Source organism: Podarcis vaucheri, assembly GCF_965113315.1.
Source record: "Podarcis vaucheri genome assembly, chromosome: 17".
In the NCBI taxonomy this organism is placed as follows: Eukaryota; Metazoa; Chordata; class Lepidosauria; order Squamata; family Lacertidae; genus Podarcis; species Podarcis vaucheri.
Window position 1 is genome coordinate 23,905,258 of NC_138755.1, and position 72,089 is coordinate 23,977,346.

Consider the following 72,089-nt stretch of genomic DNA (forward strand, 5'->3'; position numbering starts at 1 on the left):
CCAGCGTACATTGAATGCCAGGACTGGACAACCTCTCCCTTTCATTATGAACAAGAGAGAAGTGTAAAGAGCTTCGCTCTGCTTGTGGACTGTTTCATCATCTTCCCATTAATCATTCATTCATCCCACACTTTTCATTCCCCCTCACTTTCCAAACTGCAAAAACTTGGGTGTAGAAATGCTTTTGTTCTGCTAGGGTAACAAAACACTTCAACCAACTCTAATGGCACAAATCTACAGTTCTGGTACACACTTAAAATCCCTATTGCAATATTGACAGTCTGGAGGCACCCTAATTGTTTGTAATCTGGGAGTGGCCACAAAGACTCCATGTGAATTTTGTTATCTTTACCAAGTTTCTGAAACTGAACAAGCAAAACATTTCCCCCCCTTTAGATATCTCGATCTACCCACTAGAGAATGCCCCCATTGGACATAACAGACGGTACAACATGGTACCATTCTGGCCCCCCGTGGCCAACAATGAGATGTTTGTTACAGCACCAGGAAATCTGGGATACAGTTATGAAGTTCAGTGGCCAAGTAAGTTATTAAGCCTCTCCTTTTCATTACATAACTCTTTCTTCTTTTCTGTTCAAATGGTTCAAATGTTGATTTACTATTTACAAATATTATGTGCATGAAATAGCTATTAAGGGCTGTGCTCCTTTCCACGGCTGCTTAAACTTGAACTGTATCTAATTTGAAGCCTAACAGAAATCACTGGTTTTTCAATCTATGTAGTTTGCTTCACCTGCATTAATGAACAAAGAAACATTGAAGGGCAAATGCACATTTTGGTATCATCAAATGATAACACTGAATATTCAGGATTCAACAACTGAGTCAATGGAGCAAAGAAAGCAATAAAAAACAAGCGTGATCCAAAAAGACACTATCAGAGGGGTAGATTGGTTCCTTAGTTTGCCCTTGCTTTCCCCATGTTTACAATTCAGAAATAATTCATGCTCTTTTCTAAGGAAGGATATATTAATGCACAAATTCTGAATACATAGCCTAATGATAGTCTATTAAAAAAGAAGTTTCCCTGTTCTGATTTACAGAGGAAATAATTCAGGTTGCATGAGTTGAATTAAGTCCCTCAGAAACCCACCATCACACAGTTCTTGAATTGCTGTGGAACTTCGTATTAGACAGAAAGAAGTACAACAACAACAACAACAACAACAACAACAACAATAATAATTTTATTAAGACTATTACAATGAGTTAAAGTAAAAGAAAGAAATGCATAAAACATTTTTAAAGTTGCTATCAACAGCAACTTGAAATGACTGGGACTTGTTATTATTGATAATCTCTAAAAAGAATATTCAAATGGATTAGACTTTTAGCTACATCCAGTGATGTAGCGTGGATTCTCAGCATCTGGGGCATGCAGTCTGAGTCAGCGGCAGGTGAGGTGAAGGAGAAAGAGGCTCAAAACCACCCCTCGATGAGGGCAGATCTGAGGGCTGGGGCACCCCATTTGCAAAGGAGGCAGTGGCTACCGGAGCCTCTTGCCTCTCCTTGTTGGGTGGCAGCAGCACCCTCCCTCTCCCTTGACTGGCCCAGGGGTAGGGCATGTGCAGATATCCCTTCACCATCCACAAGGGGGGAAATGTGCTGCCCCAGCCCAGGTGTGAATTAGAAGATTGAGGGGGCCTGGTGTGAGGGGGCCTGCTTGCACCCCCTCACACCCTTTCACAAATCTGCACCAGGGCCATGACCCCCCTGACCCTCTCCGTCTACATCACTCAAGACTTTAACCCTGTGTGCCCTTCCTTCTTTTTCTTTCTAGCTCGGGCTCTCCAAGTCACGGAAATCATCACTATTGCCATTGTCACTGCCTTGATCCTAGTTGCAATTATATTCGCTGCTGCCACATGCATCGTCCGTGCCAGGAGAAACAAGGATGATCTTCATCAGCCGCTTCTCACGGACCAGTACCAGACCTACTCAGACGATTATGACAGCATACCAACCCCAAGCCACTCCATGGTGTGAAGTGTCAGCAGTTTATCTGCACTCTGTAGCATTTGCTCTTTCTGATCTGATTCACAATAAAGAACATGAAGAGTGACAAAGCCTTCCTTAGATTTCATCTCGCCAGGGAAATCTTGAGTCACTTGTGTCAGTAATGTGTCTTTTTGTGTTAGACTGGCTCAAAATTTCCCTCAAGTTCACTCGCTTCACTCCTTAGCCACCTACCTATGAAATAAACATCCTGTACTTCCATATTGTCAGAGTCTGATGATGAACATTTTCCGCTAGTAGCTGAGTTGTAGCTTATTAATTGCAGCTTCTTCCATTTAGCTTTCTTCCTCCTCCTCCTCCTCCTCTTCTTCTTCTTCTTCTTCTTCTTCTTCTTCTTCTTCTTCTTCCTCCTCCTCCTCCTCCTCCTCCTCCTCATTCTAATTCTTTGCTTCTGCATAGGCAGAATTAAGCTGAAAAGAGAGGATGGCTTTTCCGAACATTTTCAGCATCTTCTAAAAGGACCCAGTCTTTCAACAATTTGTTGTGGATTAATTGAAAAGGAGACAAAAGTGTTCCCTTGTCTAGGAAATGTTCTCCACAGTGGACTTCGTTCGTCCACAGTGATTCTTGATTGGCCAAGATCACCCATGTGACCAATCTAGAAAGCATTGCTTCCATTCAAAACTGGCTTAGTTTCCCTCAAGTGAAATCAGCTTGTGATTAATTCTTATTGGCTATATTGGCTATATATCATTGTGATGTAATCGTACCCACTCCGTGAATTGTAAATGCCAAAGATGACACAGAATCAGGGGCACATAGGTGAAAGGATGAATTGTAAATGCCTATAATGGCACAGAGTGGTGGGACGTGGATGGCGCCGTGGGTTAAACCACAGAGCCTAGGACTTGCCAATCAGAAGGTCGGTGGTTCGAATCCCCACGATGGGGTGAGCTCCTGTTGCTCGGTCCCTGCTCCTTCCAATCTAGCAGTTCGAAAGCATGTCAAAGTGCAAGTAGATAAATAGGTACCGCTCCAGCGGGAAGGTAAACGACATTTCCGTGTGCTGCTCTGGTTCGCCAGAAGCAGCTTAGTCATGCTGGCCACATGACCCGGACGCTGTACACCAGCTCCCTCGGCCAATAAAGCGAGACGAGCGCCACAACGCCAGAGTCGGTCACGACTGGACCTAATGGTCAGGGGTCCCTTTACCTTTAAGATGGCACAGAAGCAGTGGCACATAGGTGAAAGGTTGGTGCTGAAAAATTTGCTGGGGGCTGGGTGGAGAATACACCATGAAGGGTCCCCCCCCCACAAAACATTTACACATTTCTCAAACAGTAGTTTCAACCCTAAAATAAAAATGTGCAAATTTTCAGTTCTCCTACTCCAAATGTGCAAATTTTCAGACCTCCTACCCAAACACACGACAGAGCTCAGTTGGTAGAGCATGAAATTTTTAATCTCATGGTCATGGGTTCAAGCCCTAGGTTGGGCAAAAGATCCCTGCATTGCAGGGAGTTAGACCAAATGACTCTTGTGGTACCTTCCAGCTGTATGATTAGATGGCAGCCAGATGCAAAAGAAATCAGATGTCTTGCATCTTTGATAGTTGTATAAATTTCATACAGGGCAGCTCTTTTGCATTGATGCCATGCCTCTATTTTACACTCAGGAATCTGTTCTTCTTGCTGTGAGTTTCCCCCCAGCACTTTGTTCTGAAACAGTCTGCAGCTTATGTCTACATGCAGCTTATACAGTGGTACCTTGGGTTAAGTACTTAATTCGTTCCAGAGGTCCGTACTTAACCTGAAAGCAGTTCTTAACCTGAAGCACCACTTTAGCTAATGGGGCCTCCTGCTGCTGCCACACTGCCGGAGCACAATTTCTGTTCTCATCCTGAAGCAAAGTTCTTAACCTGAAGCACTATTTCTGGGTTAGCGGAGTCTGTAACCTGAAGCGTATGTAACCTGAGGTACTACTGTATCATTCATTAACTTATATCCTTGAGTAACATAGCAGGTTCTTATGAAAGAAATATAGGTCATTTGATTCATTTTCATATACGCAGGAAAAACGTTCCCATCTTTTGCACATCAGTTTAAATGAAGGGCTAAAAGAATTGCATCAGAGGGCCAGGAGAGGGCAGTGCTAGAAGCAATAAAATTCTTCCTCGCCAGGGAGGAAAAAACTGATCCATTTCTAAGAAACCTGATGTGTGAAAGGGGCTATGTACAAGGAATCACATCCAAATTCCCATTCAATATTTGGAACGATTTTCAGACAAAGGACTTGAATGTTTCATTTTAAAGAAGACACTGTTGTAATATGTGCTGTAGTTTTGAATAATCACAGACTATTTAAATAATCTTTAGCTCAGTCCATAAAGCATGGGTTCAAGTCCCACACTGGGTGAAAGATTCCTGCATTGCAAGGGGGTTGGATTAGATGACCCTGTGGTCTATTCCAATTCTACAATTCTGTGATACTATGACATTGCAGTTGTTCGAGGCTGCCATGATGTGAGGCGTGAGGGGCAGGAATGCAAGACTGGGGTAAGGGTGTTGGTGTTGGTAGCAAAGGCCGACTCACGGTCAATGTGCTGCAGGCACATGCTGGGACTGAGCCAAGGTTAAGGCAGTCCAAAGTTGCCGGCAAACGATCAACCCAAGTCCCATCTTAGGCCGCAAGCAAGAGGTAGTCTGAGTAGCCAACAACAACAACAACAACAACAACAACAACAATTTATTATTTATATCCCGCCCATCTGGCTGGGTTGTCCCAGCCACTCTGGGCAGCTTCCAACAAAAGATAAAAAAAAGATTTTAAAAGATTTTAAAAAGATTTAAAGATTAAAACGTCAGTCATTAAAAACTTCCCTAAACAGGGCTGCCTTCAGATGTCTTCTAAATGTCAGATAGTTATTTATTTCCTTGACATCTGATGGGAGGGCATTCCACAGGGCAGGTGAGGTGCCACCACCGAGAAGGCCCTCTGCCTGGTTCCCTGTAACCCCACTTCTCGCAGTGAGGGAACCGCCAGAAGGCCCTCAGCGCTGGACCTCAGTGTCCTAATGCACAAAGGAGCTGAATACTTGTTATGTTTTATTCAGTGCTTTTTTTTCTGGGGGGATGCAGCGGGACACATACCCCTAAACATTTTGTGAGTCTAAGTTTGGCCTCATTGAGGGGCTGTACTTCAATATGAGTAGGAAAATGAGAGTACCTCAAACAATTTTTTTAGAAAAAAAGTACAGTGATACCTCGGGTTAAGAAATTAATTCGTTCTGGAGGTCCATTCTTAACCTGAAACTGTTCTTAACCTGAGGTACCACATTAGCTAATGGGGCCTCCCACTGCCACTGCACGATTTCTGTTCTCATTCTGAAGCAAAGTTCTTAACCCGAGGTACTATTTCTGGGTTAGTGGAGTCTGTAACCTGAAGCGTATGTAACCCAAAGTACCACTGTGCTGTTTTTATTTATTTCATTAGCTGTTTTGAATCTGTTAGGGTACACCCACACCCACACACGCTTACCTGAGAAGAGCTGCCATGAAACTCAGTGGCATTTACTTCTGAGTAGACATGCTGATGATGACATTGTGAATATGCTATTACCAGGGCAGTCCTAATTGCCATGTAGTCAGTGTATTTTACAGTGAATGGCTAAAGAGCCTACCAAGAGTTGTCTAGTTCGTCCTTGTTTGAAAACCCAGGTTTGGTTGAATAATGCATTTTTAAGCAGAAAAAAATGATTACACTATTCATAGAATCAGAGAGCTGGAAGGAACCCAATGGTCATCTAGTCCACCCCCTGGAATGCAGGGATCTCAGCTAAAGCATCCATGACAGATGGCCATCCAACCTCTGCTTAAAAACCTCCAAGGAAGGAGAGTCCACAACCTCCTGAGTGAGGCTGCCAACTCAAGTTCTTCCTGATGTTTAGTCAGAATCTCCTTTCTTGTAACTTGAAGCTCTTGGTTCGAGTCCTACCCTCCAGAGCAGGAGAAAACAAGTTGGCTACATCTTCCTTCTTCTTCTTTTCTTTCTTTTTCATTTCAGGAATGGGGAAAAAAAGGTTTGCTTAATCCTAGACAACAAGTCATTGGAATAAGGTTTTGCTTTTCTGAAATATGATTCAGGTGCCTTGCCTCATTTCAGGGTAAACGTTGCCATTAAACCAAACATATTCTTATATTGCAGCACTGAAAATTGCAAAGGCTCTTGAGAAAGACGTACGCAGAACACATAAATCTGCAGTGGTGCAACGTATACACCATAATGATGTGCTGGTTGATGCTTGCACCGTGTTGGAAGCCAAAAAAAAAAAAAAAGTATTCTTTTGCATTATTTGCTTTTTTTCATGATGTTCTTGATTCCAAAGCACCAGATTCCACCAGTCTGATGTCAATAAAAAGTCAAAGAGCACAGCTCGTTTTTAAATACCACAAACTTTTCTCCGTCCCGCCCAAAGGAATTTGAGAGGCTTTGCAAATAAATCATTTGCTCATTAAGCATTGCTCTGGCAAGTAGAGTCCTCTTGTGTGTTCTTTGGGTTCTCATGGATTGTGATGTATAATTGCTGTAGTCAGTTTATGCATTGATGACATCATTTCCCAATCTCTCTTTTCTATCTCTATCTCTCTCTGATGTAAATTTAACTATTTCACAGGCAGCACTATGCAAAGCTATCTCAAATAGAGATGGATGAGGTCCCCTCAGGGTTGATTTGGGTTGGGACAAAAGTGCAGAAGGAAACAAGGGTGGTGATGGAAGTCCTACAATTAAAATCCAAGCTGTAAAATAACCTGGGCGTCTTTACGCTTGCATTATTTTTATTACAAGTTGCAGAGATTTGTATTTTGAAGCCAAAGAATGATGACGCTTGGTGACATCTCTAGCCATTCATGAGGCTTGGCTTGCCTTTTTTCACATGCATTGAAAAAAATGCTTGTTTTCTGAAAGGCAAGCTAAGAACATAGCAGAGGTATGACGGCAGGGACATATTAAAAAAAAAAACATGAAATACTGGCATGGAGAACACATCTGACTATGAGATGGATGATCAAAAGGGAATGCAGTTCATGGATTTAGAATAGGCAAGGACCTGGACAGCATTTATATTTCTTGGAAGCCCACTTTGAGAAGGGGCCAAAGTAAATAAGCTGAGATTTAATCTTTAACCACAAGTGTTACTTCCCCCAAACCTCTCTTGTGGGAAGGCAAACTGTGGGTCGATTCTAGTACAGGGACCATAAGTTTTTGACCTCAAGTATAGACCAACAGTTATTTAATAAGAGTTGAAGGGCTCCCAGGACAACCAGGTAACTGAGAAAAGAAACAAAGGACACTTGTAGCTTTAATGGTTGCACAGGATACAAAAATTTGGCAGGTGTAACCAGACCAGAGCTGGAACGTCTTTGGAGGACTTTTCAAGCTCAAACTGTTCTGGGGGCTGGGAGGAGAAGAACCGATACATTTTGGTGCCTGACACAATGGACAAGATGGTGCCCCCTCTCCCTTACATGTTCAGAATCTGACCAGATTTGAAGTTGGTTCTTTCTTCAGTACTGATGATGGGGCATCTTCCCCTCTACCTGAGGGCAACAGGCCAGTTCGTCAGAGGTAGAGAACTTGTGGGCAGGTAGAGAACTTTGTGGGCACGGTGGGATAAGCTGTCCTTCAGCAGCTGCCCCACCCAGTGCAGCCACTTCGCTCTTCAGAGATGACCCTGGAAGTCACAAAACTGCCCACATACCCTTTTCACCTCCCTGCTTATGTAACCCTTGCAGCAAATGGAAGCTTTCATGCTCCCTCTCAAATGTATATTTTCCAGCGTTCCCTGTGAAGTGGGATCATAGGCACTGGAGGAGGAAGAGGAGTGCGTCTGGAGCAGCGTGATCCCGGTAGGGTGCCATCATGGCTGCCCCCCACCCTGCCCCTGGGACATGCGGCAGCCCCGCCCCCACCTGCTCTCCACCCCCCGGTGCCGAAGCATGAAGCTCCACCACTGATCATAGGCGCCAACTCCTAGGGGCTGAGGTTCCTTCGGAGGGGCGGAGGGACAATAAAATATTTTAGGTGGCTACCGCCCAAAAAAGTTAATGGGCATTCAAATGGTGTGTGTGCACCCCATCATATGATTGCTTATGCAGGGTGGAGCTTACCTGGGCCTGATGGGAACTGATTGTTGGAGATGTGTGGAGAGACACAGGTTGCCCATCGATGCAGCAAGCAGTGGATTTCAGTACATTGCACCTGCTTGCTCCTTTGGTTATAAAAATGGACCGTAGTCCCCATTTTATTTGGGATTGGAACTGGCCTGAGTTTAACAAAACATGCCTGCCACTGCCACCGTGTGCAGTTTGAGCCTGAGACTTCAAAAGCCTATTCCTCAAGCTATGCAAGACCTGTAATTTCTATAAATGCATATTATGAGTTGTGTGCTTTAAAGAGCAATGAACTAACTATATAATTTGGCAACTTTCAAAGGCAGACCTAGGCCCTGTAATAATACTGGAATCGGTAACAGAAATGATATGTTTGGAGGGTGTAAAATGATTACTCCCTTAGGTGCAGTACTAAAATACTTATTTGGTCCATTTAGCAAGTACAAATAACAGCTGCTCGATACAAGATACGGTTTATGGAATGCAGCACAACTGAGTGAAAAGATAGGCCTTCAGGGCAGTTATGGAGAAGAAATTCTTTTGCATGCATTATCCGGTTCTGATCATCCTAAAACTAGATGTTATGTTGGGACCATTCCAATGTTCACTGAGTCCAGCCTTCCTTGATGAAGCTGTAGCCAGGCCAAAATCGATTCCCCATTGCTTAAACAGCAAAGGCTAACTAGAAGGGCTTTTCCCTTTACTCCTCACTTCTAGCCCTATGGCAAAATATAATAGGAACTGTCCTATTACAAGGCCATTAAAAGGGGGGGAGGCTTCGAGAGCTCATTTGTTCCCATGGGATTTTTTCATATATAGCTGTGTGTGTGTGTGTGTGTGTGTGTGTGTGTGTGTGTGTGTATCGCCATGATGCAACCGATCAATGATGCAACTCACTTGAGGTCAAAGAAAACTTTAACTTGTTAAGTTTGGATGTGCATCTGAAGTCCTGGGCATTTGTCCAAACCACGAATGAAAGGAGACAGTATGGGTTGTTTTTTAAGCATACATGAAATCTACAACTTTTAATTTATAGTTCCTAAGAGAATTGTAGTAATATAGGCCATTCGAGTGTGTAAAATACATGCTGTCGGTGCACATTTAGTTTGTCCTTTGGATAGATACATTTTCTAAACACCACAAAATGCTCTGTGATTACATATGCTTCCAAAATAACTCTCTCTAATGTCATTATATCTAAAATGAAGGGCTTTATAAGCAGTTTAGGGCATATATTATCTTTGTTCAACTCAGGGGGTGGGAGTGAGGGACTTCATCAACACAGAAGAAAAAACATGGGAGGGTTCGAAGAAATTTATTACTACTACTACTACTACTACTACTACTTTATTTATACCCCGCCCATCTGGCTGGGTTTCCCAGCCACACTGAGCAGCTATACTACATATAAAAACATAGTAAAACGTCCAGCACTGATCACTACTCATAACTGGAGAGATGAGGAACTAATTTATTATTCTAGATCTCTCTGAATATTGCACCTTCAACAAAAAATTCCCCAGTTTCTTACTTATAAAGAAACTATAAAACAATTAACAAATGATGCAGCTGCAAACCAAGATAAAGGCACCAGAAGTACAAAACCATATGCCCATTGCTGTGGTCTTCATTTGGAAAAGAACTGTGGGTTGGATCCAGCTCATTTTTGCTCATTAGACAAGAACTAGCTGGAACTCAGGGTTCCTCAAGATGCTTTGTTTATTAAACAGCCATCCTAATTTGCTTCCACAAAGCTTCCACAGAGGTTAGGCTGTGCCCATTCATGACTGAGCATTTGCTCTGATTTGTTTGAGGGTAGGTTATACAATAGTGAGCATGCACCCTGAATTCATCCTGATTGGCCTAAGGGCCAGATACAGCGAAAAAGCCCCATCAGTGGAATGTCCATCAAAAACTATTGCAGATACTGATATTGGACAGCATAAAGCAATTGGATGCATAAAAACTGACTCCTTTGGAAATAAAAATTGTCCAGACCAATAAATATGATTCAAAGCTTTACTAACAAGAACTTCTTCAAAACAGATACAAAAACAATGATACATCCAGAAAGTTGTATAAAGCACATGCATATTCAAAGAGGCAGCTCCCTTCAAAATGAAGATTTGTAATTGAATATCTTACTCACATGATCTAAGGTTGAATACTCACGTGAAAGAACAGAGAACATCAACAGTTAACTAACCTGCTTCAATGGAATTTTCCAATGCTAAACATTTCAGCAATATAAATACAGGCATTCTCCATTTCAGTGTGCAATTAAACAATTGTACTTCACAAGGATTTCCACTAGTGCAACTGGTCTCCCCCCCCCATGGCTACCCACACTACCCTAATTGGTTTGGGGAGTTGGCATATCCCCTGTAGCAGTGCGCCAACAGAATGATCTGCTTAGCACTACATTTAATTTCTCCCAATGACTTGTTCATCCTGCCACTTTCCTAACTTCAAAAAGTCCATGTTTGTTACTTTAAGTGGGTTTGTTGTGACAGGGCAACAGACTGCTTTAATACATTTTAATTGTGCAAATCTAAATTCCCAATATGCACTGGAAACCCTCCCCCAAAATACTGACAATCTAGAGGTGGCCTCACTTAAGAACACAAAGAGAGTTTGTTAAAAACAAATGGGAATTCCTTCTCTTCCGCCATTTTGTTTGTTACCACTGCATTGCACATGTATGTTATATTCTGTTGGTGGCAATTTCTATAACATTATTGCAACACATACAAATTTATTCAGCACTATATGACATGGAGACACATTTGGCTAGTGGTTCAGACAACCTTCTGCATCCCTAAAGATTACCTCACATCTATGCTCTGGAGAGACATTAAGCATGCACAGCTTCTCCAGCACATTGTCTAATGGCTATGGCTATAAAAGGAAAAATGGAAACTTCTGAGATCAAGAGCTGAAAGACAAATGATGTGATGTATTTTAGCTTTCACCAAGTTTCTCTAGGGGTCATTACTTCCAGAACACGACTGCTGCATTGCTTAATTGATTTAAGTTCTGGGGTTTCAACCAAAGATGTGCCTACAGCACAGTGACCTGAAGTTAAGAGGGATTAACAGGCCCAGACTCCCACATCATGGCTTCAGGTAATGGGAATGTGAAGCTTCTGCTATCTTTGAAAATCTGGCCAACTTCTGGCCAAGGTGTAGAAGTTCAGTTGACCAGAAATGTACAAAAGCCTGAGTCCTACATCACAATGTAGAAGGAAGTGAAGCTGAATGGCTGCTGTGAGACAGGGATTTGTTTATCACCAAGTGCCTATTATTTTCTGGCTGATGACTACAGCATGAAGTGAATGACTCTTACAATGTGAGACCGCAGACAGGCTTTCATCCCTCCTCATGTCATGTCAGATGAAATCCTTTTGAATGAGTCTACTTGCACATTTTCCAGCCAGATATAAAACCTACTCCTGAGGGGTATGGGTTGTAAAGGGGGAAGGAAATGGCGAAACATAAATACAGTCATACCTCGGGTTAAATATGCTTCAGGTTGAGCGTTTTCAGGTTGCATTCCGCAGCGACCTGGAAGTAACGGAACGGGTTACTTCCGGGTTTCGCCACTCACGTATGCACAGATGCTCAAAATGATGTCATGTGCATGTGCAGAAGTGGCAAATAGTGACCCGCGCATGTGCAGACACGGGTTGCATTCTGCTCAAGATGCAAACGGGGCTCCAGAACAGATCCCGTTTGCATCCAGAGGTGCCACTGTGTTGCAAGACTTCATCGATGCAGAAATCAAATTATTTACAGCCCTGTTTGGATTGGGCCTTAGATTTGAGCTTCTGTCATCACTGGGGCCAAATGAATCAGGCTGGGGTGCAAATGGTACCACAGCATTCTGTACCATGTATCGCTTTCTCTAAAAGTGTTGTAAGTTTAAGTATAGTTAATAAATATGTAAAATGGAGTAAGGTTAATGCACCATTAATTTTATAAACATCTGTGTAGGAAATAAAGATACAACTTTGTCCTCTAAATCCCCACCCCAAACACCTGAACTTGTTCCTCCTTTATGCTTCATTTGAGAAAATACCCCCCAGGTTATAATGCAGAGGGCACACATACTATGCTATATAGATTTGATTTTATTGATGTTTTTCAAAAGCACATTTGAACTGTTCCAATTGATACCCCCCCCATAGGCTGCACTGAGTGAATTTCATGGATTGATAACACCAGCTGGCCACCTGTAATTGTATATTGTTACCGACGACAATTGGAAGTGATGGAATAGTCACTTGGCAGAGCAACATTATAGCCACTTTAAATAGAGAAGAGCAAGTGGAGAGCGTCTGGTACAGACAACTCTCACCATTTCTCCAAGAACGTTTTAAAGCAGCATCTAATGGAACATGAACTACAGAAAGCTGCTGTCCCTTAGATTCTGAAGCTAATGTTGTGGTCACGAGATTTGTGGACCACAACCCAACATACCCGACCGTTTGATATGATATCTACCAAGGATGCTCCTCTACCATACTGTGTGGCCAATATCTCTTTGCCAAGGGCTCAAGGGGTAGGGGCACCAATACATCATCTTGCCAAGGGTACAAAGGAGCCTAGGTATGGCTGTGGCTGCCTCTGCTCTAGAGGATAGCTTGCTTCCTGTAAAATTCAGGTGAATTTTCAAAAAAATTAAAAATCTGTTTATTATTAAATGTGGATGTTGGCTTCAGAAATTCAGGACTTAATTGATGATATTGTAAGCGGGTGTTTCCTGGTTGGTTCTCTAACCCATTCTTATTTGGTCAAAAGAGACTGTGAGCTCTTTGTCCATAGATGCTCCTCTTATTACCACTTTCAGTTTGGATCTGGTGGTAAAGGGAAGTACTGCATTTTTCCGTGTATAGGACTAGGTTTTCCCCCTAAAAAATAATGTCCAAAATTTAGGGGTGTCTTATACACGGATAGATCTCCCCCCATTTTCTTAAATTGGAGTCCCCCAAAATAGGGGGCATCTTATACAAGAGGGCGTCTTATAGGTGGGAAAATACGGTATATGTAGCAATATGTTAGATTATTTTTGCCCCAGGGGTCACTAACACAGTGGCCTCCAGATATTGCTAGACTGTTACTCCCATCATCTCTGACCATCAGCTCTTCTGACTGGGGCTACTAGGAATTGAAATCCAAAAGCATCTGACAGACACAACAGGCATCCCTCTGCTCGTAGGAAAGCCATTCTTATCCAATGAAAATTTGCACCAGTGAAACAGGGAGGGGGTGATTTTTGCTGTTAACCCCTTGCAGCGCCATCTGCCCTTCATCTGATCCACAGATCCAGGAAGATCACCTCCCTCCCCTTTATGCTGATGGGAGCCTCTCCTGGATCAGTCTACTTTTGATCACTTAAGGGTCACCAATAGATCTAACCCTCTTCTTTCATCTGCCTCCTTTTGTTGCACTCACAGGAAAACACCTAATGAAATATCACCTGCAAGCCAAATATTCTAGGGCTGCCATATTTTGAAGAGCAAAAAAGAGGAAACAACTGCTGGCACGGGGGGGGGGGGGCAGGAGCGGGCGCATTCTACAATTTCCCTTCAAAATATACAAAAGCAAGGGCCCAGTCCTTTCCTGCATTGTGCAAAACTCACACAATATGTATATGTTGTGCACTTGGTTGTCTAGCACTGCATATACAACATAAAAAGTAGGCCGCTCAAACACCCCTGGACATTTTGACAAATTTTAGAAAATCTCAGAAAAAGAGGACATGTCCTGGAAAAAGAGGATGTATGGCAAAATTGTTTGGGGCGCAAAATTTCAACATCCAGTGCTGCCTCAATACAGCTTTGCACTTCTGTCACTGGGCTCCATTGAAAATGGATTCTCCATATGAACCAGGAAGTGACCTCTCCCGACAATGCAATGACTCTCCTTTTCTTATCTTTGTGGCTGCAATCTCCTGAGTGATGTGGACACCGTTAGACAGCTGAATGCACATGTGTACTCCATCTGTTTCTCTAGCCTCCACGCAGCCCAAGGTGCTGGCAATGCACTACGCCACTGCATGCAGCAACAATGCATCCTGGTTGACAATGCCTTCCTGAGGTGGGTCCACCTCACAAAAATATAGTTGTACTGAGCATTAGAGCCCCTGAGTCTTTCCACACACTCCTTTTTTATTCTTATTACCAATGAGTTACGAAACAGATATGAGCAGTGGCGCAGCAAAAGCACTTTTTCCCCTTTTTGTTGTTGTTGTTGCAAGCAACAGGAATACAAAACTCCCTCATGGTCTGTGAAGCCATACAGAGTTGTGGGTGTAGAACAATACAGAAGAGCAGTAATTCAATGGTAGCGATGACAGCAATTGTGTAATAGTCAATAGCTGCCTTTGATAAATCAGCCACACAAAGTCTATTTATAACAATATTGGACGGATGGCATGGCTGGAGAGCGACACTCACCTGTCATTCTGCTGGCTGCATTTTTGCTGCTTACCAGGAGGTAGAAGCTGGCATGGCGCAATGGCACAAGAGACAGGCAGAGAGAGAGAGAGAGAGAGAGAGAGAGAGTGAGTCCTGGATTGGCTCCACTGGATGTTTGCCCCTTGCCATCACCTCGCCTGTTCTCCTCTACCTCTACCTCTCAGCACAATCGACTGGAGGCCTACAGAGACCAGGTAGGAAGGGGCTTGTGTCTGCCTCCTGAAACAGCATGTGGAGGCATTCCCAGCCATGCTCCTGATGGTGGGCTGGAAGAGATCCACTAGCTGAGAGAGCAGATCTAGCTTGCCATGCGAAGTTGGGTCACTGCTGCAGCTGAGGAACATGGGAAGCCGAGTCACATCATTGGACCATCTACACTGGCTGGCAGCACCTCTCCAGACTTTCAGACAGGGAAGTTTTCCCAGCCCTATGTAGAGTTGCTGCTTTTTTGAACTGCAGTACCTCCACAGGGCAAGGCTGCAGCTTCAACAGATGACTTCATCAGGAATAAGCACCAGAGCTTGGTGCATCACAGGGCAGTCTGGGATATTTCTTCAGAAGTAATTCTTGCAGCATAAAGATATTCCCAGATGAGTTGTTATCATTCGTTTCTCCTGGATGGTGTGAACAGATCCACGGGCTTGATAAATGGAGCATGAAAGATGGGTACACATGATAACTCTCTTACCCTCTTTTGCTAAATAAAAAGAACACAAAAACCGCAATGAAGGAAAGAAAGTAGGTAATGATGTTTTCACCAAAACTAATATAGCAGCTTTGATGACCTTAAATATCTGGAATGAGATCTTATCTCCAACACGGAACACGTTCCTGTGCCAAACTCTCCTTTAAGCTGAAAATGCTTTCATTAACTTAACCGAGATGACTCAGAGAGTTAAGTAGTATCTGGTATGACTCAGGATAGACTCCAGCCATAAAATTTTATCTGACCCAGCAAATGCCATTCCTGAATTCAATAGGCGTCGGCCAATTTCAGCAAGCTGAAAAGCCTGTCACCCTCCGGTGGAGGAGCTTGTATGAAAGTTAAGTCCCTGGGTGTAAGAATTCTTTCTGCTGTTGCTTGAGATTTCCCAGACAAAAAACTGAAGACTTAGACTACAGTCCTAAAACCAGCATAAGCTTCACTGAAATCCATAGGACTTACTTCTGAGTAGACATGGTTAGGATTGTGCTGTAAGCCTGTGAGACATAAGGCACCTCCAGATGGCTTGTTTGTGGAACATTCATCCTGATTTGCTTGCACAAAGTTTATCCAGAGGTTAGACCATGTCCTATATTTATATATCCTCCAATATTTCTCCAAGGAAAATAGGGAAATAGGGACGTCCTATTCCACCACCATCATCATTTTCTTATTTATATCCCACCCATCTGACTGGGTTGCCCCAGCCACTCTGGGCGGCTTCCAACATATAGAAAAACATAATGAAACATTAAACATCATAAAGTTCCGTATATAGAGCTACCTTCAGATGTCTTCTAAAGGTTGTATAGCTACTTATCTCCTTGGCTTGTGGGTTGCATAACTCCACACCCTCTAACATTTCTCTGATGATAATGTTGGACATCCTAAGGAAAAGCAGGGCATTCTGGGATCAAATCCGAAAACAGGAGGGCTTCTGTAAATCTGGAACTGTCCCTGGAAATTAGGAACACTTGGAGGGTCTGTATATATTCTATACCCTCCAATTGTCCCTATTTTCCAATGACAGTTCCAGATTTACAGAAGCTGTCCCTGTTTCGGATTTGATCCTGGAATGTCCCACTTTTCCTTAGGACATGCTTTTTTTCATCTGAGAAATGTTGGAGGGCATGGAATAGCATGTCTCTATTTTCAGTGGAATTCCAAGCCGGAATTAAGATTGCCGGAAGAAATACCAACAACCTCAGATATGCAGATGACACAACCTTGATGGCAGAAAGTGAAGAGGAATTAAAGGACCTTTTAATGAGGGTGAAAGAGGAGAGCGCAAAATATGGTCTGAAGCTCAACATCAAAAAAACGAAGATCATGGCCACTGGGCCCATCACCTCCTGTCAAATAGATGGGGAAGAAATGGAGGCAGTGAGAGATTTTACTTTCTTGGGCTCCATGATCAGTGCAGATGGTGACAGTCATGAAATTAAAAGACGCCTGCTCCTTGGGAGAAAGGCAATGACAAACCTAGACAACATCTTAAAAAGCAGAGACATCACCTTGCCAACAAAGGTCCGTATAGTAAAAGCCATGGTTTTCCCAGTAGTGATGTATGGAAGTGAGAGCTGGACCATAAAGAAGGCTGATCGCCGAAGAATTGATGCTTTTGAATTATGGTGCTGGAGGAGACTCTTGAGAGTCCCATGGACTGCAAGAAGATCAAACCTCTCCATTCTGAAGGAAATCAGCCCTGAGCGCTCACTGGAAGGACAGATCGTGAAGCTGAGGCTCCAATACTTTGGCCACCTCATGAGAAGAGAAGACTCTCTGGAAAAGACCCTGATGTTGGGAAAGATGGAGGGCACAAGGAGAAGGGGACGACAGAGAATGAGATGGTTGGATGGTGTTCTTGAAGCTACCAGCATGAGTTTGATCAAACTGCGGGAGGCAGTGGAGGACAGAAGTGCCTGGCGTGCTCTGGTCCATGGGGTCACGAAGAGTCGGACACGACTAAACGACTAAACAACAACAACAACAATTTTCAGTGGAGAAATGTTGGACGGTATGTTATTCTGATTTGCTTGCACAGTGTTTATAAATATTCCTGCTTATCATTTGTCCATCTCACACTTTTCTGCCCATTTCCCCCTCACTTTCCTAGCTGCAAAAAGTCTGTTTGTTTGCTTGTTTGTTTTAAGTAGATTTGTGGCACTGAGGCGACTGAGATTTTTTCCCCCACTTCTTGCACAAGCCTACTTTTCTGTTGTGAAGCTGAATCCCTCCTGCAAAATACGGACAGCCTGGAGATGACCATTACTGTATGAACAGCACATACTATCACTCCCATGTCTTGCTGTTGCAAAGAGCAGCTTGGCTTCCCTTCAAGGCTTTTAGAAGCTTGTTTCACATGGATCCATTTTCCTTGATATGCCCTTAAATCTGTATAGTGGCTTCATATCCACATCATGAAAAGATAGATATGGTTGATCACACAGCCTTCTGGACTAAGCTCCTTTCCAGATACATATTTCCTAATCCTCCCAGATGTCACCAGCGTAACACGATTCCTATTAAAAACACCATCTCACCTAAGCACTTGGTCTTCTGGCTTACTGAGCACCAGTGAAGCATTTCCATCCCAATTTCACAGTTGTGCCACTATCATTGCAATGCCACGATGAGTCTCTTGCATCTCACATCCCTTTAGAGGATTTGGAGAAGAAGCGAGAAAAGGAAAAACTGCAAGTCGCACACGCTTGCTTCCTCGGTTCTCGACAACTTAAACTGGCATCAGACATCTTGACTCCAGGTCAGGATGGGCTGGTTATTGTTTATTCACGAGGAAGGCCACTCCTATTTGATCCAGAAGGTAATACGTGCCATGAATGATGAGCTATCTAAGTGCTGCTTCAGAGATGCATATTTATCACCTAAAGGTTTTGGCATCAAGTAGTGACTTGCGTGGGTGAATGAGTCATCGGGGAGATCAAACACCACAGACAGAATTTCATAGTGCCTCACCTAAAGCACTGGGCTTTCCATTGGTTCATACATTCTGCTGAAAATCATCATGTTGAGAATTCAGCTGCTAAGAAATGAGTTGTGTGCATGGACCTGTGACATAGGAGACAACTCCTAAGAGCCAGGGTCCCTCTGGGCCCCCCGATAACATATTTGAAGGGGCTGGGGCCCCAAAGGTTGGTGGGTATTGCCATTGAAAAGAGGGGGTGTGCCACATCTTGTGATCGATTATGTGGGTTGGGGCTTACCTTCTCCCAATATTTTATTCAAGTTGGTGCCCCTGACATGTGAAGTTACCTTACCTTGGCATGGAGGGATAAAAACAAGAAACTCTGGTAACCAAGGTAGATCCAAAAGTGTAGAAAGAGTAGCACTGTGGGACTCGCAAGTCTTTCAGAACATGTGGGGAGAAAGAAACTCCCAGTTTCTTTATGTTTCTCAACATGTATTGATTGCCCTGTGCAGTAAGACTATGGTAATGAAATATACTGGGCAGTTATTAGGGGCCGGCTTTCTAGATGAATCTATATTTTTGTTTGGTAGGCAGTTGCTTCCTGATATTTGTTCTCTAGGTGGCAGGGTGTTTGTTCTCTAAGTGTTTTAAACATCAAATCTATGATGGAAGCCCTCAGCACAAACTGATAGAAATCAGTTCAAGAAAATTAATTGCTTAGATATGAAATGTGAGGTTGGCACCTCTGTGTATTAACGCTTCCTGCATTTCAAGTGTGATGTTTTATTATGCTTTTACATGTGTTGGAAGCCATCCAGAGTAGCTGGGCCAACTAGCAATGATTGCATTTTTTCCAGCTGGAACTCGGTGGAACTCAGGTGGGTGCTATTGCCATATGAGCACTGCATCCCATAGTCAAATTTGACTGGACTTAATTGTCCCAGGGTCCTTTACCTGTACCTTTATAAGAGAACAAGGGAGGTGTTCATGGTGAGTTCCAGCACCTCTTTTTGTAGAAAAAAATAGCACTGAATATTATTGTTATTATTATTATTATTAATCATCATCATCATCATTTCCTTGCTGGGCACTTTCCACTAGTGAAATCTGGCTGCTTAACTAAGGCCTCTTAGGAACCCAAGGAATTGACCCACTAATGGCTTTTGACTCACCAATTGAAGACCAGTGACCTATACTGACTGGCAATGGCTCTGCAGAATTTCAGACAGCGGTCTCTCTCCCAGTCCTGCCAGGAGATGCTGGGAACTGAATTTGGGGGCTCCTGCACGCAAGGTTGGGGACCTGCTCAATTGAACATCTTTTTTTTCCTCATTCAAGAATGATTAGGTCTGAGCCTACAGTTTTAATAAGTGTCAACAAGTATAATTTGGAGCCACACAAATCAAGTATATTTGATTTCATCAGTGGGAAAAGGAAGAGTTGAAGAGCAGAGGCTGCCTCCAGAAAGGAGCCAGTCCCCCCTCCCTATCAATATCCATTTCAGCATGATGTAATGCCAGGTTAAATATCAACTCAGCTATCCTCTGAGAAAATCTTTGACCCCACTACTAGGAATTTCTCTGAAACAGACAAAAGAAAAAGGGGAAATAAAATCTTCCATGGAGCCGTGTATCTGCTGCTGTTAGGTCAAGACACAGTTCTAACACCCGCTGTTTATACTCCCCTTCATCTCTTGCCTCTAAGGCTCTTCCAGAAATCACTTTATAATGGGCACCCAAAGCTCAGCTGGAGAAAAGAAAGTGAAGGAATATATAATGTGGGAGTTTGAGCTTCATGGGGGAGGCTGGAGGAGTGATCAAATATGACCTGGCCAGCTGTTAAACTCAGAATCACGGCCAGCTCTACCATTAGACAGTGTGAGCCAATGGGCAGCAGGTGTGTTAATGTCAGCCGCCACGACCACCAACTGGGATGGCTTTAAGAGGGGATCCCACAAATTCATGGAGGGCAAGGCTCTCCGTGGCTGCTAAACCTGATGGATATGTTCTATCATCATCAATCTTTATTACGGTCCAGAGACCCAACAAATCAATACACAATTCATACAGCCTACCTCCAGGTTAAACAAGCGTTTTGTTCAGAATATAGGGATTCTATTAGTTCTATCCCCATTGTCAGAGACAGCATGCTTCTAGATACAAGTTGTGAGGAAATGCAAGAAGAGAAAGTGCTCTTGAGCTTAGGTCCTGCTTGGGGTGTCCGTCCCCCCCCCCCCCGGCATCTGGTTGGCTACTGTGAGAATGGGATTCTGGACCATATGGGCCACTGATTCAGGCAGCTCACCTTCTGTTCTTAGAAATGTTTAATGGCATCAGCAATTTCAAGGAAAGTTATAAATGCTGTGAAAAGAGCAAATTTCTGCTAAGACTAAACCGAGAGAGACAGTTACAGATAGGTAGCCGTGTTGGTCTGCCATAGTCAAAATAAAAAAATTCCTTCCAGTAGCACCTTAAAGACCAAGTAAGTTAGTTCTTGGTATGAGCTTTCGTGTGCATGCACACTTCTTCAGATACACTGAAACAGAAGTTGCCAGACCCTTCTATATAGTGAGAAGGTGGGGAGGGGTATTACTCAGAAGGGTGGTCATGACTAAGCCATTTCTCACCTTCTCACCCCTTGCCTTTTCCTGTAAGACCTATTACAGTCGTTAAGAGTCGTCAACAGGGTCATCTCAGCTATCTGCCAATCTCCCATTCCCACCACCCTTCTGAGTAATACCCCTCCCCACCTTCTCACTATATAGAAGGGTCTGGCAACTTCTGTTTCAGTGTATCTGAAGAAGTGTGCATGCACACAAAAGCTCATACCAAGAACTAACTTAGTTGGTCTTTAAGGTGCTACTGAGAGAGACAGTATGGTAATTCAAAACGCATCCATCTATTTCTGTCTAGCTGCCACTTCACGATATCAGGGAGGGTTTTAGTGTCAGTCCTTTGTCCAAACTTACCTTCTTTATCTTGTCCTTTTTTGGGCAATGCCTGTTTCTTCCTTCTTTGGAAAGTCTGCCTGTGAGATGTGTGAGTAAACAGGAGCTATCATGCTCCTCTGGTCGTATTATCACATGCTCTGAGATATCCCATGCATCATCAAAGTTTTGCTAAACAATAGATAGCTGACTGATTCCAGTGGGAATTTTCCACAAAGGCGAGATGCTGAATTATCTCAAGCCAGGGTGGGGCATCATTTTCAGCCGGGTGTGAGCATTCCCTTGTGGGAAATCTTCCAAAGGCCACATGCCAATGATGGGCAGGACTACAGGCAAAAGCAGGCAAAACAATAGAGGTGATTCTTTCCTTTATTTAGCAGTCCAAATTCCTGCCATGCACACACAAACACCACCCCCTGTCTCTCCACCCAGGTAAGCAAACCAAAAGGCAATGTCACGGTTCAAGGACAAAATCCAGCCAGGCAAAAATGGTCAACAAGGTTGTGGAGCAGAGCCAGGGATAAGCGGGGTTTGTAGAAAGAGGCATGTTTTGGGAAGGAGTCCCAAGAGACTGATATACAGGTCTGTTGGGCTGCATTTGGGCCTGATGCACTCCCTACCCCAGCCCTGAACTAAAGGCTATACTGCCCCTAGCTACCCAAAGCAATGGCAAACCTAGACAGCATCTTAAAAAGTGAAACATCACCTTGCCGACAAAGGTCCGTATAGTTAAAGCTATGGTTTTCCCAGTAGTGATGTATAGAAGTGAGAGCTGGACCATGAAGAAGGCTGATCGCCGAAGAATTGATGCTTTTGAATTATGGTGCTGGAGGAGACTCTTGAGAGTCACATGGACTGCAAGAAGATCCATTCTGAAGGAAATCAGCCCTGAGTGCTCACTGGAAGGACAGATCCTGAAGCTGAGGACGAGATGGTTGGACAGTGTTCTCAAAGCTACCAGTATGAGTTTGACCAAACTGTGGGAGGCAGTGGAAGACAGGAGTGCCTGGCGTGCTCTGGTCCATGGGGTCATGAAGAGTCGGACATGACTAAACGACTAAACAACAACAACAACAACCCCTAGCTTTGGGTGCTCTTCCCTCATACAATTACACATTGTGTGGTGAAGAGAATGGGGTTACACCAACCCTGTATGACTTTGAATTATGTGTTCTAAATATTGCAAGGTGTCTACATGTACAGAGCAGGTTGCAATCCCAGCCACAGCACCACCCTCCCTTGTGCAGTGGCTGTAGCCAAAGCTATTCCTCTAGGAAAAGAGGTGCCAGAACTCACTGGAAAACCCCCCTTGTTCCCTTAGAATGGCAATGGAGCCCACCTGAGAGGTGCTGGAACCCTTGCTGTTGGGAATGGACAGACAATGCACTGGCCTTTCTTGTGCTTGCTGTGTGTAAGGCCTGCCTGGGAGCTGAGTGTCTGGTGCTGAAGGCAAACCTTTACACCCACTGGCACCCACTGCTGCCACTGCTGACTCCTAAGTTAAGGTGCTGGCCTCACTTTAACCTTTGGCCAATCTAAGGCTGGGGGTATTCTCTTCCCAGGCCCCTGTGGGGCAGTGTGAGGAGGTACCTCTCTTTGGAGTGGGAGGGGGAAGCTCAGAGACCAGGGGCAGCAGCAGCTGCCCAGAAGACTCCCAAGGAGAGAGGAGAGAAGGCTGAGGGAGAGTGTTTGGGAAAGGGTGAGAGGATGCTAGCAAAGGGTGACATAACTTGGCTCCTGAGCCCCACAGAGGTACCACAGAAAGAATGTAGATGGTCAAGGGAGCCATGGACTCAAAAAAGGGGGGTCTGACCCTGGTTTTTTGTTTTTGTTTTAATTGCAAACTGAGCAGCTAACTAAAGAAGAGCAATATGCAATGAGAAGTGTGGTTTTTTGGGGAGGGGTGATATCTAGAGGAAAACAGGAAAGGAGCAAAAGGCAGGGTGTACAAGTTTTTATATAGATGATAGATAGATAGATAGATAGATAGATAGATAGATAGATAGATAGATAGATAGACAGATAGATATATAATTCTTTCAAATCAATGCATATATAAAAGAGCGTGCTCACATGCACGCACGCACACACACACACGCGCACACACACACACATACACACTGATCTTACACTTTGGCTTTTATTTTTATTTTTAAAAAAGAAAAGGCAGAAAATTAGGATCAGGCTATGCACGCAACTGAATGTCACATGTAGTTTGTCCCTAACCATTTACATGTGATATCACAGATTATTTTAACAATGGGCGTGTGCCTCAATTATGTAAAGAGATTAGCTGCCCTGTGATGTTTTGGATTACAGTATTTCATTCTCCATGGCAAAGGCAATATCATGTTCCATCTGTACACGGTGCAGAAGCCTCAAGAGGAAAAGAAAATCCCTGAGCAGGTCAGTGGCTGTCCTTTTAAAGGGCAGCAGAAGACCGTGTGCAAGATAAAAGCAAATAAAAACCAGGTAAAGCTGTTTAGCCTGTTCCCCCTAGTCCAGTAGTAATGTAGTAAGAGCAAGGCATCCCTTGTTCCTCAGCCCAGAGTTTGGAGGCTGGGGGATAGACAACAAGCAAATATGGCCTTAGCAAGCCCAGAATCCTGTTGCTATTCTGAAATAATGGCAACACTCTCTGTTAAAGATTTTCAGTCGTCTAGCAATTCACTTGTCCTTACGGGCCAGGATTCTTTCATTAACAGCAGTTCAGAAACCAATAGTTTCGTGTGAGAAACTTCAAAAAGATGCTAGCTGTCAGTCATACCCAATTCCTGTGTTACAGTGGGAGCTGATTTGGTAATGTGTGGTATTTTCTGCAGATCCAATCCCTGGGACAGTTCTCCCTCCAGATTAAAATTGGTAAAAAGTGAAAAAGTGGTATTTGTGGAGGTGGGTTGTATTCAGTTTGTTAGCCACTTTGGGGCATTTTTACAAAAAAAATAGGGTGCTACATATAAATTGTGTTTTTCTGTGTGTGTACTGCATGCACAAATTTGCTGTGACCAGCTCTATAAAATCCTATTTATATTGCTGGATTATTTTTTTAAAAAAACGGGGCTATCTGTGTACATGTCATTCCAGATGACCTGTTTACTGTGCATTCATCCTGAGTTGCTCGTGCAAAGTCTGCAGGGGGTGATTCAACACCCACTGTGTATTGAAAATTCATTGGGATTTTTCTGCAGAGAGGTTACATCAAGCAACTGCTGTCTCACACGTTCCATTGCCTTTCCCAATCACTTTCCTTCCTGCAAAGGGCACTTCCAGACTGTTGCTATTTTCAGGTGGGATTCAATCACATACTGGCAAATACAGTTTGAACACTTAAAATGGGTGGGGAGGCCTGTGCAACAAACCTACATACCCCAAAGATTGGAACTTTTGTGGTTAAGGAAAGTGATGGGGAAAATGTGGGGTAACTGTTGTTTTGCTGTAACACCATCTAACCTTTCAGCAAACAAAGCAGAATGGATGCTCATTAAATAGCCAGCATTGTTTCATCTCCCTGCGAGCAAATCAGGATGAATGCTCAATAGGCCGGTCGTCTAGAAGTACCCAAAATGCCAGATTATTTTTGGAAGTGGATTCATTGCCTAAAAGTGCAAAATCTATTTTAATTGTGCAATGTGAAGTTGTCAGTATGCAATTGAACCCCTCCCACCAATGAGTTTGGAAACACCCATACTGAATGATTAGATCCCGCATAGAATCATAGAATTGTAGAGCAGGAAGGGACCACCAAGATCATCTAGTCCAATGCAGGATTTTTTGGTCCAGCATGGGGCTTTAACCCCCTGACCCTGAGATTAAGAGTCTCCTTGTGTACCAACTGAGCTATCCTTACTAATAACACACTCGTCTGCCTGTGAACCCTTACAAATCCAAAAGGGCACAAACCAAGCACCAGAGGAGACCTCTTGGGGAATGACAAGATTCCCAGAAGTGGGGAGGGAGGGGGACCTAAACTACCCCAATGAGGACTGAACATGATCAGTGTCACCACTGATCTCTGAAACATAGCTGGAGAAATGAGAGGGAATTAAATGGTGAATCCTGTAAGAATGCAGCTAGCTAGAACCCTGAACAGGATTACTGCATCCTGCAATTTTTTTGTCGTAAGTTCCACCTGCATTACTTTATGACAAACCCCTGAACTAGAGAATGATAGAGCTATCCTAACCAAGACTATGCTGCCTTCGGACTGTAATGCTATTGGATAACAGCTAGATAGGAATAGTAAATTGTTATTGTTATTTATACCCTGCCCATTTGGCTGGCTTTCCCCAGCCAGTCTGGGTGGCTTCCAACTCATAAAAAAACCAAAAACAAAAAACAAAAAACATTACAAACTTTCCTCAACAGGGCTGCCTTCAGTTGTCTTCTAAAAGTCAGATAGTTGTTTATTTTCTTGACATCTGAAGGGATGGTGTTCCACAGGGCTGGTGCCACTACCGAGAAGGCCCTCTGCCTGGTTCCCTGTAACCTCACTTCTTGCACTGAGGGAACCACCAGAAGGCCCTCGGAGCTGGACCTCAGTTTCTGAGCTGAACAATGCTTCAGATATAGAGGGCCATAAATTAACAAATGCTGGAAACGTTTAGGGAATATGAGGAGTCCCCTTTCTAAGTATTACGGTAAAGGGCTGTCTTTCCTCTGGTACACCTGCCTTTCGACAATACTCAAACGACTTGGATCGAACTGGCTGCACCGTATAGACGAGCCAGTAGGACCGGTTGCATCGGAGGAGGAAGCGGAGTTATTGCGTAATTGTTGCTGGGGGATATAGAGGGAGCTCTCTCCACGCGCGCGCGCACCGGGATCGGTCAGGAGCAGCGCTGTGCGTGCTTATTAATCCGGGAGGGCGCTTACTCCAGTTGATCACTCAAGTCTACCGGACTTGAGAAGGGATCGGGCTCGGGAGGAGCAGGAGAGCAGCAACTCTCCAAGAAGTCCCTTCTCCCTCCTGATCTTCCAAATAGCTGGCTTCTGCTTCCTTGCATCTTCATTGCGGGGGATCTGCACTCTGCAGCCGCCCGGCTCGCGGTTTTTGTTCTTTTTTTCCGGCGCAGGCAGCTGGTGCAACAACCGCAAGGGCTGAAGTTTGCAAAATCCAAATAATGCAGCTGCCGGGAAGCGGCGACAGCGGCTCCTCCTGCTGCTGCTGCTGCCTCCCTCGGCGGGTCACCTGGCCGGCTTGTCGCTGCTCGGCTGCCGTGCGCCCCCGCGTCTGACTGCCGCGGGCTGCGCGCCTGGATTACCGAACGCGGACTGGCATGGAGAGGTCGGCCAGCGCCGGGCGGCGCGGTTGAAAAGCTCGGCTCTCTGCGTCTCCCCTAGCCGCCGAGTGCAGCTCGCTTAATCCGAAAAGCCTCCTTCTCCCGCTTGCCAAGCCATGGAAGATTGCTCCGTGCCAGATCTCCGAGACGTCGAGCTCAAGCTGGGGCGCAAAGTCCCCGAGAGCCTGGCGCGCTCTTTGCGCGGGGAGGAGCCCGCCGTCTCCCTCGCCAGGGAAAAAGAGCCCGAGCGGCCCGCCGGAGGGCCTGCCACCCCCGGCTTCTGCACCTCCCTGGGCCCCAGAGCCGCCATGCTCCGCAGCAGGAGTTCCAGCGCCTTGGAGAGACTGGAGACCAAACTGCACCTCCTCCGGCAAGAAATGGTGAGTAGAGCACGCAGCTCAAGCGCCCTGGTGCACCGCCGCGAAACAACAACAAAGGACAGGCAGGGATCTAACCATTACTCCGCACTCCTCCTTTGCGCGCCGCTCGCTGTCTGCAAGCCTTGGCTTTGCGCTTGCTGGGAGACACGCCGAACTGGTGCGATTCTCGTGCAATTCGAAGAGCCACGCTCCTTCTCTTTGGAGCGCCCCCCTCTCTTTCCTCCGCCAAAATAAATGATGCCATGCGTTACAAAGTATTGGAGCTAGGGCTGTTTAAGAAGCTGAACTCAAGCTAGGACCCGTTTTTGAGTTGTTTTCTTTTTAAGCAGTAGAATAAAAAAGGAGAGTGCCTCTGAGCAGGTGAAGAAAGCATTTCTCGCACCCCCTTGTTTGGAGTCAGGAGCCTAGAGACCTAGAGTTAAATATTCAGGCTTTGTTGCTCATAAGATAAGGGGGGGGGGTTCCAATCAAGGCTGAGACTCGGCATTCCTGTTTTTAGAACTGAATCCCGGAGGTGTTTTATTTTTGCCACTGTGCTGTGCTTGTGTGTGGTTGGCGTAGGCGTGAGTGGGAGAGCGTGGCTTGTGCTCTCAGTGTTCATTTGCAGCACTTAATCCTCATAATAAGGCACAGCTAGTCACCTGCCCACAAAACAGCTACAGGCAATTGCCTGTAGGCCTGGCAACTGGATCTAAAATGTGAGAAGTGGGTGTGATAACTCCACAGGAAACTCCATGTTGCATGGCTCCACCTGCGGTCTTGCTCTGAAAAGAATGGAATCAAGAGTGGAGGAACAGATCTTGTGGCCAATCCCTATAGGTTTATATGAAGAAAGAGAAATGGGGGAGGGGGGTGTTCAAGTAGCATTTGTCGATCATTTGTGCCTGCTACTGGATTCCTCAATATTTATGTATTGACTCAAACAGGATTCAGTATACTGTATTGAGTTTGGATGCTGTCAAATATAAGAAACAGTCCTTATGGGAAGTAATATACCTTGAAAGTAAGGGATGATGCCCAGTTGTGGGTTTGGCATATTTTTTATCACTGTCTGATGTAGTAGGGGCAGGATAAAAAACTATTTAAAGAGGCAGTGCATTCCAAGAATCAGATTTTTCCCAGCGAAGAGGCCTGCCAACAGACATTTTTGTCTTTGTTTGGAATTCACTTGATTCCATCCCTTTGCCCCTGGAAATGAACTCCACCCACCCACACCCATTCCCCCCTTTTTTCCTGCCCCTTGCCCTGCTCTCAAGGTCTTGATTTGGGCTTGGTCTTAATTTTGAATCTCTTCTCAGTACCATGGCTAGTTCCTGGAATATCATGATGTCATCATAAAGAAAAGGAGTCACTGAGCACGTGCAGAGTATACTGCTCCCTCCATTGAACTCCTGCAGCCACATACTTAGCTTGGGACCTTACTTTTGAAGAGGATAGATAACTTGCAGAATCAGGGATTCATATGTTACTTATCGCACGTGGGAAATATGTTACACATTTGTGCAGGAAAAAACTGACAGTAGAAATTTCGAAACCTAATGGGTTCTCAAAAATAAGACCTCTCAAGGTGCTCACTAACACTGAATTTTACCCAACTCCCATTGAACTGAATTTGTCTGGGCTGGTTGTGTCCATTCAATTCACAGGGTCTGATAATGATGATGATGATGATGATGATGATGATGTATACTCCACACATTTGGCTGGGTTTCCCTAGCCACTCTGGGTGGCTCCCAACAGAATATTCAAAACACAACAAAACATCAAACATTAAAAACTTCCCTAAACAATCTTAGTAGAACTTAGATTGGATATAATCCACTGTTTTCATCAGTGCACTGGCTTCTATGTGCAAAAATCTGATCCTGCTATAATTTAAAAGAAAAGAAAAACTTTTCCCATTTAAATATATTACATACTCTTTTTGAGGCTAGTTGTATACCGGTAATTACTAGTAGCTATCCAATAGCCCACCATACACTGTCCCTCGGTGGTCTCCATTTATTTAGTCAGAGCTTGCTTGGAATTCCTGCTCAAGATCTTAGTGGGCCTGATTTGCTACAAACTCAGAGAAACAAGAGGAAAGAACAATGGCCACTGAAGGGAGGTTCGGACCTTGGGCCACTCTTCTCCAGCTCCTGCTTAAAGTGGTTATTTGGTCAAACGAGTTGTTGGCCAAGGCTTTCATGCAGCTTTTCCAAACCCTACAGATGTTTTGCTGCAACTCCCATTCTCCTTGACCATTGGCTAAGCTGGCTGAGGCTTTGCATTGTAGGGGCTAGATGCTCCTTTGGGTCCCCTCCAACTCTAATATTCCGTGGTTTGGCAAGGCTGGTGATAGCACCAAACAGCTGGAAGACATCAGGATGGCTGCCCTATTGCAAGGAGTGGAGGAAGTTCACCATCAGCATGCGTTGGACCTTTCAACTTCAGACTCACACCATTTTTACCTCTTCCAGGAAAGTAGGGGTACTCTTGACTGCTTAAACATAGGAAGCTGCCTTCTCCTGAGTCTGGCCACTAGTTCACCTAGCTCAGAATTATGTACACTGAGTGGCAGCAACTCTCCAGGGTTGTCCTAGCCCTGCCTGGAACCTCTTGGGCTTGCCAATCAGAAGGTTGGCAATTCAAATCCTTGCAAAGGGGTGAGCCCCCGTTGCTCTGTCCCAGCTCTTGCCAACCTAGCAGTTTGAAAACACAAACAGCAAGTACAGTGGTACCTCGGGTTAAGTACTTACTGGTAATTCATTCCAGAGGTCTGTTCTTAACCTGAAACTGTTCTTAACCTGAATCACCACTTTAGCTAATGGGGCCTCCTGCTGCTGCCGTGCTGCCGGAGTACAATTTCTGTTCTCATCCTGAAGCAAAGTTCTTAACCCGAGGTAATATTTCTGGGTTAGTGGAGTCTTTAACCTGAAGCGTATGTAACCCGAGATACCACTGCAGATAAATAGGTACCACTGTGGCAGGAAGGAATCACAGAGTTGGAAGGGACACTGAGGGTCATCTAGTCCAACCCCAGGAGTCTTTTCACTCAACATGGAGCTCGAACCCACGAACCTGAGAGTAAGAGTCTCATGCACTACCAACTAAATTGTCCCTCAGCTGTGGCCCAGTTTCCCTTTCCACCCGGCGCTGGTTCTGCGCACACTCATTTATTTAATCCTTTAGCAATCCACCATGACCTGAAAGAGGAACAGCAGCGTGTTTTGCCAGATTAGTTCCTGACTGTAGTGGAGCCACCAGCAATATTTTATGGATGTGGTTGAGCAAGGCCACCTCAGCTCTCCGTGGCTTCTTATGCAGGCTACGGAGAAGAGCACCTTGAAGGTCATGCTGAAGGCAGGGGCATGGCTAATGCTACTCCAGGCCATAATTGCAGCTGCAGTGTGGTGCCAGGAGGGCAGCAGTTGCCAAATTGGCAGTATTATAATTATTAATAATAATAATAATTATCCACTCTTCACCAGCAGGTCCCAGGCCAGATCACAACAATTCGAAATTAATAGGAAAAACAGTTTGAAACAAATTCCAATCACAGGAATAGCGTGAGTCTTGAAAATGCACCTCTTACATGTCAAAAGATAGGGTAAAGAGGCATGTCATCTGCATATGGCAAAAAGAATGTAATGAAGGTACCAGGCAGACCTCTTTGGGAATGATGGAGTTCCACAATTTTGGAGCTTGTGCAGAGAATGCTGTCTTCCAGACCACCACCTGGTGAACTTCTGAGAGTGGTAGAACCATTCTCTGCTGACCTTAACACCGCAAAAGGTCTGTGCCATTCAGCCATAGAAAGTAGTACCCAGTCATGTGACTCTGAAGATGTGTGTTGTGTTGTAAGGAATGATGCAGTCAAATGTGAAAGCTTCTGGTGTTCTGGCAGTTTATCTGACAGCCCCACAGAGCTGATGATGGTGATGATGATAATTTTATTTGTACCCCGCCCATCTGGCTGGGTTGCCCCAGCCACGCTGGGCGGCTTCCAACAAAGATTAAAAATACATTAAAATGTCACACATTAAAAACTTCCCTCAACAGGGCTGCCTTCTTTTGAATGTCAGGTAGTTGTTTATCTCTTTGACATCTGATGAGAGGGCATTCCACAGGGCGGGCACCACTATGGAGAAGGCCCTCTGCTTGGTTCCCAGTTAGCTTTGATTCTCACAGTGAGGGAACCACCAGAAGGCCCTCAGTGCTGGACCTCAGTGTCCGGGCAGAACGATGGGGGTGGAGACTCTCCTTCAGGCATACTGGGCCAAGGCTGTTTTAAAGGTCAGCACCAGCACTTTGAATTGTGCTCGGAAACGTACTGGGAGCCAATGTAGGTCTTTCAGGACCGGTGTTATCTGGTCTCGGCGGCTGCTCCCAGTCACCAGTCTAGCTGCTGCATTCTCGATTAGTTGTAATTTCTGAGTCACCTTCAAAGGTAGCCCCACATAGAGCGCATTGTAGTAGTCCAAGCAAGAGATAACAAGAGCATGTACCACTCTGGTGAGACAGTTCACTGGCAAGTAGGGTCTCAGCCTGCATACCAGATGGAGCTGGTAGACAGCTGCCCTGGATACAGAATTGACCTGCACCTCCATGGACAGCTGTGAGTCCAAAATGACTCCCAGGTTGTGACCTTGTCCTTTAGGGGCATAGTTACCCCATTTAGGACCAGGGAGTCCTCCACAGCAGCCCGCCCACTGTCCCCCAAGAACAGAACTTCTGTCTTGTCAGGATTCAACCTCAATCCATTAGCCGCCATCCATCCTCCAACCGCCTCCAGGCACTCACACGGGACCTTTGCTGCCTTCACTGGATCCAGTTTAAAAAATAGCTAGAGCTGGGTATCATCCGCATAATGATGGACACTCAGCCCAAACCCCCCTGGTGATCTCTCCCAGCGGTTTCATGTAGATGTTAAAAAGCATGGGGGAGAGGACAGAATCCCGAGGCACCCCACAAGTGAGAGCCCAAGGGTCTGAACACTCATCCCTCACCACCACTTTCTGTACATGGCCCAGGAGGAAGGAGCAGAACCACTGTATAACAGGGCCCCCAGCTCCCATCCCCTCTAGACTGTCCAGAAGGGTGTTATGATCAATTGTATCAAAAGCCGCTGAGAGATCCAGCAGAACTAGGAAACAGCTTTCACCTTTGTCCCTAGCCCGTCGGAAATCATCAACCAGCATGACCAAAGCAGTTTCAGTCCCATGATGAGGCCTGAATACAAACCCATGTAAAAGGATAATATTGAGAAACAAGGACACACAACATATACTTTTTGGACTTCTTTCTTCCCAGCTGCTTCTGCTGTTCTCAGAGTCCTGATCTGGGAAAGGCTCCCAGGACTGGAGGGTGGGGCAAGGCAGATGGACAAGCCATTGCCTGATGAGCAGAAAGTTCTTCCTCTGGAGCAGAGCATCTCTTTTAGGAGCTCACTAAACTTTATTTACAACAGACCTGGACAGCTGCAGGTTTCACTCATATTCAAGCAGCCACAGAACTGTCTGAAAATTAACTCAGCAATGCATAACCCATGAGCTCTTTCTCCAGTAGAGGCAGGCCAAATGAAATGAAGTAGTCCCAGTCCAGCAGAAGCTGGATTCAAGAAGTAGGTTTGGGGCCCAAACCTAGTGGCCCCATTTGTGCATGTAGTTCTGAACTTGAGGCATTGTTCTTAAATTGAAGTCGAAGGCTTCATTCAGGCAACAATGTTTCTGTTCCTCATACATTGACATGTATGAATTCATTGTAGGTATCTCCTCCTTCCTCCTGTTCACTGACATAGTTGAGGAGAAGATTGTGGTCTGCCAGTGTGTATTATCCATTACAGCTAAAAAATTGAACTTCCATGTTCGATGAGAGTATATTTTTAAACACCAGATCCAGGTTGTAATCATAGCATAGCCTCCAACATTTCTCTGATGAAAATTGGGGCATCTATCCCTGTTCAGCTCATAGGCTTCTTAGGTATGTTTGGCTGGTTTCTGAAGAAGCTGGTCTCTGTGGTGTGATCCAGCAAAGCATTTGCATATTCTTATAGCCCCTGTGAGGGCTACTGCTCTCAGATCTCGAGATCAGGCCATTGTTTTACTTATTTACTTTGAGTTTGTTGATAGTCAAGACTCTAAAGTCATTGTGCTGAAATGAGGACTCCTCACCTGGAACAAGAGATCCAAGGTTGTTTCAGGTACACACCCTCGCTGACTATTTCAATCTTCCCTCTTAGATATCATTGTGTTTCACTAAATATGAACATCTTTAGAGATAACAGTCCTCCTACTGTTTATGTAATTCCTTTCCTGGAACGAAAGGAGCCGTTCCTTCTCTTCCAGCTCACATCAGCTCAACACCTCTTTGAACTTAAGAAGACAGAAGTTGAAGTGTGTTTACACATTGATATCCCAACACAGCCAATAGTCCTGAGCAGGCCTGGTCCCTCCAAGATTGCTTTAGGATCTTCCCTGAAATGTTCAGCTTTCACATTTAGAAAAGCCTCTGGGTTTTTAACTAGGGAAGGTATGGGAAATGACTGGCAGCAGCGCCCTTGGGCAGCAACTGGGACCCAAGCACATAGACAGGGTTCACCAGACTGATTTTGGGCAGTCTCCTCCTCCTCCTCCTCCCAGCCCCCTGGATATAGGCTTATGGTGGCAGTGGCTGGGAATCCACCTGCCATTTTGGTTTTCCCACAAAGCTGTGGGACAGCGGATGTAGCCTTTCAGAAAAACTAAAATGGCAAATGACTTCGGTTTCTGGGCATCTGGCAGAAGAAGCAGGTGGGCAGGGGGCACCACTGACAGAGTCCAGGCCCACTCAAGGGGACTTTGCTGGAGGACCCCTGCAGACGCTCTAGATGTCTCTATTTTCCGCGGACAGTCCTGGATTTACAGAAGCCAACCTGGTTTCTGATTTGATCCTGAAATGTCCCCCTTTTCCTTAGGAAATCCCAATTTTTATCAGAGAAATGCTGGAGGGTGTGGAGTTATGCGACCCCCGAGCCAAGCCAGCCAGAGTGACTGCGACAATCCTGTCAGATGGGTGGGGTATAAATAATAAAATTGCTGCTGTTGTTGTTACTGTTGAGTAATATTGAGTAACAATATTTTTGTCAGAGAAATGTTGGAGGATATGTGGTGGAAGTGGTTGGTAGTCTGCCCGCCATTTTGATTTTCCCACAAAGCTGTGGGACAGTGGCTGTTGCCTTGCAGGAAAACTAAAATGGCAGCTGACTTCCTAGGCTTGGCATCTGGGAGAGGAAACAGGTGGGCAGGGGGCTTCACTGATGGAGTCTGAGCCCACTCTAGGGCACTTTGCTAAAGGACCTTTGTTGTCCCTGTGACTTGGAACCAGCCCTGCTATAAGACAAAGCATGCAGGCAATATTACCCCCAATTCCTTAGGACAAAGTACTGTGCCTTCTGCTGTCTGGCCAATGAGCGCAAACATACTGGCAATAATACACACTTTACAAAAAAAAATGTTATAAAATTAATTTGTATGTTATTAATATTCAATGTAATAATGTTTTTATGTTCTGGCTGTTCTGCAATGATCTCCCAACCCCTTAGGCTCATTCATAACAACATTTCCACTGACAGGTGTGTCCCCAGAAGTCTTGACGATGCAAATGGGCCGGGTTACTCAACTACCCTAATCCTTTCCAGTTTAATGTCAACAGTAGTAGTTTAGGGAAACAAACAGGTTTGTGGCTGCTTCCCAATCCGTAATTGCTGCTGTGAGGAATTGCAAAACATTTCGTACTTGTCCAAAGCCTTGCAGAACATTTCCTTTGCTACAGTGGTAATGCATAGTCTTCATTAAAACTCTTCAGGTTGTTTTCAGAATAAATAAATAAAGTAATCCCATGTCCAAACCATGCCCAAAACAGTAATAGCTCCTAAATATATTAGGCCAAAATGCATATATTAGTTTGCCTCAGTTGCATTCAGAATTTGCACCGTCTTATTCCAAGCCTTTTATCAGCCATCTCATGTTAGCATTTTAATATTGCATACCGTGCTTGTAGTAATTAGTATTACTTTTCTTGGCTAATTTTTTTGCAAGGGCCTCTGGGTAGAACAATTTAATACATGTAATGTCTAGCAAGGAAATGTACATTCGCAAAGCACATTAACAGAACAACCGAGTAAGCACAAATTTCAAGAGCAGAGGCTGCAATGTTCTTAGAGCTATTTCTTACCATGATTTGAACATGTTTGTTTTCCATTGGTCCTTATGAAAGATATCAAGAGTGTTGGACTAGGAGACCAAGATTTGAATCTCCCCTCACCCACGATGCTCACTTGGTAACCTTGAGCCAGTCACTGTCTCTCAGCCTAACCTACCTCACAGACTTGTTAGGGTACAGTGGGGAGGAGGATACGATACGATACTATAATCTTTATTGTCATTGTCCCATACAGAACAACAAAATTGAAAAAAAAAAAATCTACATCAGACATTCAAAAACCAACAAGCCTATCCCAGCTAGCCCAGCCTGGTCAACCTCCTAAAAACTCTGATACCCCATAATTAAATACAATACACTCCCATAGAGACTACCTTACACTGTGTTTAAAACCAAAATCGCATTTGGATAGAAACTGTTTCTCAGGTGGCTAGTTCTATTCTTTATAACCCTGTATCTTCTTCCAGAAGGCCGAAGCTGAAAGAGATAACCATGTACACCACTTTGGAGGGGGGGGAATATGGCATATAAATATAATAAATAATAAACAACATAACATAAGAAGGGTGTGGTAGAGGTAGAAACATGTGCACGCAATATTTATTTTTTTTTGCTAGGAAGATTATGATGCAATAATAATAATAATAATAATAATAATAATAATAATAATAATATCTTTATTGTCATTGCCCCCTTCGGGGACAACGGAATTACTTGACTCCTCCATAAAAACACTAATTAAACAATACAGTATAATACAGCAAGGGAGATTAGATGACTTTCAAAGTCCAGGCTTCCCATTCAGGGCCGAGATCGCTCTGGAGAAGAAGCTGTTCTGAAGACGGCTCGTTCTTGTCTTCATCGTCCTGTATCTCCGTCCTGACAGCAAGAGCTCGAAGAGACAGTGACCAGGATGTGATGGATCTTTTACTATGTCCAGTGCCTTCCTATGGCACCTTGTGGCATAAATCTGCTCTAAGGTGGGGAGTGGGCAGCCAACAATGCTCTCTGCTGCCTTAACGACCCTGCACAACCCCATCCTGTCCTGGGTAGTACAGCTTCCGTACCACACACATAAGCCATAAGTGAGCACGCTCTCAATGGCACAGTGATAGAAGGCAAGCATGTTACACATATGAGGTCTGTGGCTCACCAAGCCTCAGGGACTGTTACTAGCAGCAAAAGAACAGCAGTTGGGGCTTTAATATGCCTCCCCCAGCACTCCCAGTGCAGCCAAGTTCACTGTCCCATTGCTGCTAACAGCAATATGGGGACAATGAATCATAGAATTGTAGAGTTGCAAGATACCATGAAGGTCATCTAGTTCATGGCAGGAATCTTTTGCCCAACATGGGGCTCGAACCCATGACCCTAAAGAGGCTCATACTCTATGGACCGAGCTCCATTCAGGCTGCATCAGGTCTTAATGGAGAGCAGAGGCTTTGACCTTGCGCCCCCAACAAACCCCATTTCTGACCTCAGGCAAGCAGCATGGTACTTCAGAATTGCCAGGAAGGGAGGTTAAATAATGGTTTGTGCGGGAGAGAAGAGGGTAGGGGAGAAAGAGATCAGGCGAGGTTGTATCTGTGTGAAGGTTGTGCGTCTGTGTGATTGCGAGGGAGCAAGGCGCTTAGGATGTCTGTGTGAGGGAGGCTGGGGGAGGATGGCTACTGGGGATGAGGAATGAATACGTTGCCTGAGTGAGATTGTGCAAGTGAATGTGTGTGAGAGAGGGTATGCATGTGTATAAGTGTGAGGGGAAGCAAGTGGGACCCCAGACCTGGCCCTGTCCACTCCCAGGTCCTGGTATATGGCCCCTGACTGACCACCCACTGCTTTATGTGGCCCACCTCGACTTTACATTGGATTAACTATTTCTACAGCCATTTCTAAAGGAAGTTAGATCAGCCTCCGTTAACCAGTAATGCTCCCACGGAGGAAAATCTTGCCAGGAAAATTATAGATCCAGTACCCTTAGGATTCAGAGAGTTGGAGGGCAGGGAGAACAACCCTATTTCCTGGAGATGTTATTACTGACAAACAAAAGCTTTGTGTGAAATGGCCCCGGTATCTCCAATTAGAACAGCGTTGTTGTTTTTTTCCAAGTGTGGGACCATGTTGCCATTTGGGCAAACATGCCGAGAGTGGCTAGGGAAACTTAATCAGGTGGATGGGGTATCAATAATAAGATTGCTGTTGTGGTTGTTGAATAGGACATCCCTATTTTCATCAGAGAAATATTGGAGGGCATGAGCTTATTGGCCAGGTGTGTGTGTCTCTGGGATATTCAGTTGGGAATATCCCTCCAACCATCATGCTGTGTTCTGTACGCTCCTGCTAACGTTTGTGCCTATAAGTATCTATTTTTACATCTTAATTTAGCAGTTTGTCATGAGCCAACCCTCTCTGATCACAAGTCCACAGTGCAAGGCTCTAAACCAATTGGATTAAGAGGGATCAGCAGCTCGAAATCCTCACTCACCTGTCCAAATTCAGGCACACACAAAAGTTGCCCCACTCATAACACATATGATATACCATATTTTTTGCACCATAACACTCACTTTTTTCCTCCTAGAAAGTAAGGGGAAATGTTTGTGCGTGTTATGGAGGGAATGCCTACGGGTGGCATGCCTACGGATTTTCCTCCTCTAAAAACTATGTGCGTGTTATGGTTGGGTGCATGTTATAGAGCGAAAAATACGGTATATTGTATGTGCCGTGACTCCAAAGAATGAGCTATGTTACCGGGCCGGGGGGGGGGGTGCTAGGGAGAATTTCATGTCAAGGCAGGCATGGATAATGTGCAGATTTAAAGTCTATCCCCTGGATGTTTATATGACTCAGCCACAATTCAGCCTTCTTGCTTGAGACAGATGTCTAGAACACATAATAATGAATTGATCGTGTGCCATCTGTTCCAAAATTTTCTGACACCAGCAGCCGCTCCTTATCTCTGGGCACTGACCTAAATGTTTACACTTGTATTACTGTGTCTGACAACATCGGTAAGTTTGTACTAGGGATTTTCTAAGCACATTTCTTGCTCCCCTACGAGGAGAAATGTGTGCCGCATAAAATGCAGCCTTCCCTCGTCCTAGTCTTATTATTAAACAACTGCAATGTCAACGGCACTAATTCGGGATAGCTTTGAAGATCTCCACTCTACCTGACTTCATTCATCCCTGTTTCCCAAGGACATGAAAGGGGGAAAGGAAACATTTGAGTTTCAATAGCTGTCTTTTCATGCTGCCGATCTTTCTGGTGCCATATGCTAGACATCTGTCTTTTATTACAATCAGTCCAGGCTCGTTCAGGGATAGATGCGATGAATTAGCCCCCTGTTTATACTAGTTTTCATGTGTAACTAACCTCTCCTACAGATCTGAATAACCCTTGGATGCAACCTTGACGTTACACGTGGGCTCTTAAATCCGTGGATTTTGTTAGGCTATAAGGGCTGCTCAAGTCAACACTTCATACAGCTAGGGTTTCCAGTCCTATGCAAAGCATTGTGACTTCAAGTGCCTGGCATCTTTGCAACTGCAATAATAAAAAGTACAGGTTGTTGTTGTTTAAGGGAGCAATTTTTCTGGGTCCAGAGTCCTTCCACCCTGCCTCCCCAGACATGAACAAACTAATTAAATTTAAAATGAGGAATGCTACAGCTACAAGTTAACAGGACAGAACTAATTATCCAAGTAGTTAGCAGCTTCTCTGTTCCTTTAAGGGTCACAGTCCTTGAAAGGCTCCCAGTAGCCACGCTACACCGGACAGGTTGGCACTGCAATTGTGTTTTAAGACCATTTTAAAATAGGGAATGGGCAAAGCCAATGTAAAGATTACTCATGCTTTGGTGGGGTGTGTGGATGGGGGTACTGGGTCTAGATCTGGTTTTCAAGATTCAGGGCAGTAGTGTGACATGCATCAGCATGTGTCTTAACTCTTGTGCTTGAAACCATTCCTTTGTGTGCTTTTCTAAGATAAAGGTAAAGGACCTCTGGATGGTTAAGTCCTTGCTTATGTTTCAGTCCTTGCTGTGAATGGCGGCATTCAGTCTGTCCAGCTACAAACAAGTTCATGCTGCACGTAGCCAGAGAAATTAGATGTGCTGCTGACTGCACGATACCCTTGTATTTCCTTTCAAAGGCCTTCAGGATGGAGTAGGCTGTAAATCTCACTAATTAATATAAACAAATACATTTAAAAGGTTGTACTCAAACCTTCAAGCCGTGCTTAAATCAGGCCTCTCTCCTCTGAACCCTGGAGCTGGATTCCAGAATAAGGAAGGGGATGAAGTCCTTCCCCCCGCTTCCAGTCCTCTGTATAAAGCACTGCTGTCTTTCAGTCTTCTCCAGAGCTTCTCCCAGTGTCTTGATGTCCACACTGCAGCTTCCACCTTCTTCTGTCAGTGCTTTTCAGAGCTCTAGGGTGATTGTTGCTCCATACTTTTCAAAGATGGCAAGTAGTAGAACAACAACAACAACAACAACAACAACAACAACTCCTCTAGGCATCTGCCTCATTGCTTAAAAAAGTTTGTACCCTTCCTTTCAATGGAAAGATCCTCATGGTAGCTTAGAACCAGGCAATTGTTAGTCTCCTGGTTGATTATTGGGGTCAGAATGGCCTTCCCCTTGCCCTGATGTCCTTTCAGAGAAACTGGGGGTGCTGATGGCATGAGCCAATGGGAACTTTCCTTCAGGTGTGCAGTCCAAATGTAACTCATTATATGGCAAATCAAGGAACATTGCAAGTAAAAGAAGATTGAGGCTGCATTGCTGTCACCCACTTATCTGGGGGTATTGAAACCAGTGGATCTTAGTTCTGATTATACATCTGTGGGATTTTGCTGTACATAGAGAAATACATGGCATCTTAGATGGAGGCAAACGTACAAGAGGCTTTGGGAATAATACTGTGACTTTCAAAGACAGAGAGCAGGAATTGGTGGGGGGAAATACTAGCCCTTCTTGAAGCTGAGATTATAGGAATGAGGTAGACCAAATGGAGTCTTAGACCCTAGCATGCCATCATCTGTGGCACGATGCAGGCATATAGTAGAGTCTTCAGCACCTGCCTTCCTTAGTCATCTATCATACGAACTACAGATATCAGCATACATGACTACATGTGGCTGCCATTATTGAATAGGGTTAAAAAAATGTAGTCTATCCATCGAGGCAGCTGGTTCACACATTAGTTTGAAAGTGAAGGGAAAGAAGCTATAATCAACTTGGCCTAAGTCTCAGTGCTGAGCTTTGACTTTCATTGGTTCCTTATGCTAGGATGCTCAGCCCCAATCCATGATAATTTAACACCACTGCAGATGTGAATGAGCTACATAGACCTCTTTCAATAAGCAAAAAGAAATGCTAATGGGGCAAAACATGAAACCATTCCTTAAAAAACAGTTTGCTCCTCAAATGGGTGTTTTGCATGTGCAGAACCTTTCCATTCATTTTTGAGGCAGCTGCACCAATAATTGCCATACCGTGCCAAGATCTAAGTAGCAGAGGAATAGTCTTATTGTTCTGTGTATGATCTTCCACTCCACTTTTATGCAGCTCCACTGATTCGAATTGAAGCACCCTGATACAGATCTAATTCAGCGAAGCCATAATGGATATGTAGCAATTGGTAATAGTAGTATTTTAGGGTTGACTTGCATGCCCTTGTTTCCACCACTGGTTAAACCTTTGCAGTCACCTATGTTGAAGCCAATATCCTGGTTGGTCCCAGCATCCATTTGGCTTCCCTTTCAATTAGCTGTCCTATGTAATTATAGGTTAAAGTTCTAACATGCTTGCTCATCACTTGGCCATCAAATGTGTACACTATTGCCATTGAACTCATCACATGCTCCGCAAGCCTTATTGGGAACAAAACAAGGAAATACATGTGTGATGAACCCTTTCATGGGACGGGGTTCTGTATGGCTTTCCTGCAAATCTTAGATGCTGCACTCCAGAATGCACCATTCTCCAGAATATATAGAGCTACCACTGAGAATGATACTCAGCATCTTAATGCACTTGTAGTTAATCCAGATTTCACAAAGTTGTTGCTTCATTGTTTAGATTGTCATAGTCTAAGGCTCGGGGGCTGGATCCGGCCCAATCGCCTTCTAAATCCAGCCTGCGGACGGTCTGGGAATCAGCATGTTTTTACATGAGTAGAATGTATCCTTTTATGTAAAATGCATCTCTGGGTTATTTGTGGGGCATATGAATTTGTTCACCCCCCCCAAAAAAAAATATACATATAGTCTGCCCCCCCAAGGTCTGTGGGACAGTGGACCGGCCCCCTGCTGAAAAGGTTTGCTGACCCCTGTTGATATTCAGTCCCTACAGTCCCTTGCAATATGAAAAAAGAAGTGATGGTCCACACTGCAGAAAATCAGCCATTAATGAGAGAAGTGTTTATACAATGAATAGCAAGCATTAAAAAAAACAAAAAAACAGCAGAGGTATAGCTTGTGATTATTGCTCACATCCTACATGTGTGTATGTGAGTGTGTTTTAAGGTGTGGAAAATTTAATTTATATTCCACACAAAACAGGTCCAACCTGGCTATAAAAATAAAATTGGAACTCTGTATGTGTGCTGTCATAAATATTTTCCATATAGATAAGAGAAGAAATGAAAAACATAATAATAAAACATAATAATAGGAAAATAAAGCACTGATGGACAAACAATATGAATGGAAAACAGTAATAAAACAGGACATGAGCCAGCCAAAATTAAAAACATTTGAGTTTCTTTGAGTTTATTGAAGCATGTGCCTAAATCTCTCCAAGTGAAATCATCAGGACTTAATAGCCGTGAATGGTTTGTGCCTATCGTTCAAATGCAGTCTTTGAACGTAGCATTGCTTATGTTTTGCAGGGTTCTGTAGACTTGGGAAGTGGAGGGGAAACTTGTAGGGTGACAGGGAAGTAGCCGCCTGATAAAGTGGATTGTAGATTGTAACTCAAGTTTGCCTTTTGGTTTCCACCACTGCTTGGGTGTGCTGGTTTGAGGCATCCTATATTTCATGGCATTTTGTGAAATCGACCCTGGCAGCTCCATATTAGCAAGCCAAGCCATCTTAGGCATGTTGGCACCAATAGGTAAAATCAGTGCTATTTTTCAAGAAAAAGAGACTCTGGAGCTCACCGTGAACTTCTCCCTTGTTCTCTTAGAATGGCAACAGTGCCCACCTGAAAGTTGCTGGAGCTGAACTCCTGTGAGCTACAGTCGAAGGGGGGGAAAACCCTGGATAAAATATTAAAATGATACCTCTGCTACAGCAGAATACTCCTGTGTGTGTGTGTCGGGACCAAGGACAGCCTTCTTCAACCCTTCTACTCCCACAGAAACACTTGCCTGCTGAAACCTTGAGCTTCAGTCTTTTTTCCACACCTGTAAACAAGACCGATTCACTGGTGCTTAGCCGCTCAGCAGAAGGCTGCTAGGAAATGCTCCCTGCCAAGGGTACCAACTTGAAGAAAATATTGAATATCTTGTTTTGTTAGTGTTAAAGATATAGAAAGGCATCTTAAAGGTAAAGGGACCCCTGACCATTAGGTCCAGTCATGGCTGACCCTGGGGTTGTGGCACTCATCACACTACAGGAGCTACAGTTATGTTTCTAGATGCTTTCCCACCTGTTTCCTTGCCACGTAGGACTGGAAATCTTAGAATGCAGAAACACAGATCTTTCAAGCATATCACAAATATCATTTGTAATTTTTTTAAGTGTCATTTTTAATTGCCTTCGAACCCTCCTCTATGGAAAACGAATTTTAAACTGCCAACAGGGCAGCATCACAAGCACTTAGCTGGATGGTGGATTCCAGAGTGTTGTCAAATGTAGCTCTAATTGTACTTCCAACCTATCATTATGTTAGAAATGCAATGCTATCGTGATTAAAGACTCGCCTATCTCTACCCATCTTGCCTAAACAGTCTTCCATGTGCAATCAGTAATACATGTAAAAGAGAGAGAAAGAGAGAGAGGCACCCAAGCCTAAAGGGTGATCATTATCACATTAGCAAATTTCCTCCCATTTGTAATAATAGCTTGGGAGCAACATGAGTACAGTGCATTCCAATATTTGCTTATTCAAAAGACAACCCTACTGAGGTCAACAGGGCTTACTTCCAAGTAAGCGGGCATGGGATTGGAGCCTAGTTTCTCAAAGGGTAACTACTACAATAACAGCAGCCATGGTATGATCAGTTAGAAACTGATGTAGCTTTTCAAAATTATAAAAGCACAAGAAGAGACTACTGATCAAGCCAATGGCTCATCTCATACAGCCTCCTGTTCTCAGTCCTCTCCACACCAACTCTGTGTCCATTTCTATGATTAGCGGCAATGAGGGAAATCCTCATACATGGTCTGGAGTAGGGCTGGGCGATATCACCAGCTAAACATGGTGATATATGAATATGTAACAATGTCTGAAATAAGGATGGAACTATGTGATTCTTGACTGTGATTCTATAAATTTGATATACAGTAAAATGACGCGGGTGGTGGCGTGGTTTACCACAGAGCCTAGGACCTGCCCAATCAGAAGGTTGGTGGTTTGAATCCCCGCAACGGGGTGCGCTCCTGTTGCTCGGTCGCTGCTCCTGCCAACCTAGCAGTTTGAAAGCACATCAAAGTGCAAGTAGATAAATAGGTACCGCTCTGGTGAGAAGGTAAATGGTGTTTCCGTACGCTGCTCTGGTTCGCCAGAAGCGTCTTAGTCATGCTGGCCACATGACCCGGAAGCTGTACGCCGGCTCTCTTGGCCTGAAAGTGAGATGACTGCCACAACCCCATAGTCATCTTTGACTGGACTTGACCATCCAGGGGTCCTTTTCCTTTACCTTACCAGTCACAGTACCTACAGGGATGGGGAACATTTTTCAGCCTGAGGACTGTGTTCCCAGCTGTGCAATTTTTTTGTGGGCCATGTACCAACAGTGGCCGGACCCAGAGGCAAACATGGGCAAAACTGCACAGAAATGTCACCTTTCTGCAGTAGGTTGGTTTCTATATACCCCTCCCTGTCTTCCCACTAGGCGAGCACATTCCATCCATGCAAGTCCATTTTGGGGTGTGACCTGTGGAAGGTGTGGTTGGAGAAGGTGTTTGGCCAACCAAGTGTCCAGAGGTCAGATGGAGAGACCTGGAAGGGACCACGATGGGTCCCCAAGCATGAGGTTCAATCTTCACCCCTGCTTTTCTGGCTGACTAGATCCAGGAGGGACTTGCAGGGCGAATGAAGGAAGTTGTAGGGTGGAACTAGGTTCCTTGGAAAGGCGGGTTGGTGATGCAGAGGACAAAGGTGGGGCAGGGAAAATGAGGGAGGAACAGTCATGGAAGGTTCATGAAACGTGAGAGGAATATAAGGGGAGGAAGGAGCGCAGCAGATGTGGGAATTGTGGAGGAACAGCAATAATGCACCAGTTCTTTGGCCAGCAGTCAGGAACCATTGATCCAAACCACCAGAGCAATAATTTTTAAAAGAAGGCAGTGTGTAATTCGGGATATTTTGACAGACTTGAGATTTTAAAAGAATCTATGGAAAGAATTATATGAAAAAAGAAAAAAAAAGGAGGAGGCTTGCCAAAGCAAGATAAAGAGCTCACTTCCTCAGAGTCTGGAATGTTTTTTTCTTCCTCCAGTTCATTGTGAGTGAACAATGCAGATGTTATATTCATATATAGAAAAACAGAAGGCTTAAGTGAATAGTATAAAAGACTACATCACACAATAATTTGTATTCATTTTTATATAAAAACCTTGTTGACTGAAATAGTTTTGACTATCAACATGTATTGTGTACCGTTATACTATGCCACAAAATATTGTTTGCGTGTGTTTGTGCATGTATCTGAATCACAGCATATCTAGTGCATATCTTTTATTCTTAAATACTCATTTTAAGATTAGTGTTCTTACTCAAAATGAGTCAACAGTGTGATGCAGCAGCAGCAGCAGCAAAAAATCTAATGCTGTTCTAGGCTGCATCAACAGAAGTCTAGTGTCCTGTTCACAAAAAGTTATATTTAGGCTTGCTGTACGTCAGGAAAATTCCTGACGTATCCTGGTTTTCAGGTGTGCAAATGGCGTCAGGGGGGAATGTTGCCAAATTGGCCAGATGTCAGAGAAAACTTGGATGTATGACAACGCGATGGGGGGTGGGGAAGCTCCAAAAGCTTAAAATCACTATTTTTTTTGGGGGGGGGGATTCCTCCAAAAAGCTCAACAACCCTAGTTACATTCCCACTGTATTCTGACTTTGTCAGATCCCACTTGGAATACTGCGTCTAGTTCTGGGTGCCACAATTTATGAAGGATATTGGCAAGCTAGAATGTGTGCAAAGAGTGACCAGGATGTTCAAGGGTGTGGAAACTAAGCCTTATGAGGAATGGCTGAGGGAGTTGGGGATGTTTTGCCTGGTAAAGAGGAGACTGAGAGGATATAGCCATATCTCAAGGGCTGTCACATGTAAGATGGAGCAAGCTTGTTTTTTCCTGCTCTGGAAGGGAGGACTCGAACCAATGGGTTGAACGTTAATGCATTACTAAGAAAAGCCTGTGCTGAATTATTACAATTGTGTGTCAGTTTGCGTCCGTGGATGAGTAGATCGATCTGAATCCAGTGTACTGATGAGTTGTTCTTCTGCACGCAGGTTGATCTCCGAGCCACAGATGTCAAACTAATGCGGCAGCTACTGATCATCAATGAAAGCATCGAATCGATCAAGTGGTTGATTGAAGAAAAAGGAACAATCACCAGCAGGGGCAGCAGTTTGAGTGGCAGTCTCTGCAGCTTGCTAGAGAGTCAGGAGACATCACTGAGAGGCAGCTACAACAGTTTGCAAGACGGCAGTGATGGGCTGGATGGAATCTCCGTAGGGAGCTACCTGGACACTTTGGCGGACGATGTCCCTGGCCAACGTACTCCTTCAGACATGGACCAGTTCAGTGACTCTTCTCTTATAGACGACTCACAGTCCCTCCATAAACATACCAAGATTGAGTCTGATGAGTACTACTGTTTTGGTTGATGAAAGGGGAACTTTAGGAGGGACACGTGTGCACTTGTATTTATGATTCTTCTATGCTGCTATTTGTTTTAAGCATTTTGAAAGCACCTTTTTAAAATACTATCTATTTTAAATCTGCTTTAGTCTCTCTGCGGTTGCTCCTAGATTTTGTTTTCCCCTCCTGGGTGGTTTTCCTCCTCTCTCTCTCTCTCATTCTGTCATCTTAATTTATTGCTGTGATTTCTGTCTGTCTGTATTTCTTTCTTTCTTCTCTTTTATAATATAACTTTTGACCATTTTTTACAAAAATATATCTATATATAAAGGTGAAGGAAATTAATTTTAACTTCAACACAAAGTGTGGAAATGAACTTTTGCTGAATTCTACATCTGATTGACAATAAAACACTTTCTATTATCTGTTGATTGTAGGTAAAGAATTCTCCCCCCCCCTTCTAATAGTATAAGTACATACTTTTTCATAATTCAGCTGGGAGTTGTCAAGGGAAACAGCCAAGCAGTGTGGTGACTGGTGGAGTTTGCTTATTATGGGTCAGAAGGAAATGCCCCAAAACTCCTCATAAAGCCAATGCACACATTCAGGAGAGAAAATATGTGATAACGCCCTCGTGGGCCTTATTGACTTCAGAATGGAAATCACACATTTCAGGAGGGGGGAATCTGTTTCTTTAAAAAAAGAAAAACCTATACATAAATACGAACGAGAAGGCCAAACCACAAACCCTTTCCCATGGCTTACTAGCTTTCCACATACCAGGAAATTATGACATAGAAGATCATTCAAGTATTCAGCCTATAGTCCTAAACACATTTACTAGGGAGTAAGCCTCATTAAATGCAGTGGGGAAACATCTGCTAACATGGTGCAATTTCTCCCCTCCCCCCCTACCTGCAGCTCCCCAACTCCCATGTTGTTGTTTAGTCGTGTCCGACTCTTTGTGACCCCATGGACCAGAGCACGCCAGGCACTTCTGTCTTCCACTGCCTCCCGCAGTTTGGTCAAACTCATGCTAGTAGCTTCGAGAACACTATCCAACCATCTCGTCCTCTGTCGTCCCCTTCTCCTTGTGCCCTCTATCTTTCCCAACATCAGGGTCTTTTCCAGGGAGTCTTCTCTTCTCATGAGGTGGCCAAAGTATTGGAACCTCAGCTTCAGGATCTGTCCTTCCAGTGAGCACTCAGGGCTGATTTCCCTAAGAATCGATAGGTTTGATCTTCTTGCAGTCCATGGGACTCTCAAGAGTCTCCTCCAGCACCATAATTCAAAAGCATCAATTCTTCGGCGATCAGCCTTCTTTAGGGTCCAGCTCTCACTTCCATACATCACTACTGGGAAAACCATAGCTTTTACTATACGGACCTTTGTTGGCAAGGTGATGTCTCTACTTTTTAAGATGCTGTCTAGGTTTGTCATTGCTTTTCTCCCAAGAAGCAGGAGTCTTTTAATTTCGTGGCTGCTGTCACCATCTGCAGTGATCATGGAGCCCAAGAAAGTAAAATCTCTCACTGCCTCCATTTCTTCCCCTTCTATTTGCCAGGAAGTGATGGGACCAGTTGCCATGATCTTCGTTTTTTTGATGTTGAGCTTCAAACCATATTTTGCGCTCTCCTCTTTCACCCTCATTAAATCACCCAACTCCCATAATTGGCTCCAAATCCTCTGCAGCAAATTTGGGGGTTGCACAGGGAATCCCTTGAGCCAATGGTATCTATTTTGTGGGAAGATTAATGCCATTGGATTCCACCCTGTGGGACTTCACATTTATGATACATGTGGCACTCTTTACCACATGTATAATAAATATCATAAACATTTATTATATTTATGCTCCACCTTTCATCTCAGAAGTGCCCTGGGACATATCAATCTACTGAAATACATGAATCAGTACAAGAACCATAGAACCAAGTAGAGACTATAGTGATTGAGCGGTATACAAATTATACAATGATAAATATACAAATATTTGTGTGTGTGTGTGTACACAAATAAATATACAAATGTGTGTGTGTGTGTGTGTGTGTGTGTGTGTGTACACAAACTATTGAAATAAAACCAACAATATCAAAAGAAGTATCAAAAAAAGACACGCCTCACATACAATTGGTGAATAATCAAAGGCATCTCAAAAAAAAGATATATTTGGGACAATTTGATCTCTTTTTTCTCCTTTATTAAAGAAGAACAGGGTATTTCAATGCCATCATCATCACAGAGGTGTCGGGGGGGAATATAATGGTTGAAAATGTCTAGTAAACCATATCAGTAGGTGGTCTCATATTGAGTATATTTGGTGAGGCAACATGACAGTGACGGAGGACGGAGGATTGGAGTGATCGTTCTGTGGTGTTATGGCAGTGGACGAAGCTGAAGTGCAACTTTTGAATAAATGTGTTTTTAACAAATTAATAAATTTTAAAAGACAAAACATCAGACCATCAAAAAAAGGAAATGTCAATAATCCAGAAGCAGTCTAGGTCTTTCCTCAGTCATTCCAATAGGCCTGAGAAACAAGTACAGGTGGTACCTCAGAACTGGAACGTAATCTGTTCCAGAAGACCGTTCGACTTCTGAAATGCTCCGAGGTGCAGCTTCCGATTGGCTGACAGCTAGGATTTTACACAGCGGAAGCCACGGTGGACATTCATGTTCTGTTCAAAACCCAGAGCACTTTTGGGTTCTTGGAGTTTGGGAGCCGAAATGTTCAAGAACAGAGCCATTCGAGTTCTGAGTTACCACTGTATACCATAATCCAGCACCTAACAATAGGTAGGAAATCTAGCCATTCCAGGCGTGTCAGCCCCAACTTGACGTGCATTTGGGGTAATTAACTTTTTGTCCTTTCTTCTCCTGTGCAACCTCCATTCTTCGTTAGGCATGATAGTTGGCCTTCAGTAAGTAGTTCCATCTCAGTGATTAAATACATTTAGTAAATTATTTGACCCAGTCCTTAAATGCATGAACACCTTCTTTCTTTTCTACTGTATGCACCAGGGAAAGGGAACTTGTGGCTTGTACAGTGATGTTGTTCAGCAATCCCTGACCATTTGTTGATTGGCACCAATGGAAGTTGTAGTCATAAATTCAAAGAATCGTAGAATTGTAGAGTTGGAATCCTCCCCACAGCCATCTCTGGGTGGGCTTGAACCACCAAGCAAGATGTGCTGACCCATTGTGCCGCTGAGATGAGGATCTAGAGGCCCACAGTTTCCCCATCCCTGATATATTCCAATAGCAAGCAGATTTCCCAAGTGCTGAACCTTATGCGGCCAAAATGGCACGCCCCACATACACAAATGGTAAGGGGTCAACAGGCTTTGACTGAGCATTCTCAGTAACCACAGCAAACACTGAACATCTGGTAGGAGTGGGAAACAAGGGCAAAGTGAAACAGGAGAGACTATTCTGGGAGAAAGAGAGCTTGGCTGCTGAGCTCAATCCCTGAGCAGGAGCACATGACATGACAATATTTCTGTGCAGGCCCCACTTGTGCAGTACCTCGGGTTACATATGCTTCAGGTTACATATGCTTCAGGTTACAGACTCCGCTAACCCAGAAATAGTGCTTCCGGTTAAGAACTTTGCTTCAGGATGAGAACAGAAATCGTGCTCCGGCGGCACGGTGGCAGCAGGAGGCCCCATTAGCTAAAGTGGTGCTTCAGGTTAAGAGCAGTTTCAGGTTAAGAACGGACCTCCAGAATGAATTAAGTACTTAACCCGAGGTACCACTGTAATTGTTAATCTTGCGGTCCAAGACCATGTGCGGTATTTGTCTCCACAAAGACAGGAAAGCCCTGACTCTCCACATGGACCACAGAGCTGGGAGTAGGGAGACTGACATTCACTGCCAGCCAATGAGTGCCAAAGGGCCTCTTGCTCTGTGTTCAGCTGCTGGGAGCGCCACAAAAACCCCGTGGAAGGGAGTGCGAGAGGCAGGAGGCGCCAGATTTTAGCATTGCAGAAGGCGCCACTGAAATTTGAGAGCCCAGGGTCTGCCTCTGGCCTTGAGCTTTCAAACAGTTGTGCAGGGGACATACGAGAGAAGAAGTCATAGAATTGTACAGTTGGAAGGGACTACAAAAGTCATCTAGCCTGCAATGCAATGCAGGAATCTTTTGCCCAAAGTGGGACTTGAACCCACAACTCTGAGGTTAAGGGTTTCACGCTTTGCCATCTGAGCTATCCTTTACTTTAGCCAACACAACACACTTCCTTTTCTCTTCTCAACTCATGCTTTATGGGTCAAGTTGTGATTCTAACTTACATTAACCATTGCACCTGCATAACAGGAAGATTCGCCTCCACCGCCTGGCAAGAGTATTCAGGCCAACTGTGTGAGTACAATCAGAGGAAACTCACATTCATTCTGGGAGAACACTGCAAACTGTTAGTATTAGGAAATACTAATCACCTGAGACGTAGGATTTGAAGTTTGGAACACTCATACCTGCTTATTTGGAATCTTACAAAAACAAGTCAGTATCTGCTGGCTTTTGGGTCACTGACTTTAACAGGGAAAAGTGGGAGGCTTTTAATAACCCCATGAAGTGAAGGAATTTGTTTCTGATTTGCCTGTGTGTGTGTGTGTTGCTTGACCAAAACACCTTTGAGATGAGCAGGTCTGAAGCTTACTTTAAAAAATAAATTTTAAAAAGCACTATGTATTGAAAGTTTAAAGGTAAAGGGACCCCTGACTCTGGCGTTGCGGCGTTCATCTCGCTTTATTGGCTGAGGGAGCCAGCGTACAGCTTCCAGGTCATGTGGCCAGCATGACTAAGCCGCTTCTGGAAAACCAGAGCAGCGCATGGAAACGCCGTTTACCTTTCCGCCGGAGCGGTACCTATTTATCTACTTGCACTATGACGTGCTTTCGAACTGCTACCTGCTAAAACATAATATCCCTCAACTAAGCTAAAAGATTCTCAGGTTTTAAAGGATTATCATAAACCTGTCTGGCTGCGTGCAGAAGAATCATCTTAAAACAAGCAACTGCAGTGAGGCTTCTGCTAATCCTAGTGATTGCACATAGATAAGAGCAGTTAAGGGACAGCCTATCTTTATTTAAACATTTTAATGATGAGGCACCTGAAGTTCTGGGTGGGGTTTGTTAGTTTCTCAATATGGCTAGTCTAAGTATGCCTCTTGTCTAAGCATGGGATCTCCCTTCACCTTTGTCTACCTGGATTATATGATTTCAGATTAGATGTTCTTAGGCCACAGAGACCTTGGAACACACCTGACCAGCTCTGCGAATGGAGTAATGTACATAATTTCTACTGGGAGCTGAATAAATTTTCCACTGCCTTGGGTAACCCCAGGCTCAGCTATACAGCTGCAAATAAAACGTTGTGTGCTTTAAGTGGAATATACATTGTGACACTAGATGGTGATAATGAGCCTTATGGAAAATTCAATTTTAAAAACAAACAAACACTTTAAAAAAAAAGAATTTTCAGAACATTTTAAATATGTGCGTGGATTGCAGCCCTGTGTGTAAGGAATGGAAACTATCACAAACCACCAGCTGTTTCTTTGGTGGCCAGAAAACAGTTGGATTGTACCTGAAGTAACAGGAGGAGGAGGAAGAATATAGCACGAAAGACATACATTCAGATCAGGAATGCTACCACATCTTATTTTTTATATAGCCAGTTTTTTTACCCACCCATTAGAAAGCTCAAGGTTTCAGTACATGGAATTTATCCCACTTTAAGTTAGGTTGATAAAGTGACTTGGGACCAATCTGCACTATACAGTATATTTAAAGCAGTATCATACTGCTTTAAACAATCATGGCTTCTCCCAAAGAATTCTGGGAAGTGTAGTTTGTTAAGGGTGCTGAGAATTCTTGAGACCTCCCATTCCCCTCACAAACCTACAATTCCCAGAGTTCCCTGGGAAGAGCGATTGACTTGGAACTGCAGTGCCATAGATGATGGGTGCCAACCAGTTCTTGATGGAGCTGCACACCCCTTGAAGGTTTGCAGTTTGGGAAAGACATCAATCAATAGGAATCCTAGGTAACTTGAAATGTTGCAGTGTGTGACATTTTAGCTGGTTATACTGTTACTTGGGGCACAGGAAGTTCTGGCTTCCTTCAAAAGCCCAGGCTGCTGAAGAGGCCAGTCCATATTAGCTGTGAGTCCTGGAAGACCTGTTCCCTGCCTTGCAGGTCTTTTTACCTGGTCTGGGAGGGGGGTACCCAGACTGACTCCAGCTACAAAAGCTGAGGCTGCTGAACAGAATCTTTGGCAGGTTGTTGTTGTTGTAGGGAGTTGTTGCTGTCATCGATGCAACTTTTTTGGATCTTAATTTTGGATCTTATGATTTTTGTTTTTTAAAAATTGTTTATGACTACTTTTTTATGTTTACAGTTATGTAATTTTTATATGCTATAAGCTGCCTTGAGCGTGATTTTAACTTTGGAAAGGCAGCATATAAATATAATGACTGATTGATTCTTAGATCTGCACACATTTTACAAAACAAGTTGACAGTGTGTTTTCTCCATTTTGCACAAAGTACCAAATGAAATATTTTACTTTTTGGCATTGATACCTCATTGAAAAGTTTTCAATTATAAACAAATTAAAGTGATACAAAGAAAAGAAGAAGAAGAAAACAAAAAGCCACTGAAGAAGAAAACAAAAAGCCACTGAAGTGGATAGAAAAAAATATGAATATATACATAAAATATTCTAACCCATACATTCTTTTGTAAAGTTGATATTATTATGATATGTAAATATTAATAGCTTACACATTTTGTATAAACTCATTCCAAATATTGTCATATATATCCAAGCAAAGTCTACATCTGTAAGCAGCCTCTTCATAAGTTGTGAGTGTTGTCATATTGTTGATCCATTTATTAGAGAGTATCATTTGTTTATTCTTCCAGTTAATCAATATCAGTCTCTTGGCTACCATTAAAGCAAGTGGAATCCATTTCTGTTGCCCCATTGTTAACTTCTATACAATAGGCTAATAGGTATATAGTTCAGAAGAATGTTCTCCACTAAAAAAAATTAACTTTTTTAAAAAAGCTAGGCCCTTGCTAGCGTCTTATCCCCCACCCATCAGTTCATAACCATCAGTCTGAGAAGCATAAGACAATATTTCTTTAAAAATACATCTATTTGGCAAAGTCAGTGTGTGCTTTTCAACTTCTGGCGGACAATCAAGACAAAAGAAAAGTCTGTTGCATTTATTATATTTTTAGAAAACAATTCAGCTTCTAGAAGTTCTCCAGTTTCACAAAATAATTTATTCAGACATAGATCTACCAACTAATTACTAACCTTGCCTTTAAAATTAGGTACCTTTGGAGAATCCATGCAACAGAGCCAAAAATGTACTGCTGAATGTTTAAATAGGTGAGAAAAAGAAAACTGCACTATAAAAAGTTATAGGTTTTAATCACTAAGATAAGTCAAGATCTGATCTGAAAACGAGACTTTCTTTGGAACATAAATACCTTGGAAGGGTGTGGATTTGGCTTGTTTCAAATAGAAAACTTTCAAACTCTAGCATGTTGTTTTTGGCCTTTCATGCAGCTGAGTTCCAAGGTTTGAAAATTATTTAACTCTGCAAGTGGAGAATACAAAGGCATGCTTCAGTTTCAGTCTCTGTTTATTCTGCAGCAGGTTGTTCATAAGTCATATTCAGAAGACCTATTCACCTCTATTTCTGTTCGCACATCAGGAGTCACAGTTCATCCTCACCTCCCTCAACAAAGACCCAAATTATGAACCGCTTTTTGATATAGAAAAGTTTTCAGCAGCTTCATTTCACTAAAGCAGTTTCACCTACATTGGGGTGAATAAGAATTGGTTCACAATGTAAAAGGTGTGACCGGAAAATTAGGTGAATGGTTACAGAAATTGGACAGTGAGAAATATTCGAACATACATGCCTTATAGGCCTTCAAAGTAGGCCCCCTCTGATACAACGCACCATTGACAACGTTTGTACAACTGTTGGAAACTTCTGGAGAAGTCCTCTTTTCGTACTGCTTCCAGTTCCCTCATCACAGCAGCTTCGACATGTGAAATGTTGGGAAATCTGTGCCCTTTCAGTGCAGATTTCAGTTTTGGAAAAAGAAAGAAATCCAGTGGGACCAGATCGGGAGAATATGGAGGGTGGGACAACTCAGTAACCTCGGTAACAATTTCACACAGAATATGCAATTCTTCCGCCATCATTTGGATGGACAAATGCCGATCCCGCATCAGTAACTCACAAACTCTGTTGACATTTGCCGCCTTTCTGCTTGTTGATGGTCTGCCAGACCAAGGGTCATCTTTGATGGTTTGCTGCCCGTCATGAAAAACGCCTAACCACTCATACACTGTCTTTCGGGTTACAGCTTCATCTTCATACATAATTGTGAGCATTTCGTGGGTTTCCGATGCCAATTGTATGTTCGAAGATTTCTCGCTGTCCGATTTCTGTGAACATTCTCCGAACTTTCTGGTCACACCTTGTATGTGGCACTATGGACTCATCCACATATGTAGTGGAGATGTGACCTGCATCTCCATCCTAGACAGCCACAGGAATCAGAGCTCCCTGTTTTCACACGACTGCAATGTGTCCCAGCTCCAAGTTTGCAGGGGCCCTCAGCAAAGATACCTGTGACGGCCCTTCTCCTACATCATCAGCAGAGCACTGTGAAACCAGAAGCCATCATTAAATTCCCCACACTGTCCCGCTGAGGCATTCCAGAGGTTGCTCCTAGGCCCAACCAGTTGGGGGAAATGAGTGGGTCCCTCCAACACTGTGACAACATACCCTCCAACACTGTGACAACAAAATCTGGAACTTCATCTTCCTGGACACCATATCCCCATTTTCTTCTTACAAGAGCATGACAGCCATTTTGGGTCAGTTGTGGGAAGAAAGAAATGTCCCTATTTTCAGTGCTTTTTTCCAAAGGATACTCAAGGGTAATAGGGTTGACATGTTTCAAGAGGTAAAAATATGGACACAGAAAGAGAGGACATGTCCGAGAATTCCTGGATGTGTGGCAATCCCACCTGCGCCTTTTTTTTCTAGAAGAAAAGCACTGCCAATTTTCATTTGAAGAATGTTGGAGGGTATGAGATTGTGTTTTGCCCCTTCATATGCTTATGTAGTTGGCTGCATATCTTTAAAAACCTATTTCTTAGCAGAACATGAAGCAAGCTGGAGTTAGGTGAGGGTTTCCATATTTCAAACCAGGATACCCCAAAAGTTGTTGAGCATTTGTTAGGAATCCCCCTCTGGACATCACTTTGACCTTTGAAGTCCCAGTAATGTCCGGGAAATCCCAGACATATGGCAGGCCTTGTTACGTTTTTATCTTAGAAAACAGAGAAGCAGGCATTTCTGTCCATTAAAATAGAGATGTTTTCTCCCCATTAAAAAAGAAACGTAATAGAATGCTCTTAATATACCCAAATAGTTGTTTGCTATAGCGACAGAGAGCAGAAGAACATTCTGCCCAGCACTTTTTAAAAAAAATTAATGCTGATAAAAACTCAAGAGAAATATGCATAGCACTTAACCTTTGCTTTAGACATGGTTTAGAATCCAGCTTGCAACAACAAAGGAAGGGGGAAGCTCTCCCATTATAAACGAGGGAAAATAACTGGAGCCAGTAGATTTTTTTCCCCTCCCTACAATTATAAATAAACAGAGGTTGGGGCTAGTCTCTCCATTGTGTTTTGTTTTGAAAGAAATATATCCACCAAAAAAACCTTCCCCAAAACACCACCCTGCTTTCTTTCATTCCTACAGAAGCATGAATATCTGAACTGTGAACCTTTGCAAAATCACTTATCAAGGAATAAAATCAAATTCTCCAAGTCTGGCTAAGTGTAAGTTCATGTTTTAATTTTTTGCTTCCAATATATAAAGTCAGTTGAGCAGGAGGAAGACATGCACACACAACCCTCGCTTTTCCTAACAGTTCACAAGAAGGGTAAAATATGCACTGAAGAATAACCAGTAAAATGCCAACCTTTTCAAGTGAGTGACTGGGAGGCAATCTATCAAGGTAGGTTCAGTAGTTTAACTGGAGGTGGGGGTATTTTTTGTTATGGCAAAGAGGGAATACCCAACAACAGCAAAAAGCAGGGAAGGTTGGCCAAGTCTGAATCCAGCCAACCTGTAGGCTCCTGAAACCTAACTTACCAATTTACCTGTGAATCCTTGTCTTAAAAGTTCAGCAGGCACCTCAGTTATGGACCAACATGAGACAACAGTGTGATGCAGCAGCAAAAAAAGCTAATCCTATTCCAGGCTGCATCAACAGAAGCGTATTGTCCAGATCAAGGGAAGTAATAGTACCACTCTATTCTTCCTTGATCAGAAGACACTTGGAGTACTAGTGTCCAGTTCTGGGCACCACAATTTAAGAAGGATATAGACAAGCTGGAATGTGTGCAGAGCAGAGTGACCAAGATGATCAAGGGACTGGAAACCAGTCCTTATGAGCTGCATATGTTTAGCCTGGAAAAGAGGAGAGCGAGAGACATATTCCAATATTTGAAGGGCTGTCACATGGAAGATGGGGCAAGCTTGTTTTCTCCTGCTCTGGATGGTAGGACTCAAACCAATGGTTGCAAGTTACAAGAAAGGAGATTCTGACTAAACATCAGGAAGTATTTTCTGACAGTAAGAGCTGCTTGACAGTGGAGCGGGATTCTCCTTCCTTGGAGGTTTTTAACTTAACGAAGTGAGCTGTGCATGTTCAGTTTTAATGACACATTGAGCTTATCCACAATTCCTCTTGTGCCACTGCTTTCCACCGGGAGGAAACCACTCTTTAGTGCTCAGTCGGAGCAAATGGCAATTCAGGTTTTCCCTTGATTGCCATTTGTTCCGATCTATCACTAAAGGTCAGGTTTTCCCTTGGAAAGGAGTGAGGCAAGGGGGAAACTGCTTTCTAGGCACAGCACAACATAAGAGTGCATGAGCTCCTGGAGAGAGGCTCAATAGACTTCTTCTCAGGCATCTGTTCATTCAGCACCCTGGGGGTTTTCATCAGCCTGTGCTGAGCTTGAGCTAATCAAGTATAGGCTAGTGACCATAACATGACCGATTCAGCTCATGGCAATGCATCTGAGAGACTAGGCAGTACTGGCTGACAAAAGGCATGCCTTTGCTGGGCTTAAACATTAAGCCTCCAAGGGTCATGTGAGAAGGTCCAAAAATATGTGCCCAAGAGCCTTCAGTCTATCATGTACAAAATGATTCATATCTGAATGTGAAGCACCCAAATCATCCCATTTACCCAGATAACAGCACAGAAATGAAATATGTCAGTGCTGAAAAGCTCACAAAACATTCCAGATTAATTTCAGAGGAATGTGAAGAACATCGTGTACTGTGATGTCTCTTCTATTTATTTAGAAAGATGGACTGGCTACTCTGCAGAGAGTAGTAGGGACCAGTTTGCAATCCCAGCCTTGTCGTTCCAGAGAATGTTCTCAGATCAATGCAGTTTCTCAACACTCTAGTGGGTGCAATAATTGGTGTGAGTGAACCCAAGGCCTGGTTAATAGTTAAATGCCTCCTGTTTGTATGCACTGCAGAGTTCTCATTACAAAAGCCAGTGAGTTTTTCTTTCTTTCTTTCTTTCTTTCTTTCTTTCTTTCTTTCTTTCTTTCTCTCTCTCTCTCTCTCTCTCTCTCTCTCTCTCTCTCTCTCAAATATGCTAGGAAGGTCTAATTGCAAAGCACCTCAGAGATCAGCAAGTGCTTTGAAACAATAACCACAAAGGAAAGACTATGCAAAATTCTTTCATGATGTCACACCATGATATCTTTATGATAAAGACATGGAGAAAAAATATGATAAAAATTGCCCAAAAGACAGAAACTCCAGAATGATGACATTGATGACCAGCATACAACTTCAGAAATGATTCCTTAGGATCCGTATTTTAAGATTTTCACATGCTGGGCTTTTATATTGGGCTTTTTTATTTTGAAAGGAACTTGTTGAAGTAGGCGTTTTTGTTTAATTTCAGATACTTTAAATTGCTGAGGTTGAAGGTAAAATTGTTTGGCAAGAGGCCAATTTAGCTTCCCCCCCCACCCCCCAATCATGTACACACCATCCTACTCAGAAATGAATGACTGAACAGGACATAGAGCTTTTCTCAATGTATGCGTTCCCCATCATCATAGTATCAGACTCTTCATCCCAGTTATGATTGGAACCCAGAATGACCGCTCCCCGCATAAAATGGGGGGCGCCCTTTGCGTGGACGCGCGCAGCCCCTGGATCTGGAGTGGCTCCAACAACACAGGCTTGATTTTGCCTTCCCTCAGGTGGGATACCTGGAGGTCTCCGCCTACCTCAGCCAGTTGTCCAATCCCACCTGGGGGAAGCGTTGCCAAGGTGATGAAGCCAGGTAGGGGGAGGGACTACCCGCCCACACAATAGAGGGAGGATTTTACCTGGTAATCCTCACTTGGCTCCAGAGCTTCTGTCACCCTACCCACCCTCAGTTAAATCTTATTTTGCAGGTTAACATTTCTTCACAGATATGTGGGCGCTGCTATGTCAAGGTCGCTGTTAAAGGGCTGGAAAGGAATTCCCCTGCATTGGCAGGTTTTGCCTTTCCCGTAGCAAAACGTCACAACTTTGGCGGTATCAGGCCTTGGGCAGAATCCTTTAGTCTATCTTCCTCTTTCCAGCGGCGATACCAGGGTTCCCCGTTAAAGGAGTTTCTGAAGGGAGGCTTTGACCGTACGCCGAGAGGTCGTCATTGCTCTCCCCTGCGGCGGCGGCGTAACGGGGGTGGCTATCTCTGCTTGAACATATGTTCTCCAGAGCTGGCCCATCCCCCACAAACACACTGGATAACCCTTATGTTCCCTAGGTCCCCGGCTGGGGACCGGGGAGGGATAATACCCAATGCCTGAGCCAAGGTCTACCCACATCTGAAATACAATAAAGCTGTGGCCAATTTAATCCCATAGCACATTGTCTTGAGTCGTCATTCCACATGATGGGGGGCACCCGGGATCTGGGGACTCCACCTGTCCACGCAATGTCCTGCTTTTCCTTAAGACATCCCTATTTTCATCAGAGAAATGTTGGAGGACATGGAGTTATGTGACCCCCTGAGCCAAGGAGATAACCTTTAGAAGGCATCTGAAGATAGCCCTGTTTTTATATATGTTGGAAGCCGTCCAGAGTGGCTGGGGCAGCCCAGTCATATGGGCAGGGTATAATAATAATAATAATAATAATAATAATAATAATAATAATAATAACAACAACAACAACAACAACAACAACTTATTACTATTATGGAATAGGGTATCCCTATTTTCATTGAAGAAATGGTGTATGGTATGTAGTATTTCTTTAAAAAAAGAGTTGTCCCAAGTTATTCTTATTTGAGGAGTTATATGCTTCCAAAGTGTGCTGATTTCATTCTTCCAAAATCTTACAAAGGGGTAGGGTGGGGGGTTTGGTCACAAAGTGAACCCTGTAATTTGTGCTGTTTTCGTTAGGTTTCTGGTTACACAATGAGAGAGGCCTCAGAACACAATATACTTCCCCTGACAACTTGATGTCCTGTAATTGAATCCTGAAAATGTTTTACGGAGGAAGTGGGAATATGTGTAGAATGTTTTGAGCATTGACATAACCCACACCAGAACAAAGATGACTTTCATTGGGCCACCCACCACTCTCCTGCCTTGCACAGGGTAGATATTTGCTTCGCATGCTGAAAGCATTCAAAGTCATTTCTTGTTCAAGCCTCCTCAGAAGTATTCAGCATGCTGAAATGGGCATAGAGGTTCCTAGAAAAAATTATCTAAATTTGTGCTGAATTGTGGTCTGGTACACCCATTTCAGTGCTTTGTTTTTCTGGGGGTAAAACAAAAATCACTGGCAATTATTATTGCCTAAATCCAACCCCAGGTGAGACTTGTTTAAGCATACCCTTCAACATTTATCCACCAGCTACCATTCCTTCTATGACCCTCACAGGTAGCAGATTGGGGGGGGGGCAGAGATGTTCACTTGCCTTCCCTATGCAGAGTGTTGCTGCCAGTTCTGAGAGGGTGAGAGTAGGTTTCAGCAGATGCTAATAATCTTTCACAGCAGATTGGAGAGGCATGACTGCTTTGGCTGTGTTCAGGCTAGCAATTCCGACTTGCGGATTTGCCATTATTCATTTCCCGTGCGATATCTCAGGAAGTGTTTGCTTCCTTGTGCCTGCTCCCAGGTTTACTCTAGTGATCTAATAACCTCATTATCGACCAGGTAATGAAGTTGGAATGGGAGTTGGAAGGGACAAGGCACAGGAGGACAGCCTGAAACGCAGCCCTATAAGAACAAAGAGCACTTCATCCCTTTCATTAATGATCCATTTCCCTTCCGGGCAAATCATTTCAGCAGCATATGATAATCAAGGGCTTCAGTCAGACACACTTGACAAATCTGACACATTGTTGGACGGGCGCCATGTTCTCAGAAACAAATGCAGGCCTCTTTTCATTCTTCTCTCTCTCTTTTTGTCGCAGGGTTTTCTCACAACAGGTCTGGAACAGGAATGCATGTGTGTCTCCCTCAGTGCCACTTGATCTGATGTAGAATTTCAAGGGACCTCAGCGCATGCACTGAGAACAGAGATGGTCACTTGGAGAAAAGACAACAGACCGCCATTCAGGCAATGCTGAATCTGTTTCATCTGATACTTCAGAACTAAGGTCTTCTTCTTCTTCTTCTTCTTCTTCTTCTTCTTCTTCTTCTTCGGTGATCACCTGTAGCCAAGTAGGATTGTCTTCCACAAATATGGTCTTCACAGTGTTCCCGTAATGACTGTGGAGGCCAATTCTGCATCTACACATCCTTCCACAGTGGGGACATAGGTTTTCAGATGGGAGTTGATTATGGTGAGGATTTGCCAAATGTACCTTCCTTTTAGCTTGTTTCTCCCTTTCGTCTTGAGTTCGTGCTTCCTCAGAGTCCATGACATCTTTCATAGAGGCTATTCTCCAACTGACGGCCAATTGGAGGCTTGCAGGCCAGTGTTTCCTAGTTGTTGGTGTTTATACTACTTTATAATTGAGGGAGCTGCCCCCCGCCAAGTTAATGGGTGTTGCCTTTCAAATAGTGTGCATGTGCAATGTCATGTGATTGATTATGCAGGGTGGGGATTATCTCACCCCCCTGCCAATATTTAATTCAAGTTGGCACCCATCATCCTCATCCAATTTAGCCCATTGTCAGGGCCAAAGGGATGCAGGTGATGCTGTGCTCTAAACCACAGAGCCTAGGGCTTGCCGATCAGAAGGTTGGCGGTTCAAATCCTTGTGACAGGGTGAGCTCCCGTTGCTCGGTCCCAGCTCCTGCTAATCTAGCAGTTTGAAAGAACGTCAATGTGCAAGTAGATAAATAGGTACCGCTCTGGCGGGAAGGTAAATGGCGTTTCCATGCGCTGCTCTGGTTCGCCAGAAGTGGCTTAGTTATTCTGGCCACATGACTTGGAAGCTGTCTGCGGACAAACGTCAGCTCCCTCGGCCAACAGAGCGAGATGAGTGTGCAACCCCAGAATCATCCACAACTGGACCTAATGGTCAGGGGTATCTTTACCTTTACAGGGACGATGGGAGTTGTAGCGTAACAACATATAGTATCCCAAGGTTGAAGGGCATGGCTCTAATGGATGGGATGCAGCTGAGAAACCAGAGTTCAGCACTACAGCAATTGACCCACCGGCTTGGGGACAGTCATTATTCACTAGCTTCTCTACATTCTTTGCAAAATGGGAATAATGATGCTGATCTAGCTAACCTGGCGGGCGTGTTGCAATCATGAAGAAGATAATAAGCTTCACTTTTGTCACTGCCTGAAGCATAATTGTTAATTACTTGGGAGAGGGGATTGCTACACAGTTTATTCCACATGGCCTCCATCCTAAATAATCTAAATATTATGAACTGAAAAGTAGAAGGGGCAGGAACTCGAGGCCAGCTAGTTCAATCCCCTGTAATGAAAGACGGTCTTTGGAAAAAAGAGAGATTGTTTGTTTGTTGACAGAAAGTGGTTTTGTTGGGTGTCATATTGGAGTGGATTAAGTGATTATTCTTTATATATAGCAGACAGATGAGAAGGAGAGAGGGAGTATCTGAGAGCCCACTTGGAGCCTGCAGGGAACTTGTTGTCGGGGTTGGTAAGAAGCCCTGGCGCAGGTGGGACATGGACTAGTGAATTGGACTAGAAAGTGGGAGAAGGGGGAGGACCAGAAAGAAATGACGGTTGCTTTGGGAGGCAGGAATCTGGCCAATAAATTCAGTGGAGAGGCACAGAAGACTGTGTACTGTAAATAAAACTTCCTCCTGAAGCTGTTCCCTGATGAATTGGGTCATGAACTCCTTCAGGAAGTCATGTTCCACCAGGTGAACCTTGCAGGAAGGGAATACACTGGCATTCTGAAGGCTTCCTTTCTTGAACCTATAACACTACCATTAACTATTTCTGTCCAAAATTGCTTCTTGAATTGTTTTGGGGTGGGAGTGGGGAGGGAGAGAAAGAGAGAAGGGGGGTGGGGGAGAGAGAGAGAGAGAGAGAATATGCCCATGTTCATTTCTTCTTATGCAGCCTTGCCCAACTTGGTGGCCTACAGATGTTTTGAACTACAATTCCCATCATTCCCAGCCGGCACAGCAATTTGATCAACAATGATTGGCATGTCTGAATGGGTCATCAGAGATACTACCACTGACAGCAACCTTTGTGTTACCTTACTTTCCCTCAGTGGTAATGCTTTTTGATGGAATCACATCACACATTCAGGTACAGTCATACCTTGGAAATCTGTTCAACTTTCAAAACATTCAGAAACCAAAGCACGGTTTCTGATTGGGTGCAGGAAGCTCCTGCAGCCAATCAGAAGCCACGGAAGCCCTGTCGGACATTTGGCTTCCAAAAATAGTTTGCAAACCGGAACAGTCACTCCCGGGTTTGTGGCGTTCAGGAGCCAAAACATTCGAGAATTAAGCTGCTCAAAACCCAAGGTATGTATAGGTAACAAAGTGTAGAAAGAAATATATGTGTAAACCAATCACAGCTTGCACAGACATTTGTATAAAATGATCCGTATAATGTTCAATTTTATAAATGGAGGTGATGTATGCGCAGAATTCGAAAATATAGTGTGTAAATGTCTCCCTTAATTAGTCAGCAATCATCTGGACTTGCCAGATTTTTTAATCAAAGAAACTTTATATTCCAAAACCAAAGAGTTATTTGAGCCAAACAGTGCTGTACTCAGACAGTAGAAATAATCAGCCACATTATTAGAAGTTCCTTTCCAATTAGTGCAGTAATGAATTGTTAACAAATAGAAAAGAGCTTGGCTTTAATTTTTGGTTTAGTAATATGGCCTTCATAAAAAGCATTTCTTCCTGACAGGCCATCATTTCCTTGTGCCCTGATTAAAATTACAACCATACTGTTATTTGATAAGCAGATGGGCTAGTTTTCTTCATCAAAGGGTATGAGAAACTACATTTTCATCTTCTTCTTAAAGCAATGTTTTTATTTAAAGAAGTCTCCACATCCCTATCAATGATTTGAATACTATTTGTCATTAAATAAAGATAGCTCTCATGCCGCCGCCATGGAGACGGGGGGGGGGGAGCACATCTCAAGGAGTCACTTACATAGCTCTCCTCTGCACCCAGCAGGCGCCATTAATATTAAAATACTTTGTGGCACCTGTTAAACATGTTTGTCTTTCTAAGTTTCTGGTTTCTTTGTAAGTGTGCCAAATGTCTTCAGCCATAGCCCCCTGGGAAAATGACCTACTAGTATTTGGTGTGTGGGTTTTTTTAAAGGGGAAAAAAATCTTCTCATGCATTTTCTCAGGATGAGATAAGGGAGAGTTCTTTGATCCTACTCTGACGTTCCAATTCTAGCCCAGTCCAGTATGACTTATCTTTCCTTTGTGTCCAATTACTTCTCCATACACGACACTAAAATATACTTTGATGATATCCACACACACAAAAAGAGGGGAACTATTCAAAGTAAAATTAAAATGGAACACTTTTTTTTTTTGCACTGGACAATTATTGTTGATGTTTCCCGGTTGATTTCTGTCCATTGCCTCCTCTCTTTATATCTCCAAACTGCTAGCGATTCCAGTTGCAAGCCAGATAATGACATTTTTTGGCTATAGCTCCACCCTGAGAGTTTTCCACAGATGTCATGTAGGAAGTTCATGAAACAATTGCTTCTTTCTCTCTCTCTCTCTCTCTGTCTAAGGTTCTGTCCTGAGCAGCAATACAAATTGCAGAGGAGACAGAGAGATCAAAGGGAGAGGTAAATAGGCTTCTGGAGCTGAATACAATGCAAAAACTATGCTGAAGCTCCTGTGAACATTGAAGGGGTTCAGATCCACATTTCCCCTTCCTTTTTGTGGATGGACTTGGATTGCAAATGGAAAACCTCTTGGTTAAGGATGGATACAAATGACTATTTATTTGTTACATTTATTACGTATTTCCCCCCTCTTTTGACTTGCCCTTTGTTATGTATTATGGTCAGTTGACTATTAAATATGGATTGATCAATTAGAACATTCAAATCCATCCTGGCTTCCATCTCAAACTACTTTCTGTCCATCCTCAATTTCACTAATAAATAGACTGTGCAAAGCTGAACTGTATTCAAAAGTGAGTCCTTCTACAGTGGTACCTCGGGTTAAGTACTTAATTCATTCCGGAGGTCCGTTCTTAACCTGAAGCACCACTTTAGCTAATGGGGCCTCCCACTGCTGCTGAGCCGCCGGAGCATGATTTCTGTTCTCATCCTAAAGCAAAGTTCTTAACCTGAAGCACTATTTCTGGGTTAGCGGAGTCTGTAACCTGAAGCATATGTAACCTGAAGCATATGTAACCCGAGGTACCACTGTATATGAAATGGAGTCAATGTTTTCAGGAATACAAATTAAACGGTTGCAGTCCTTGTTCTCAGATTTAACATAACTGCATTTAATATTACAGTGTCCACATCTTGGTAAGGGGCAAACAATGAATCTGAAGGAGCATCTCCATCACCATCATTCTACCCGGACACTGAGGTCCAGCGCCAAGGGCCTTCTGGCGGTTCCCTCACTGCAAGAAGCCAAGTTACAGGGAACCAGGCAGAGGGCCTTTTCAAAGAGAAAAACAACTACCAGACTTTTAGAAGCCACCTGAAGGAAGCTTTTAATGTTTGATGCATTTCTATATTTTAATATTTTGTTGGAAGCTGCCCAGACAGATGGGCGGGGTGTAAATAAATTATTATTATTATTATTATTATTATTATTATTATTATTATTATTATCATCATCATCATCATCATCATCATCATCATTATCATCATCAGCTTTCTCCAATAATTGGTAATAGATAAGCATTGTGTCTCCTTCATGGATCATTGCCTTGTCGAGAAGACACCCTGGAAAAGACCCTGATGTTGGGAAAGATTGAGGGCAGAAGGAGAAGGGGACGACAGAGGACGGGATGGTTGGACAGTGTTCTCAAAGCTACTAACGTGAGTTTGACCAAACTGCGGGAGGCAATGGAAGACAGGAATGTCTGGCGTGCTCTGGTCTATGGGGTCATGAGGAGACTAAACAACAACAAGCATTGTGTCTGCAGAGAAACGGGCAGTTCTTTTAGAGTACATTAATATTGTTATTTCATAGCCTTTTAAAAAGGCAGAGGGGGAGAGATGATTATATGTATGATAGTCAGGGTCATGCCAGTTTTTCCTCAATATTATAGCCAGATAGCATATTATAGAAGCCATCCTCTGGTTCATTGATCTTTTCAATGTGACCCTTTTGCACATGGATGGTTGAGTCACTCTGTGACCATAAGTAACAGATATTGAATTAATGTTCTTTTCAGTTCTATGAGTTGAAACACAATTAAACTTTCCCTTGAGTGCAATGGGTGTTTTGTCTTTAACTTCAAAGGGCAGCTTCTCTTTCCTTTTTAGGCCATATCCATTGTCAAATCTCTCCACATTTACCATTAGGCAATTAAATTAATACTTCAAAACTGAAATATGTGTCCCCAATAATTTTTATCAAAAAACCCTCCCCCCAAACCCCCCTGATTCTTAGCAGCTGGAAAAAATTGTCCGAAATAAACCACCGTAAGTTCTATAGATAAAGCACAGTCAGGATGAAAATATAGACTGTGTTTTGTTTTTTGTTTTGGCTTAAGAATGCCCTCATTAAGACCAATACAAGGCTTGTGAAGCAGCTATTCCACAGTATTCAGCAACGCAACATTCACCAAGTTACTCTAAAACAGTTATGATAAGTAGGGTTGCCAGGTGTCCTCTTTTTCAGGGGTAAAATTTGAGACAAATTGGATATATTTGCTTTGAATGGCCATCATAGCATCCTCTTTTTTGCTCTTCAAAATATGGCCACCCTAAAGGGTATTGAATTAATTCAGGGCAATCCACTTACGTGATGCTTTATAGAGTACCATAAATGTACGATAGACTCTGCCCCAAAGAGCTCACAGTTTAAATTTAAACATGGCACAGTAATGGAGATGGTAGACGACAAAGGAAAATGAGAATGAAGCAAGGTTCAAACAGAATGCAGTTACACATACCTGGGTGTTGTTTCAGTTTCAGATAACGATGGTTAATGTTTATGAGGTTTCCGTGAAATCCATAGTCTGCAGGGCTGGTTGCCAGTTCTTTCCTTGGTCCAATTTAAGACACTCTTGCTAGTGTTTAAAGCCATGAACGAGTTATGCCCCAATTATATGAGGGACCATCTCCTTCCCTAAAGGAGAGCCTTTTGGTAGTTCCATCATCCTCAGAAGCTTGTGGCGGCAGGAATGGGGGTGGCCTGGGAGATGCCATTCTCTGTGGCATCCCCATAAGTTGTGGCATTCCCTCTCCACAGAGGTGCACCTGGCTCCTTCCCTATACAGCTTTTGGAGAATCCCAGAGAACTACCACTTAACCCTTTAATACCCTGCATGCATGTTTTCACAACCTAGAAAGAAAAAAGGTAAAGGGAACCCTGACCATTAGGTCCAGTTGTGGCTGACTCTGGGGTTGCAGCGCTCATCTCGCTTTACTGGCTGAGGGAGCCGGCGTAGAGCTTCCGGGTCATGTGGCCAGCATGACTAAGCCGCTTCTGGAAAACCAGAGCAGCGCACGGAAACGCCATTTACCTTTCCGCCGGAGTGGTACCTATTTATCTGCTTGCACTTTGACGTGCTTTCAAACTGCTAGGTTGGCAGGAGCAGGGACTGAGCAACGGGAGCTCACCCCGTCGCGGGGATTTCACAACCTATGGGTACCCAATTCCTGTGACTGTAATTTGTTTTAAGTGTTTTGATTTTTCTGAAATTCTAAATTGTTGCAGCCTACCCTGGAATCCTCTGGTGGTGGTGGTGGTTGCTGCTGCTGCTGCTGAATATATACACCCAGTGCTTTTTCTTTTTCTAAGAAAATGTTTAGGAGTACTCTCATTTTCCTACCCATATTGAAATACTACCCCTCAATGAGGCCAAACTTAGATTCACAAAATATTTAAGGGTATGCGTCCCCCCAGAAAAACACACAGTACTATCTGAGAGTAGATCACACTGAAGTCAATGTGCTTTTTTCTGAGTAGACATATATAGGATTGTGCTGGAATGACAGCAAAATGCAATTGTGTGTCTAGTTACGCGTACTTGAAATAAGAAGGGATGCGAGTAGCGCTGTGACCACTGAGCCTCTTGGGCTTGCCAATCAGAAGGTTGGCAGTTTGAATCCGCACAATGGAGTGACCTCCCGTTGCTCTGACCCAGCTCCTGCCAACCTAGCAGTTCGAAAGCACGCCAGTGCAAGTAGATAAATAGGTACTGCTGCGGCAGGAAGGTAAACAGTATTTCCGTGCACTCTGGTTACCATCACAGTGTCCCATTGGGCCAGAAGCGGTTTTGTCATGCTGGACACGTGACCTGGAAAGCTGTCTGTGGACAAATGCCGGCTCCCTCAGCCTGAAAGTGAGATGAGCACTGCAACCCCATAGTCACCTTTCACTGGACTTAACCGTCCAGGGGTCCTTTACCTTTTCTTGAAATAAATAGGATCCCACTGCATAGCTCTAGATGCCAGACTGCTGTCTTACTTAACCACATAACTATTTAGGGTATGCAGGATTCTCCCTTCCAACCAACACATAGATCCTGTCAATATTGATAACTATCTTATTGTGCCAACTTGAATAAAATATGGGGGGGGGAGCGTTAAGCCCTGCCCCACATAATTGATCAGAAGGCGCAGTGCATGTGCACCATTTGAATGGCAATGCCCATCCACTTTGGGGCCTAGGTCCATCAAATATTTTAGGGGACGGTGCGAAGAGACCTCGGCCCCATGGAGTTAGTTCCTATGATGTTCTACCTTCTTTCCGATGCTTTCTTTGCTGCATCTCTCCTGCATCTCTCCAAATTAGCTGGAAAACCCAGCAGTGCAAATCGTGCTCCCTCTTCCCTGTGCCAATTAAGTTTGTAATCATCATAACTTTCCAGGAATTTGGCAATAAATCATAGCTTTGCTTTACTTAGCTGCGTAATATAACGATAAGCATTCTCTGAACCAGCCGGAGCAAATATTAGAACCATATAATAACAGCACTTCTTCAAGGTTTGAGAAGAGTAACGAAGAAGAAGAGGAATGAAGTAGCTTGTTGTTTTTTAAGGAATGAAAGCTGTCTGGCATGACTTCACTTAGAACATGAAAAAGATTTGGCATCACTAAGTAAAAGGGCTGCATTTCACTCCTGGATGTCTTTGGAGAACTTGATCAAACAGGCAATAAAAATGAATGGGTGACATTGGTATTTTGTCAAAGCTACCGTATCATGCAGAACACAATGTGCCTCACATTGAGGTTGTGCATTAAGCTTCTGCTAGGAATGATTTTTTTTCAAGAAATGTATGGAGCTTTAGGACATGACTGGCATCATGGTAGCTTGTAAATTTGTAAGCTTAATCTGGAGCCAAGGCATGCAGAAAATATATACTTTCAGACTCCAGTCAAATGGGTCATTATGCCATATGGACATATATGCAGAAGTGAAAGGAGTGTGTCACCAGAATAAGATATCTGTAGCAAAACCGAACATATAAGAATTGCAAAATCTGCTAAGTAGGCTCATGTAATGCAACAGTGTAAACTAATAAAATATGTTATTTTTTAGAAGTCGGTTAAACATGAAATGTGCTCCGCACATACACTCCAAACACACACACTACTAGCAGTCTTGTACCCTGAGTTTGTTATGAATTCTAAGATACCAAAGCATCAATTCATTTTCAAAATCTGGTTAAAGCTGGTGCAGTTTCCAAAGGTTCACTCCACTATCTTTATTCAAGATGGCTTCCAATAGTATGCAAACACAGACGAAAGCCTGCTCCTTGATCTCAGGAACCTTCATGTAAATTGGGCTTTTGGTATCTTCAAAAGTGTGCAAATGCACAGCAAACAGAAAAGCAAACCACTTTCCAAAATATATACAGTTAAGCCCTCAACTTCTATGGGGTTTATATTCCAGGGATTCCACCTGAAGCTAAAATTGCATATGGACAAAACATACTGGGTGCAATGGTGGGTAGGATTGCAAAGGTCTTTTTTCCTGGCTGCCCACTCCCTTTCTGCATTAGTACTACTACTACTACTACCTGTATTACCAAATCTGTAAAGCTGAATGCAGACAAGTTAAATGTGTGCATGTCGTGGGCATACAGTAGTAGATTTATTAATGATATGAAACTAAATTGTGCTATGGAAATTAAAATAAAGTACGGCCAGGAGAAGGAAATGCAAAGGAAATGGTTGTTCTTTCTTATGTGCACACTTTCTGCTAAAAGTGAATACAAGGGAGAGCAAGGGGTAGGCTGAACCCTGTTTGACTTAAAGCAAACTGTTCTGGGACTACCTTATGCTATGTTCTCTATTTCATATTAATGTATTTGTTTTGTGTTTTGTTCCCTATATGAAAGATGCCACAAAAAGAGGTTTGAATAATGATAGTCTTTTTAAACAAAAAACAAAAAAAACAAGCCCACAATTTTAAAGCCTGGTGTACTGTTACAGACACACAATCCTTGTATTTTCTGTATATGGAGGAGTGGTGTCATGTGAATTGAACTGTGGCTGTTTACTTTACCAGGTCAAGTGTGTGACCTCCACAAAGGCATTAAGGCTGTGCCTTGACCTCACGTTGCTACCCTCATTTTTTTCTAGCTCTGTGGGCCTCTTTTGCATTCACTCCCTGCCTCTCTCTGCCAGAAGAGGAAGTAAAACAGGAATAAGACATGTCCTATCTCTCAGAAGCAAGGGACAGTAATGCCAAGGGACAACCGGCAAGTGTTCTGTCCTCTAGACTGTAGGACTTTTTTTTTCTTTTTAAGGGTTTCGTCTGGTTGGGGTGAAACAATGTCCACCTTCACTGAATGACTGAAAGTATTATCATAAATGTGATTGGTGATTACATTTTTTTCTTTTCTCTTCTATTTTCTTTAAAAACCAACTCCTGGTTGGATGGAGTTGTTCTCCCCCTTTGGAATTCCGGCTCCCCATGAGAGGCTAAACATGTGGATGGGAAGTGAGACCATGCCTCCAGAACTCATTCCTCACATCCATGTACTGAATGTCTTTTCTTCTTCTTCTTCTTCTTCTTCTTCTTCTTCTTCTTCTTCTTCTTTGGCAAATACGGTTTTAAAAGTGAGTCCATAAGTGATTGTGGAGGCCAATTTTGGATCCACACGTCCTTCCATAGTGGGGACATAGGTTTCTGGGTGGGAGTTGATCATGGTGAGGATTTGCCAAGCATGCCTTCCTCTTAGCACATTTCTCCCTTTCATCCTGAGTTCAAGCGTCTTCAAAGCCCATGACACCTTTGGTAAAGGCTGTTCTCCAATTGGAGCACTCGCAGGCCAGTGTTTCCCAGTTGTCAGTGTTTATACTACTTTTTATTATTATTATTTGCCTTGAGAGAAACTTTAAACCTTTTTTGTTGACCACCAGCATTACGCTTTCCATTTTTAAGTTGGGAATAGAGTAGTGCTGGACCCCATTCCTGGCATCCATGTACTGAATGTAGACACCTGCTAAGACCGTTCAGATGCCTCAAACTTGATGTCATATATGAGATCAGATGTTGCAGCCTCACTCCTCACCAACCATGAGCTCATCCAAAGCTCTGGCCCAACCAGAGTTGGAGCTCCAAGAAATGGAAGAGACCAAAAAAGTCATTCTGCTCACCAAATCTCTCCATTTTTCTTCTCATTGTTTACAAGGGAAAGTGCTTTTAAAACTTTTTAAAAAGTCCTGCCTGGTAACGAATGAAGGAAAACAAAGTTCTCCTTCACCCTGAATTCCTCCCAACAGTTTCAGCTCAGCAGAGCACAGGATAAGGCAATAGAACCCTTTATATTTTCAAAGGATTGCTGCTTCAGTGATTTAGACATGTTTGTGAGGCCTAACTTGAATGACGATCATTCCAGTCTGAAATTTATTACAGAACCATTAGATATTTGAGATATTCATTTGACATTTGACTCAGCTACATTAATAAAAAAAGTGTTTTATATTCATTATAATACTGTGACACCAGAGGGCGCTGTGGAGTCCTGTTTTTCGCCAGCATGATTTGCCCCTTTGAGGTTTACAAAGCATTTTCCTGAACACTTTTTTTGATGTGTCTAGATCCAGCCCTGGAAGGCCTAAATAACGATACCCCTTAAATAAAGAACTATTAAGACAGACATATTTTTTGTACAGTACTCCTGCAACCTATGCAAATTTAACTTGCTCAGTTTCAACTATATGTGGCCAAGGTGGGGATGCTCTCAGGAGATCTCGCAGGAAGTCGGACTGTCCTGTGACATCTCATGAGATCATCCCCACCACTGCCAGAGCCAGAGAGCTGAGCAGGCCTTGCATGGAGAGCAA

General features: G+C 43.6%; 2 protein-coding genes across 2 annotated transcripts in view; both read left to right on the forward strand.

The window, feature by feature from the left end:
* TYRP1 (tyrosinase related protein 1) overlaps nucleotides 1–2,242 on the forward strand; it is a 12,200-nt gene extending 9,958 nt beyond the window's left edge. The window contains exons 7-8 of the mRNA XM_082205966.1: nucleotides 397–543; nucleotides 1,802–2,242. Coding sequence (XP_082062092.1) covers nucleotides 397–543; nucleotides 1,802–2,007 — 353 coding nt within the window. The 3' untranslated portion in view covers nucleotides 2,008–2,242. The remainder of the gene's footprint in view (nucleotides 1–396; nucleotides 544–1,801) is intronic.
* A 23,405-nt stretch (nucleotides 2,243–25,647) lies between these two features.
* LURAP1L (leucine rich adaptor protein 1 like) lies at nucleotides 25,648–46,496 on the forward strand. The gene is made up of 2 exons (XM_082205255.1): nucleotides 25,648–26,863; nucleotides 45,722–46,496. The coding sequence occupies exons 1-2, from the start codon at nucleotides 26,600–26,602 to the stop codon at nucleotides 46,097–46,099; spliced, it is 642 nt and encodes a 213-aa protein (XP_082061381.1). The 5' UTR covers nucleotides 25,648–26,599; the 3' UTR covers nucleotides 46,100–46,496.
* The last annotated feature ends 25,593 nt before the right edge of the window (nucleotides 46,497–72,089 follow it).

Bases quoted from the DNA above. Each gene is read 5' to 3' on its own strand.
- LURAP1L (XM_082205255.1), top strand. From the start codon at position 26,600: ATGGAAGATTGCTCCGTGCCAGATCTCCGAGACGTCGAGCTCAAGCTG. The intron at 26,864-45,721 runs GTGAGTAGAGCA...TTCTGCACGCAG, and splicing joins ACCTCCTCCGGCAAGAAATG to GTTGATCTCCGAGCCACAGA.